The 72089-nt window shown below is 37.2% G+C and overlaps 1 protein-coding gene, 1 long non-coding RNA gene and 3 other non-coding genes across 5 annotated transcripts; 1 reads left to right on the top strand and 4 right to left on the bottom strand.

Moving 5' to 3' along the window:
* The first annotated feature begins 21969 nt into the window (after positions 1-21969).
* Trnaq-cug (transfer RNA glutamine (anticodon CUG)) lies at positions 21970-22041 on the top strand. The gene has a single exon. It is a non-coding gene; the product is annotated as a tRNA-Gln (tRNA).
* Positions 22042-25655: 3614 nt separating this feature from the next.
* Positions 25656-25727, bottom strand: Trnaq-cug (transfer RNA glutamine (anticodon CUG)). The gene has a single exon. It is a non-coding gene; the product is annotated as a tRNA-Gln (tRNA).
* A 9353-nt stretch (positions 25728-35080) lies between these two features.
* Trnaq-cug (transfer RNA glutamine (anticodon CUG)) lies at positions 35081-35152 on the bottom strand. Its single transcript has one exon. It is a non-coding gene; the product is annotated as a tRNA-Gln (tRNA).
* Positions 35153-45420: 10268 nt separating this feature from the next.
* On the bottom strand, positions 45421-47259 carry LOC140160344 (uncharacterized). The gene is made up of 3 exons (XR_011859964.1): positions 46904-47259; positions 46311-46398; positions 45421-45727 (listed from the first exon to the last, which is right to left on the bottom strand). It is a non-coding gene; the product is annotated as an uncharacterized lncRNA (long non-coding RNA).
* Positions 47260-50685: 3426 nt separating this feature from the next.
* LOC140161083 (uncharacterized) lies at positions 50686-52664 on the bottom strand. The gene has a single exon (XM_072184470.1). It carries the CDS (start codon positions 52145-52147, stop codon positions 50942-50944), a length of 1206 nt encoding a protein of 401 aa, XP_072040571.1. The 5' UTR covers positions 52148-52664; the 3' UTR covers positions 50686-50941.
* Positions 52665-72089: the final 19425 nt, after the last annotated feature.

Raw genomic sequence — 72089 nt, 5'->3', positions numbered from 1 at the left:
TTAAATCATCCTCTGACCCTTCCCTTAGTTGAACAAAAATCAATGAAAATCGAAAAAAAAATGAAAATATGAAAATCAATGATCAATCTTTAGATCTTTCCCCCTTAAATTTGGCTTCTTCCGTCCTTGTTTTTGCTTAATTATTGGTGCGTGTGGGTAGTGACGGGGGTGTATGGACGTGTATAACTAGGGGTGCATATGAGCGCATGTGTGGTGTAAGTTTGGGTCGTTGAAGATTTAGTGTTATCAAAATTAACAGTAGCATCGTGACAAAATCCAATTGTTGGCAGAGATTGAGAAATGTGATATATCGAAACTATAAAAACAACTATAAAGACAATATTTTCACGCTTTATTCGAAAAAGCAGTTATTTCTCTTATTTGTAATGCATACTTCAATCTGTTGAGCCGATTGGTACCACCCTAAGTTACATCGTGGTGTTAATTTCTGTGCTTGGCCATAATGGATCCATTTCAGTGCCATGTAAATTTAACCAACCACGCCATGTGTTTTTCTGCTATGCTTTGACTTGGGCGCCTACTTTTGCGTTAGACTTGATTTGATGAAGACGGTCTGGTAAAGAAGTAAACCGTTCAAAACAACGATGAATTAGTCACGAATGCAATTATGTTGAGACCTAGCTTTATACATATAGATAAGACCCACCTGCATCCAGCAATCAAAGCAAAACTAAGAGTATAATTATACCTACTTAAAAGCGTTGTAAACTTGGTCTAATGCATTCATTCATTCATACATTCATTCATTCATTCACACATTCATTCATTCATTCAACAATTCATTCATTCGTTCATTCATTCATTCATTCATTCATTCATTCATTCATTCTTTTATTCATTCATTCATTTGTAAAACGTTTTTCTAATACATAATGTTTTAAAACTTTTGAAACCTTTCAATAGCCCCACATTATTGTTTATTAAAATGTTTCAAAACATGTTTATGTTTGCTGAGTATAAGCAACAACTAAGGAAATGATACAAAATGCCTTTTCTGTTTAAATTAATCTATGGATGAAATTAAAATCATAGCATTTATTCAACACTATGGTATTAATACTATTCTGCCTATTGAACTACTTAACTGCTGTCACTTTGTATTTACATGTATTTATAAAACTCGCAGACGATTTCCTCAACGCCTTTACTTGCGTCACGTGCCAATGCTACCAAGTTGAACTTCGCGGTAATTTTTGTACCATCGGCTCGTTTCCCTATTTCCGCTTCCGGGTCAAGTTGATCTAGACCCTCTTTGTGCTTATTCATATTCACAAGATACGCCATTGCTGTCACCCAATCGTAGTTAGCCGGGTCAGAAGAAGAAGAAGAAGAAGAAGAAGAAGAAGAAGAAGAAGAAGAAGAAGAAGAAGAAGAAGAAGAAGAAGAAGAAGAAGAAGAAGAAGAAGAAGAAGAAGAAGAAGAAGAAGAAGAAGAAGAAGAAGAAGAAGAAGAAGAAGAAGAAGAAGAAGAAGAAGAGCAAGAACAAGAAGAAGACGAAGAAGAAGAAGAAGAAGAAGAGGAAGGAGAAGAAGACGAAGACGAAGAAGAAGACGAAGAAGAAGAAGAAGAAGAAGAAGAAGAAGAAGAAGAAGAAGAAGAAGAAGAAGAATAGCAATAATATCAATATTTAATTTTGAATATGACGACGTTAACGATCATTGACCAAGGAAAGTCAAAGCTTCTTTCATTATCAGTAACATTAGTTTGACACGAAGTGTCAAATGCTCAAGTGCTTAGTTAAACTATGGTGTAAACAGATCCAAGATTTTCATTTCATTATTTTTCGACAGAGTATTATAACAATATTAGCGTTTGTTCAAGGTTTGGTGCCTATTCATATACCAAACTACTCGCGTTTTCCGTAATATTTTGTACTTTTTAAAACGTGTCTTAAATATTGTAAATGATTGCATTACCTTTACAAGAAAGTTGTGCAATTGCTGGAACCGCGTCTTGAAGTCTGTCCATTTGAACTGCTTTTCTAGTCTTACTTGAAGCTCAGCGTCAACAGATGGCTGTGTATAACTTGGATTAATATACGGATATTTCCAATATTTTCTGGTACTTTCCGGTGTTTTTGTAAAATATCTTTCGCCAAATTCGACAGCTACATGATCCAGCTTATTTCTTGCAGATGTTATCACACTAGCGCATTTTTTGATGATGTCTTTGTTGTCAGAAGACTCGATCAGAAGTGCATTTTCAAGGTCAAAATGCTCCGACCGTAGTTCTCCAAAACGTCCGTTGTCTAGTTCCATAGCAGATGTTACCTTCTTGATTGCATCGGCCGCATTGAAGTCTACAATCTCGTCATCTTCATGGATATTTTGTAGAGATAACCCTGGCATTCTGCGTGTAATGGGGAGTACGACATCGACATCCTGCAGGCAATGAATGATCCTAGCACAATCTCTACGAAATTGCCAACTTGAAACATCGTCCCATCCCCAAGCTGCCGGAGATTGGTTCAATGACTCAACTAGAATCAGAAAAGCTGCATAGATTCCTACATCCACTGCTTCCAGAAACAGAGATCTTGCACGATGAAGGTCATTGTTGGCCTTAGCTACATTGCCTTCTCTAAGCTTCCAATCTGCTTTCTTGTTACATCCTTCTTTGGCATCTATTTCGGCGAGTTTATCGACATATTCTTCTACTTTCTTGAAGTCCATTTCTTTTCCGCTTTTCAGATGACAATCAATCAATCCTTCAAGGATCTCTGCCTTACTTTCACGTGTGCTATATGCATACGCTTTTTCATAGTACTTCAGGGCCGATATTTGGGTGTTTAATATGTTCAAATCATAGTTGCTCACAAGTGAATTAACCACCCAAGATTCTTCAGAGCTTCCAGATCTTTATTATTCTTTTGCAGCCGACCTTCGTAATACTGTTTGAATTCTTGTATTGCAGTTTCGGAATCTCGAAGTATGTATCCCTCAAAACGTGGCACGTTGTTGTCGCTTGTCATATCAGTGCATTCTGTCACCGCTATTTGAATTCCTTGCTTGAAGCGATCCATTGCTTCTTTATTTTCACCACATCTAAGTAAGAATAACCCGTATTTGACAAAGATCTCGATATTGTCTTGCGGTTTATCCGGATGGACGAACTGGGTAATGAGTGTTTCATGTTCTTTTCTTTCCTCCTGATGGTTGGCCATATGCTCGAACATTAAAGCCCGGTCCGAATGAAATACGGCTGAATTAGTAAGTCCTATCGCTTTGTCGATTGCTTTCAGAGCTAATGGTAGCAAAGATTCTGGATAATCGGTTTCTTCGGGTAGTTTCTTGACATAGTAAGGTTTTTTCCCCTTTTTGATTCTTTCATACTTACGTAAATATTTCAGCGATAATTGATGATATAACATGCCATCAGGTTTCTTGTCCTTTAAATGTAAAGCCTTTTGAACACAATCGTACGCGTTCTCCCACTGAAAACTAGTGCGGTAAAATCTAGCCACGCGAGAGAGGACCTTCATGTTCTCAGGATTTAATTGTTTGGCCCTCTCAAAAAACCTAGTAGCACCACGTCGCTTTCCTTCATGCCACAGGACCTCGCCTAATTGGAGATTGGCGAAAACGTGATTTTTATTATGCTCTAAAGCCTCTTCGTACTTTGCCCGTTCTAGTTTGGTATATTCGGTTTCTTTCTTGGGAATCCATTCTTTGCGACGAAAATACCGACCGTATACAAGACCATGATAAACTAGCCACTCAGCTCTATCATTTTCGTTTCTACATTTATCTATAGCTTTTCTAAATAGGTTGACACATTCATCCAATCTTTTAGGGCCTAGTCTGGAAAGCGCAAACGCTCTGGTGACATCAATGTAAGCGTCAGATACTTGCGTTCTCTTCTTTTGTAGTTTGCTGACCTCTTGTCGATATCTTTCCTCTTCGGGTCGATTGTGCATCATTTTGCCGCGAATTACTGAGGCTAAAGAAAGGTGAACAATGCGATATCCAGTTCGTGCTTCTTCATTCACCATTTTCTCAATCTCGCATTCTGCGTTGTTCAATGATTTGTTCGCTTCTGAAGGATCCTTTGATGGTGAGTAGGGTGACGTGTAAAGGAATGCTCGAAACAGCAAGACCGGTATTTTCATAACATCGGGTTCATCTTGTAAATGATTATTGATCTGATCTATAACGGATTTGTTATCTTTAGTTCCGTCTGGGTTCATGTTCCAATCGAAATGACATTCCAATGTTTTAGCTGGTGTCGTCATTTTACCTCTTCGTTTTTATTCTGTTTCTGCAATGCGAAAATAAAAAAGGACTATATTATATCATTACCATAGTAGAGTTCACTCTAAATAAAAAAAAATAGTAAAAGTTAGTCAATGTTGAGTAAAATGGAACATAGCAACAAAATGAGTGAGATAGAACTCAATATTAATTAAGTTTTTACTCACTTTGAGTGCAATAATCAACATTGAGTTACATTTTACACAACAATGAGTAATTTTGTATTTGCAGTGAAGTTGGAGCGGTCAAACTATTGTCTTAATGCCGGGTGGATCTTGCAAATTATTATTAATCTGATCTATCACAGCTTTGCTATGTTTGGGTCCATATTCCATTCGAAGTGACATATTTAAGTTTGAGCTATTTTCCCTTCTCTGTTGATATTCTGCTTCTACAACAGTAAAATGAAAAAGGACGACTTTATATAATTACTACAGTATACTGCTTTTAAGTTAAAGACTAGATACAGGTATACGTTGAAATTTCTATTTTATGTGATTCATTATGTTCAACGTGTTCAACAAAAATGGAAAAAAAACATCGGTTTGGTTTCTTTCTTCTACGATTGTTTCGTGGTTTCACCGTCTAGTATAAAAATCAGTGGCAAAGAAGGAAAGGAGGAAAGAAAAATGAAAGGAAAAGGAGAAGTGGGAAGTGGGGTAGCAAAGAGGAAAGCAAAGAGGTACAGGAGAAATTACCTTGAGGAAATTATCACGATCTCTCACCCACCCACCCGGAACAAAGGGGCTGGTTACCCCTCTGAACTTGAACTTGAACTAAGAATGGGAATTGTAAGTTAGCTCAATTATTGCACGATAAGTGCTGTGGCTCGAACTCGCATCGCCACATATCAGTTACATGTACCGGAGTCTGACGCTTTACCTAAACTTTGCAAGCATTTCATACATAAATCCTTCAGAAACCCTTTTTTTACTAACAAAATAAAGGTGGTTTAAGGTATACTCTGAATCCTTCTGGCCTCTAATGGCGGCGCCTTTTTTACCCACAATCCTTCACGTTGCCTTCAATACAGCAAAGTGGAGCGGCCTTGCGTGAGTATTGGAGGCCTGGACGATCGAGTCTAGGTTTAGTATTTCAAAAGATTCAGTTGACGTTTAAGGATTACCAATAATGTGTTATTCACAAGTTTTATCGGTGTAATTTTACACACTGGTCACGCAGGCTGTACAGCAAGTGCCATGCTGTATGCTTTTAGTATGCATTGCTGCAACTAATGTCGTCAGTTTGGCATCTTGTATAGCAAGTTTCCATATCATTGTAGATTAAATCTGGTTTGTTTTTCTCATTTCTCCTTTTTTTTTTTTTTAATCAAGGGAACTACATTTTACGCATAGTATTTAAATCATAGTAGAATATGTAGAATACTATCATCAGTATAGGCAGTTGATAAAGTGGTAAACATACTAAAATCAGCGGTATATCGTTGATGAAGTAGTATGCTGTAGCCGTAGATAATGGCTATCAGAAGTACAAGTGAAGTATTGTGCTATCCGCAGTAGATAGCTGACGAAGTAGTGTGCTATCAGCACAATTCGTATAATGTAGACAATATTTGAAATAATTTGGTGATTAGTTGTCCAAAGTCTTGAAACCATAAAGGGGCAGTTTGTAGTAGATTGTTGATGAAGTAGTAACTGTTAGCAGTAAGACGTTAATGAACTATGCTCACCCCCTCCCCCCCCCCCCCCACACACACACCCAGTATTGTATAATCATGGTAATATCAATATGAATAAAGCATTTGTTTGTAACAAAACTTCTTGGAGGAAACAGTTCAGTAAAAGTCATCAAAATGTATCTAGTGCAGTTCCATCATGATATTCTCGGTCAGCACTCAAAAATCAAGTCTAACACCTTGCATCGATCACACCCGCACAATCAAACTATTTCCACACTGTACCTTCCCCCATTAAAGTTAATTCCCTAACCTATTTGTGCCCTGACCAAAGAATGGGCCTCGAAACAAACAACCTTTCTTGTATAAGTTGCTGGTCAAGTAGACGTGAAGCACCGCAAAACAGTACCCTGCTCACGTCGTGAAAACCCTCAGTTCGCGTCACTTGCATACGACCACTTCACCTGAATATCAGTAGAGCTATTCTCTTTTAAAGAGACGACATTGACAAGTTCACTGTTTAACAATATTGGACCACAATACTTTTAGAACTCGACTGTTTCTAGTAATCTCAAATTTCTGTGTCAACGTTGACTCGGAAGGACTCCCCACACTCTGTTTCAGACTCCCAGCACACTCTTACTTGGCTCGCAATCAGAGTGTGATGACATGGGTGTCATTCAGAGTCAAATTTGACTCAACAAAAATAATAGTGTACAGCGTGGATTAGAGTATACATTAATGTTTAAAGTCTGGCAACCGCACATATTATGCACTTAATGTTTGCACTTAATGTCTCATTAAAGTAAATTCCCTAGCCTGGTTATTTTTTTTTTGCTCTGCTCGAAACAAATGACAAACTTTCTTGAATTTATGTTGCTTGTTCAATGGACGTGAAGCACCTCAAAACTGTACCATATACACACGTTGTCAAAACCCTCAGTTCACGTCACTTGTATCTGACCACTTCACCTGACTATCGGGTAGGGTTATTCTCTTTCAAAGAGACTCCCTGCACACTCTGTGTATGACTCCCAGCACCTCTGATTCTGACTTGACGGGCAATCAGACGGACTCCTTTCCCCTTTTCGTTTACTTTGCCTTCCTGCTTTTTGCCAGTGCCCCTGCTGAAATGAAATCAGTACAAATAAAAGGTAACATTTGCTTATTTGGATTACGCTGTTAGCTTCCTCTGTTCATAGAGAGATATTATCAGCATTACTTGGCTAATTTCACATTTTACATTTTGGGAAGACAATCCAGCAACTTGCAAGTATGTGCATCATATATCTAGAAAAAATCATTTTCCACATACCGTAAAACCCCGTCTACAAGGATATACCTAAGAAACGCCCTCAATAAAATTGGTTGCTTTTTGTATTTGGAGTTTGAGCAAATATATACTGGCACTGAGTATGTTGTAACACCAATCAATTGTATTGACATAATAACGACTGTTTCGTATATCAGGATCGTATAGCTCAATTGATAGAGCGTCAGACTTTGGAACTGAAGAGAGCATGGTCCGGGCACCGGTTCTGTTTTTTCATTCTCGTTTAATTTTAACTTTTGGACATGTTCTTTTTATCTTTCTTCAAATCTACCTTTCTACTTTTAATTTTAGGTGTGTTTTTTTTTTTTTTTTTAGTTTTTTTATAGTTTTTTTAGTAATTTTGTGGTTTTATAGAAACTAGTAAAAGCATTTATTCTAAATAATAGCGAAACCCACGGTTAGACAGATGTGTTGTAACTACTTGTCTGTCCTCGTCTTTGCAATAAAAACCTATGTTGCACCTTTGTGCCATCCCAATTCTTGAGGAATGGTAGGTAGGGTGCGTTTTTGGCTTAAGCACGATTTTGTTTCTACTTGAAATGATATCAAAATAAATATTGTTCTGTTGCCACAATTGCAGTTTTTTCAATAAAAAAAATAGATGAGGAATAATAATTATTCCATATTTGAATCTATTGTCCCATCAAGAATAGAGTGTCTTCAAAACTTCAATCAATTCATCTGACAAAGGAAACTATTCTGGTCATTCAATTTTGTTTCGCTTGCACCTGTTATATCACAGGCGTTGGTAGAGAAGGCACACTTCTCTTGTCTTCACCGAAGTAGTGATGTAAACACTAACATGATTAATTACCATAGCTAGCACTCATTTCAAATATATAGTTTTAGTTTTGGTTTTGGTTTTGGTCACGTGGTTTCTTATTGTCCTGCCTAACCACTTGAATCATAAGATATCGAAATCATTGTTTCTACCTTTTGTTTAAAACCGAACATTTGTGTCAGTCAGTTTCGGTTTTGGTTTCAGTTTCTTATAAGTGGTGTGGATCGTAAAATTATTTGAATTGAAGTTACCTACTCTAAGTATACAAAAGAAATGTTTAAATTTCGCAGTGCAATATTCACGAGGAGAGAAATCGAGCATGGTAATCTACATTGAAAGACGTGGTTTACAAAACCGAATAAGTCTAGGCTAATTCACCTGTGAACAAATATAGACCATCGCAATATTTGCATTCGACATTACAAAAGGGGTCACTATTGTAATTGTATAGGTGCTATAAACAAAATCGATTCATGTCCTTAATCCCATGTACCAGAATCGATGGAAGGCCATTATATGACCTCTAATAACCTAATGACTTTTACTGAAGCAATTTTTACTGCAAAAAGTAGAAGATAGATGGGAAAAGAGATTGTGTGGGTGTGTGTGTGTGTGTGTGGTGGGGGGTGGTTGGAGGGCAAGGGGGATATGGGCCGGGAGAGAGAGAAACAGATGAGAGAGAGCATTGGAAGTGAAAGAGAAGGGGGAGGAGAGCTCGATATGAAGATATCGAATGTAGCGGAGGAGGAGGGAAAGGGTAATTTAGGGAAGATGTGGTTATATAGGAGGGGAGCCCCTCTTAAAGAGGTATGGGTTGTGCTTCCGGGGATAATAAACTAATTCATAATCAAATCATCTCCATGCATCGTTTATGTTTCATACAAACAAACAAACCCCCCACCCCGCCCCATCCTTCAATATACGCGCATGTATATGATTTCTAGGCCTAGAACTCGTGAGTGTAATATGCCACCTACCTTCGACAGAGAGCATCAACTGTCGTCCGCGGATAGATTTCCGATATCAATCATGATAATAATTATGTTAGCACAATAGGCTATTGTATACTTCTGGTTATATACCCTATACTGTGTCCTTCCAGCATAATAGTGTTATGCATTAGGCGAAGGCCCGGTGTTTAACGTTAGCTTTGGCCAATGCTCTCTTGAGAGACTTTGATGCATGCCTGTAATTGACTGCTGACAGGCAAAGCATGTAGAGTATAAACAATTAATTCTAGACCCTGGACCCTGCCCGGGTTCCTGCACCTTGACATGAAACACATGGCACACAGATTAAGTTTCAACATGTGGTGTCACCGATCAAACTGCAGTGTGCACCACCATGCATACACTGTGTGTGTATGTGCAATATGATATCTGTGATCAAACCAGGCAAGCTAGGTCCAAGGTTTTGCCCATGCACAATACAGATGAGCCCCAAATTTCCTCCGATGGAATATTCCTACAAAGCATGATTTGTTTACCCGCAGAGATGTACCTATACACGTGATACATCCACTGTGAATAAAATTCCGTGAACTTGAAAGAAACTTGAAACTTCATTATTCTATAATTTATAGGCCCTGTAGTAGGCCTATATCAAATGCGTATTAGCCTTAATAATAGTGTATTTTTTTGTTTTCTGTTTTTTAAAAAGGCACGAGGTAGCTTTAAATAATTTTTTTTTCCTTCAACTTTTAAGCGTATCAAATTTATTATTATATTGCAATTATGGTTGATTTTATACATTGATAATAATGCAGAGGGGTTCTTTGTTTGTGCAGCATCATAGTTAAATTTAGGATGATCAAATTTATATGAGTAGCAAATTAATGTAATTAAAATGTCATTTAATAGAGAAAATATGTCAAATAAATATCAAATAGGCCTAATTAAATATTTTGCAATTCTCAATTTTGGATGCCGGCAGTAAACTTAAAACCAATATTGTGGCCTTAAGATTTTATTCTATAATCCGAGACCACGCCCTTTCATTTGCTCCAGGCCTATGCAACCATTGCAACTTTGCCGGTGCTAAGTGTCGTATTCATGTCCCTTCATGGTAATAGAAAGGGGAGCGAGAAAGGGATGCGGACTTAACCGATAGTTATACATGTACAGCAAAGGGAACAACTTGATGAATTGAACAATATGTCACCAGAACGATATTATAAAAGGGGAGCGGGCTCGTGCTAGACCTATTATAGCTTAACTATGATTTTCCATTTTAAAATTTAACCGTGTCAGTTTAATTTGATGCAGGCCTATGTGCCTTACATTTGATTTTCCTGTATGTTAATACCATAATAAATCTGGACTTAACATACAAAGGGGAGCGAGAAAGGAATGCGACTTTAAATTTGTGTCTTTGTAGTGTAGTGAAACTTAAGGTACAGAAGAAACTGCAGTTAACAGAAAGTGGTGCGAGAAAGGGGTGCGAGCTATCGTATTTATGAACATCATGACCTAGAATTCCGCGGTAAAATCCGCGACACCCGTTCATTTGCTCCAACCATTGCAATTTTGCCGGTGCTAAGTGTCGTATTCATGTCCCTTCATGTTAATATATAGAAAGGAGGGGCGACAAAGGGATGCGAACTTACCCGATAGCTACACCACATTTCGCCATAATACATTCTAGAAACGCTTGCTGTTAGAATAAGAAAAATTTTAATGCTAATTTATTGCACATTCTATGGAAGCGTGGTTACCTTTTAAAATAACCGAGTGAGAGGGTTTTCAAAAAAATATTTTTCCTGTCAAAACTGAAGTATCCTCTGTATAAAAGAAAATATGAATATTAACTGCACATCATATATAACGATTTGTGATACCCAATTGTGGCACATTTGATGTCGTTTAAGAAGCAGAGAATTTTATTTCAATTTTATATACGCCAAAATATTTTTTTTTTTTTTTTAGAATAAGGATAGAAAAAACGTTGAAAATCCTATGTGAATATTACATTAGACCCAACCAAAGATTACTGTTTCGTTTTTATGGTAATCTAATCTTTTATTTCCTGAAAAACATTTTGGGTCTAATGTCGAATATTCACATACTTGATCAAAACATCGAACGTGTATACAAGAAAATGGCCCGGAAAATGGTAGGTTTTCCTCTATAGTATTATACTGACCATGGAAATGTACTGAGACACAAGCACGTGTCAAAATCGATATAATGTATTGTCCATATAGACGCCCAGTTATCATGTTCATTGTTGGATTTTTTTTGTATAAAACACGCAGTTAACAATAATTGAGCGATAATAATACACATAAATGTTTTTAGGCAAATAAAATTCCAAAATATGGTACGTTTTCTGCCTTTGCTTGTCACGTGGTAGGCCTATGTTGAAGTTGCGATTATATCTTCAAATAAGTTTCAAATGAATTCCAACAAGACAAGTAGCCGGGTGGTCTAAGGCGCTGGGTTAATAGTGTGTCCAAAGCAGTCCGCCGCCGTGAGTTCGAACCCCGCCTCCGCCAAACTTTGATGAAGTGAAATTAAAATTAAAATTTTACTTTAAAAAAATTTCATATTGGGGAAATGTGACTGGCAGAATTTATGTATGGCGTGGAGTGGTGTGCCCGATAGCTGTAGTTTTACAGAAAAGGGATCAGTTAATAGAAGAGAAAGGGATGCGAGATATCGTATTTATGAACATCATGACCGAACTAGAATTCCGCGTTAAAATCCGAGACCACACCCTTTCATTTGCTCCAGGTCTATGCAACCATTGTAACTTTTCCGGTGCTATGTGTCGTATCCATGTCCCTTCATGGTAATATATAGAAAGGGGAGCGAGAAAGGGAAGCCGACTTACCCGATAGTTGTAGCTGTACAGAAAAGGGACTCCTTGATGAATTGAACAAGATGTCACCAGAACCATATTAGAAATGGGAGCGGGTTGTCGTGCTAGACCTACCATAGCTTAACTATGAACTAGATTTTCCATGTTAAAATTTAACCGTGTCAGTTTAATTTGATGCAGGTCTATACATGCTATATGCCTTACATTTCCCTGCAGCATATTAATACCATAATAGAAAGGATATGGACTTAATATACAAAGGGGAGCGAGAAATGGATGCGACTTTTAATTTGTGTCTTTGTAGCTGTAGTGAAAATTAATGTACAGAAGAAACTGCAGTTCACAGAAAGTGGTGCGAGAAAGGGGTGCGAGCTATCGTATTTATGAACATCATGACCGAACTAGAATTCCGCGGTAAAATCCGAGACCACGCCCTTTCATTTGCTCCAGGCCTATGCAACCATGACAACTTTGCCGGTGCCTTCATTGTAAAAGGGGAGCGAGAAAGGGATGCGATAGTTGTAGCTGTGCAGAAAGGGCACCAATGAATTGAACAAGTTATTATTACAACAAGACGAGAAAGGGAGCGGGATCGTGCTAGCCCTATCATAGCTAAAGCATCTAACTAAAGAACTATAATTTCTATGTTAAAACTTTAACCTTGTCAGTTTAATTTGATGTAGGGCTGAAAGTCTTTCATTTTCCGGTATGTTAATATCATAATAGAAAGTATACGAACTTCATATACAAAGGGGAGCGAGAAAGGGATGCGACTTTTAAATTTGTGTCTTTGTAGCTGTAGTGAAAATTAATGTACAGAAGAAACTGCAGTTAACCTTGTTAACAGAAAGGGGTGCGAGAAAGGGGTGCGAGCTATACAACCATTGCAACTTTTCCGGTGCTATGTGTCGTATTCATGTCCCTCCATGGTAATAGAAAGGGGAGCGAGAAAGGGATGCGATAGTTGTAGCTGTACAGAAAAGGGAATCCTTAATGATTGAACCAAGATGTCACCAGAACCATTTAAGAAAGAGGAGCGGGTTCGCGCTAGCTACATCATAGCTTAACTATGAACTAGATTTTCCATGTTAAAATTTAACCGTTTCAGTTAAATTTGATGTAGGCCTATAATGTATGTTAATATCATAATAGAAAGGATATGGACTTAATATACAAAGGGGAGCGAGAAATGGATGCGACTTTAAATTTGTGTCTTTGTAGCTGTAGTGAAAATTAATGTACAGAAGAAACTGCAGTTCACAGTGGTGCGACAAAGGGGTGCGAGCTGTCGTATTTATGAACATCATAACCGAACTAGAATCTGCGGTAAAATTCGAGACCACACCCTTTCATTTGCTCCCGGCCTATGCAACCATGGCAACTTTTCCGGTGCCTTCATTGTAAAAGGGGAGCGAGAAAGGGATGCGATATTTGTAGCTGTGCAGAAAGGGCACCAATGAATTGAACAAGTTATTATTACAACAAGACGAGAAGGGGGAGCGGGATCGTGCTAGCCCTATCATAGCTAAAGCATCTAACTATGAACTATAATTTCTATGTTAAAATTTTAACCTTGTCAGTTTAATTTGATGTATGCCTTAAAGTCTTTCATTTTCCTGTATGTTAATATAATAATAGAAAGGATACGAACTTCATATACAAAGGGGAGCGAGAAAGGAATGCGACTTTAAATTTGTGTCTTTGTAGCTGTAGTGAAAATTAATGTACAGAAGAAACTGCAGTTAACAGAAAGTGGTGCGAGAAAGGGGTGCGAGCTATCGTATTTATAAACATCATGACCGAACTAGAATTCCGCGGTAAAATCCGAGACCATACCCTTTCATTTGCTCCAGGCCTATGCAACCATTGCAACATTTCCGGTGCTAAGTGTCGTATTCATGTCCCTTCATGGTAATAGAAAGGGGAGCGAGAAAGGGATGCGAAAGTTGTGGCTGTACAGAAAAGGGAATCCTTAATGATTGAACCAAGATGTCACCAGAGCCATTTAAGAAAGAGGAGCGGGTTCGCTCTAGCCACATCATAGCTTAACTATGAACTAGATTTTCCATGTTAAAATTTAACCGTTTCAGTTTAATTTGATGTAGGCCTATAATGTATGTTAATATCATAATAGAAAGGATATGGACTTAATATACAAAGGGGAGCGAGAAATGGATGCGACTTTAAATTTGTGTTTTTGTAGCTGTAGTGAAAATTAGTGTACAGAAGAAACTGCAGTTCACAGAAAGTGGTGCGACAAAGGGGTGCGAGCTGTCGTATTTATGAACATCATAACCGAACTAGAATCCGCGGTAAAATTGAGACCACACCCTTTCATTTGCTCCCGGCCTATGCAACCATGGCAACTTTTCCGGTGCCTTCATTGTAAAGGGAGCGAGAAAGGGATGCGATATTTGTAGCTGTGCAGAAAGGGCACCAATGAATTGAACAAGTTATTATTACAACAAGACGAGAAGGGGAGCGGGATCGTGCTAGCCCTATCATAGCTAAAGCATCTAACTATGAACTATAATTTCTATGTTAAAATTTTAACCTTGTCAGTTTAATTTGATGTATGCCTTAAAGTCTTTCATTTTCCTGTATGTTAATATAATAATAGAAAGGATACGAACTTCATATACAAAGGGGAGCGAAAAAGGGATGCGACTTTAAATTTGTGTCTTTGTAGCTGTAGTGAAAATTAATGTACAGAAGAAACTGCAGTTAACAGAAAGTGGTGCGAGAAAGGTGCGAGCTATCGTATTTATAAACATCATGACCGAACTAGAATTCCGCGGTAAAATCCGAGACCATACCCTTTCATTTGCTCCAGGCCTATGCAACCATTGCAACTTTTCCGGTGCTAAGTGTCGTATTCATGTCCCTTCATGGTAATAGAAAGGGGAGCGAGAAAGGGATGCGATAGTTGTAGCTGTACAGAAAAGGGAATCCTTAATGAATTGAACAAGATGTCACCAGAACCATTTAAGAAAGGGGAGCGGGTTTGCGCTAGCCCTATGAACTAGATTTTCCATGTTAAAATTTAACAAAGTTTAATTTGATGTAGGCCTATAATGCCTTTCATTTCCCTGTATGTTAATATCATAATAGAAAGGATATGGACTTAATATACAATGGGGAGCGAAAAGGGGATGCGACTTTAAATTTGTGTCTTTGTAGCTGTAAAGAAAAGTCACCCATAATTTGTACTGAAAAAACTGCAGCTTAGTAACAGAAAGTGGTGCGAGAAAGGGGTGCGAGCTATAACAGTATCATATCTATCACGTCTATGAACATCATGACCGATCTAAAACATTCGGCATAAAAATCTGAGACCGCACCCTTTTATTGTTGCAGGCCTATATGCAACTCATCCGCTGCTAAGTGAGGTATTCATGGTAGTAGAAAGGGGAGCGAGCTGTACAGAATGGGCACCAATGAATTGAACAAGTTAATTATTATTACAACAATACCAGAAAGGGGAGCGGGATCGTGCTAGTCCTATCATAGTTAGAGCATCTAACTATGAACAAGAATTTCTATGTTAAAGGATTTGTCTTAATAAATATATACAAATGGATGGAAGCGAGAAAGGGATGCGACTTTAAATTTGTGTCTTTGTAGCTGTAGTGAAAATTGATGTACAGAAGAAACTGCAGTCTAGTTAACAGAACGTGGTGCGAGAAAAGGGTGCGAGCTATCGTATCATGACCGAACTAGAATTCGGCGGTAAAATCCGAGACTACACCCTTTCATTTGCTCCATCCTTACATTTGCTCCAGGCCTATGCAACCATGGGAACTTTGGACTCCTTGATGAATTGAACAAGATATCACCAGAACCATTTAAGAAAGCGGAGCGGGTTCGTGCTAGCCCTATCATAGCTTAACTATGAACTAGATTTTCCATGTTAAAATTAACCGTGTCAGTTTAATTTGATGTAGGTCTATGTGCCTTTCATTTTCCTGTGAATATCATAATATGTGACCGTTCACGGCGAATGAGCCGTAAATTCCTCTCCCGGTCAATTTTGTTTTATTTCATGTTTAACAAATATACATCATAAGCTTTAAAATGGTATATCATTTGACTTCAAACGATACCCAGAAGCGGGGTTATAGTTTGTTAAACTTTGCTCCTTCAACGACATTGAATACAACATTCGTACACATTTTACGCTGTAACTCAGAATACAATTTAGGGAATTTACGGCTCATTCGTGCTGTACGGTCACATATAAAGGATATGAACTTAATATACAAAGGGGAGCGAGAAAGGGATGCGACTTTAAATGTGTGTTTTTGTAGCTAGCTGTAAAGAAAAGTCACACATAATTTGTACCTGAGACCAGATTTGTACTGTACTGAAAAACAGAAAGTGGTGCGAGAATGGGGTGCGAGCTATAGTATCGTATCTATGAACATCATGACCGATCTAGAAATTCCACATTAAAACCCGAGACCGCACCCTTTTATTTGTTGCAGGCCTATATACAACTTATCCGCTGCTATAAGTGTCGTATTCATGGTATAGAAAGTGGAGGGAGAAACGGATGCAGACTTAGCCGATAGTTGAAGCTGTACCAATGAATTGAACATCAGTTATTACAACAATGAGAAAGGGGACCGGGATCGTGCTAGCCAGAGCATCTAACTATGAACTATAATTTCCATGTTAAAATTTAACCGTGTCAGTTCAGTTAATTTGATGTAGGCCTAAGCCTTTCATTTTCCTGTATGTTAATACCATAATAGAAAGGATGTGGACTTAATATACAAAGGGGAGCAAGAAAGGGATGCGACTTTAAATTTGTGTCTTTGTAGCTGTAGTGAAAATTAATGTACAGAAGGAACTGTTAACACTAATAACAGAAAGTGGATATGATGACGCCATCGAAAATTTGAATTACCATGCGTTTTAATGCAAATTTTATAAGAACCCCGAAAATATCCACTACAAACACTAATGTTGTGAAATAACATCTATACATTCCAAATTCGTGGAGGTTCGAACTTGTACCAGGGTTATTTTGAAATATTGAACTTAACTTTCTACAAGAGTCTGCGTATAGAACCGGGAAGTTTAAAATACAGAGCAGGGTTTTTCGAAACTTAGGCCTAAACATGACGAAAAGTGAAATCGCCTCGACAGAGGATTTTCATTTCTTATTAATTGATCATGATAAAGTGAGCATGTAAGATCAGATTAAAATCCAAACCCAGCTACACTTTAGTACAATAATTTGTGAAGTACTCAATCAAAATTGATAAAATAAGCAAACGATTTTGCCTAGCAAATTTCAATGTAAACTCAGCCCGGAGAAAAAGGCCGTCATACTTTTGGCCCGAAATATTTCCATATAAAAACTCCTTCATTGCAGCTTAAAGCAGTCTGTAATTTTTTGAGCTCCGTTTTTCAATGAGAAATTATTCAAACATAGGCCTATAATAGGACATTGTAAATAAAGGTAATTTAATGTAAAAAACAAATGTCTAGCACGGGTCACAAATTTCAAAATCATTGCTTACCATTTAAATTAAATAACCCGACTTCATAAGCACCATTGCCACTTGTATTTGTTCTCTAATTTCTTATAAGTTTAATCTAGTCTCACTTTATAAATTCAGAAAAATTATAATCTATGTTAAGGCGATTTCACTAGTTACGCAGGTACGGCAGGTTTGAATAAATGATTAGCTGCATGTGTGATAAGACGTGTATTCTTCCCGGATAAAGTCATAATCGTATAATACTGAGGAATATGAGAAGATTTATGAAGTTTCAAGTTGAATTTTATTCGACTATGGATAAGTTGTAACCTTGTATCACGTGTATAGCCATATCTTTGTGGGTAAACCAAGCATGCCTTGTAGGAATATTCCATCGTAGCGGTCATCTGTTGTGCAAGCGCAAAACCTTGGCCCTTCCATGCGTGGTTTGGTCACCGTATCACATTGCACAGTGCGCAAATCCTTGGACCTTGCTTGTGTGCTTTGATCACAGATATCATATTGCACAGTACCATGCATGGCATATGCATGGTTGTGCACACTGCAGTTTGATGAGTGAAACCATATGGTGAAACTTAATCTGTGTGCCACGGGTTTCATGTCACAGATACTGACAGAACAGGGTCAGATTCATTAGAGGCCATTAATTCCTACCCGGGAAAGCCGGGTAGGCCAAAGCTAACATTAAACACGGCGCCTCCGCCTAATGGATTGCAAACCAGATCAGCTCTACTTTTTAATCCCTTGATTTTTGGTTTCTAAACAAAAGAGAAACCAAAACTTAATATTTGAAATGAGGGAATGGACATACACTGTCGATGTGACGTAATTAATCGGATTAACTACCATAGCAATTGATGAATACAATTTCGAATATATAGCCCTGCACTTCATCGTTCACGTGGCACCTATGCATTAAACCATAGTTGTCAAAGAAATGCTAATCACTCGCCATGTAAGATTAGTATTTATGAAAAGAGTGGTATTCAATCTATGTTTGGTGACATACGCGCGGGTGATTAGTGCAATCTGCTTGATGGTAGTTATTGCGATTATTACGTCACTTCGACAGCGAATTGTAGTATAGACGAATCCAACAAGCCAAGTGATGGTCAGAATTTATTCGGCCATTATACGCTGGTGAAGTTGCGTAATTAATCGGATTAATTACCATAGCAATAGGTGAAAACAATTTTGAACATATCGCGCTGCGCTACAAGCAGGTTACACTCATCACCTGTACTGTGTATGTCTGCAATCATAGATTGAATCAGGCGGCATAGGACACGCAACACGGACGTACGAGGCTGGCGAAGATACAGGGCTGACAGCCCCATTCACAATACACGGTTAGCGATTATAAATGGACAATTAACATACTTGCAGTGGGGTACTTTGCAGAACCCCAACGGTTTTAGAGTAAGATAATTTTGCTTTGACACCACATAACAAATTTAGAATTGTTTGTGAAGATTTCATGATTATGTGTTAATCCAATGGCGACGTCAAAATAGCGATATCGCATCCACCATCATCTGGATTGAATACAATACTGGTCTTTTCAAAGATACTAATCTTACAGGTGCAGCATGATATGGTTCAATGAAGAGGTACCGCCTGAACGTATCAGTGTATAACGCGGTATACACCTATCCGACTTCGCCATTACTGCGGTGTCCCCGATGTAAAACTGCGGTGTCCCGAGGTCGGGGGTTCCATCCATTATTTATTGTGTGCTATACAGAATTGTACCCGGGAATTGTACACAACAGTGATATTCAATACACAATCATGAGTATTGAATTACGAATTAAATCTCCGCTCTGGTACATCTGTGTTGCCGTCAATAGAGGGCCAAATACAGTAAACGCTTCTCGGATTGGTGTATATTCAACAATTGTTTTCACCTATTGCTATGGTAGTTAATCCGATTATTACGTAACTTCGCCAGCGTATTGGAATAAAACAGGAGGATGTGAGTTCATAAGGGCAAGTCCGGCAAGGTCCGTAGAGCTGGCAAAGTAATTGCTCGCGGGCAACTCAACCCAAACCTCCACGTGGTGTCGGATGGATAACGCTAACTTGGGCTCTGGGGAACAGGCTTGGATGCGAGGAAGTCAAGCTAGCGTAGGATCATGCAAAGTAATTTGACCACGTTTTAGCCCTTCCTCGGCTGACTCAGCCTGGTGTGACTCTGAAGAGACACCGTTTGGTTTTTAACACGCAGACAGAGGAAAAATCTACATTTTTTGTACGAGCATATACAGCAGGGGAAATACAACGAGCGTGGCATAAAGAAGATAGAAATAACTTGGATGCAGTGAAGCAGAAAACTACGTATTGTGACTGAATGGAGTTATACAGGTGCAACTTGACAAAGGAGTGAGTACTGGCGCAAATAACCTCAGTAGTTGAAAGCGCCATACAAATCAACCAAAAACAAAAACAAAACAAAATCATAAGGGCAATGTCGGGGATTAATAGGTCACAATCGATGTGGAGAGATGAGAGGTCCGACCAACAGCCATAGCGAATGGTTCATGTTCAACTAATTCCAGCGGACGGTCTGTGGCTAGTAAGGAATCGCATTCGCTACTTGCACGGTTCCGCCATTATGCACTATGTGCGGGGAGAGCCTCGAACTGGCAGCATACATGAAAGGAAGAATTATGTAACCTTACACAGAACGTTATGACTAGTTCAATTCCCATTCATGTATGCTGCCAGTTCGAGGCTCTCCCCGCACATAGTGCATAATGGCGGAACCGTGCAAGTAGCGAATGGGAATCGTCTTTGACCACATGCGCAGATCTGTCTCGTCAGGAAGATATTTAATATCCCGAATTTATAATAGGCCTATGCCTACCAGTTCCATCGTATAACCGATCTGCTAGAGAATATTTGTTACCATGTTTAATAAATTCGTATTTATCGTATAATAAAATGTAGCCAAATGTATATTATGTGTCACACGGTTTTCTGCTGAACCACTAGCAGGCTATGTTACCACATCTATGACAATGACAAAGGTGAATTTTGATGATTTTTACGATCGTCCGGATGAGTAAATCACTGAATGGGTCTTTAGTTCCCTCCTCTCCTTATCCTGCCAATATTATATGAATCAAAGAAAAATAAAGAAAAAATCAAATTAAGCAAGAAAAAAAGACAAAGAAAAGAAACAATAAAAGAAAAACAATAGAATAAATTAAACTAAATATGAAAAAAAAATGATCACGAAAGGAGTCTTTAGAAAATGCAAGAAAATATAAATGAAAAGTTTGAACAATATTTAGTTTATAAAAGTTTGTGTAACCGTGATGAGGCTCGAACTCACCATCTTCCGATCTAAAGAACCAAAGTCTTATGCCTTGCCAAGTGAGCTATGCTCGTGAGATGCGAAATAAAGATAAAATAATACATTGTATACCTGCTTGTGTCGGTAAATGATTTGCTCAAATTCCATAATGATATAATATTGTGGAGGGCGCTAGCGTGAAATATGCTATCATCACAGTCGCCACTATTCCTTGTAGACGGGTTTCTACGGTATTATATGTAAAATTCAACTTCATTTTTACAGACCTTATATTTTTGCTCAATAAATGTCGTGTTGCAAACATTAATCTATGTCAAAAAATTTACTAATTAGTCATTAAATTGATTAATGGGGGTAAAAAAAGTACATTACACTAAGGACCTACAGCTGTTCATTTAGTTGCGAGCTAATTCAAGTTAGTGTTTATTAAGCTCGCGTGTTGTGATGCTGCTAATATTTTCTATAATGTTTCTATTACCAGACTCAATCGCTTTTACAGAAAGGCGAATCGCACGCATACTCATTGGACAAAAACGACGTTATATTTGTCTTCCGAGCATGCGTCCGATTCGCTTTCTGCAAAAAGCGATCGAGTATTAATTGCAGATTTAGGTGCGATAAATCATTCAAAGACATTGGATAGGTAAGAAGCTGACAGGAAGTACGTGAGAGGTGGTCTGTAAGGATAGGGCAGCATCATGACGTTGAAACATGATGGAAAAAAAAACAAAAAAACTAAATTGTTTGCTTGCCCTCAACTGAATTTTAAAAATTGGGTCGGGATTTCCTTTTTTTTTTTTAATTACCCAGCAAATTCTACTGTTTGTTTAAAATTAAGGCTCAAAATATGAAAAATCAGACAATTTTGATGTCAAAATGAATCACCTAACATTACAAAACAACTAAAATGTTGAAAAGAAGCTCTAAAGTACTTTTTTTTTTATATATCTTCAGAATGCAAAAATTTGACAAGAAAAAAAAACTTTTTCAGTTATTCTTTTGTACAGTAAATAGAAAAAACCCTTTTTTCTGATTTCCAAAATTAGGGTCGGTCGGTTGAGGGCAAACAAACATCTTTTTTTGGCCCAAGACTAGAGCAATGCCGGGTACATTTGTGTAGGCCTATACATTACATTAGTTACAATGTACATACAAAAATATTATAAATATACACCCCATAGAAATTTTAGTATTTTGTTAACGGTAACTCCCAGTCGAGCCCCCACCCCACACCCCCACACGAAAACCGCAACACAGCACATAAGTAGTTTGCATATTTATTTAAGATACATCAGCGAGCGGTCCCATGGTGTAATGGTTAGCACTCGAGACTCTGAATCTCGCGATCCGAGTTCGAATCTCGGTGGGACCTTATATTTGTTTGTCCTTATAATATACATTAAATATCATTGTATTTTTATTGATAGCAATAATAATAAAGATAACAGATTAGTAACAATGTATTAGGCCAAATAAAATTAAAATTTCTAATTCACTGGGTCAATTTAAAACAAATCTAAAATCTTTATTGTCTTCTTAGATTAGGTATTATGTAAAATATGTTCTAATGTACTCTACACGTTTATGTATTTGTTTATATTTAAAAATTAATTTATGTAATTATAATGTATCTATTTCATGCTTTCGACGTGGGTGCTGTGTGTGAGATGCGAGGTTTGTAGAATTTGGTTGTGTGTTTTATTTGCAACTATAGTATGTATGGGGTGCAGCTATTTTCAGGCATTTTTTGCTTTTAGTTGCTCCTTCCCCATCTGTTTTTTCTGTGTTTATTTGTGTTTTTATGATGGAAAATAAATGATTATGATTACATGTAAGTTAATATAATAATGTTGCCAATTGTTATCAATTTTACATTCGTGGTATTTTTTTTTTAAATATGTAGATTATTTGAAAAAGCGTATAGACCATATTATATACTTCATTAATATATTCTTGTTCATTGATTAGTTAAAAGTGGATCACATGACCAAAAATAGTTCTACCATCAGTACTCCTATCCGTAAATAGTACCTCTAAGCCGTAAATAGTATTTGCAATGTCCCGGATGAGCCGTAAATAGTACCTCCAAGCCGTAAATAGTACTTTTGGCCATGCCTTCCGCGTGCGAGCATTTGATGCGACGGAACAGTTCACGCACGCAAAACTGCCATAGCGTGATTTCGCGCTGCTGTAATTGGTTAGCCTGATTTTAGCCTATTCGATTTTTTTGAAGGGCAAAAAATATAGGTTGTGCTTAAATTGGTCATGCTGTTCACTCAGGATAGAAGCTGGAGAGTCCAAACGTCAAATAATTTTTCTTTTAACCAATCAATAAACAAAGAATATATTAATGAAGTATATAAAACAAATATATACTGCCTTTATTCGAAGTTCTGGTTAAAACTATGGTCCCTCGTTGAGATCAATTAATACTATTGATCTCACCTCGGGCCCATAGTTTTAACCAGAACCTCTCATGGCAGTATATATTTGTATAATATCAAATGTTAACGGTTATGATGTTTTATCGCGGGTATTTTATTTGTTGTGGTATTATACATTACATATGGGTCCTGATAAGGGTTCGGCAGCTCGAGTCCAACAGCCCAGCCCCGTCAGGAGCTGATGCCAAGCCCCCCTCCCCACGGCAAATCGGCAATAGTGGGTCAAATTGGACACGGATTTGGTCAAATTGTGCTCTATTTCTGTGATCATTTATTTTACTAGTAGGGGTGCGTTTGACTGTGTTAGTGAACAAGTCAAATAGGGGTGGTTGTTGAAGGATGTGTACGTGTTTTACAAATCAGTACCTGTTTGTGTATAGCTTTCCAGAATATTAAATCAACCGCCATCAAATAATAATTTAAAAAAAGAAAGAAATAAGGCGTCATCAGAAGTAGGGTCTAGGCCTACCCATATTCTTTGAAGTGAAATTCAATTGCATCATTTCTATGGTGTTCTTTTGGATGTGTACTGCCTTCTCAATAACGTGCATTAATAAGACTCTAGACCATATTGGGTTTCTGAACTTTCACCTCATCGATTGGAATTCCTTAATGTATAACATTATTTACATATTCACTTAAAAGCGACGACAATTTATTCATAGCTCGTTCACCAAGCGTCATGAAAATGAATAAATATGCATTTGCAAAAATGAGAACATCTTTAAAAGAAGAATTATTAAATTATTCTCATTTGATTACCACTGCGTATGGATTTGCAATTCTCTATATAATAAATTAACTCGGTGTTAATGTAAATAGGTTGAAATTCTATTAAGGGTGTGAACCATACCGAAAAAATATTATTTTTTGACCACTTGACATGCACTGAAACTTCTTATAATTTTGTTCATGTTCATTGTCGCTATTTAAAGCTAGAAGTCATTGACTATTTCAGAATTCAGTTTTAAAGCTAAAAAATAATACTTTTATAACTTCAAAGGTATAGCCTAATCTATATACATTCATATACTTTATTTCCAGAACTTGCAATATATATATGATAACGGGATTTATGCTGAACTGCGTGATCGAATCGAAATTTATTTATTTATTTATTTATTTATTTATTTATTTATTTATTTATTTATTTATTTATTTATTTATTTATTTATTTAAATTACTTGTTTATTTAAATTATTTATTTATTTAAATGATTTCGATAACATATGGAAAAATCATGATAATGAGTACATAATAACAAAAGGAAATGCAAAAGCAGCGTGGTGCATTGGTAAAAGTAATATGGTTCCCGGTTCGATGCCTAATGGAGGAACACTCTTTGATAACAATTACGCCCTCTATCCATGGCTGCCCCTGAATTACGGACAAAGGACTCGAAGTCAGTTCCGATTAAGGTAACGCATTGTTGTTTATACAGGGCGTACGCCCTGCCCTTGGCATCACGAGCAAACAGTGTCTAAAAACTCTACTCGTATATAAATCATAATCAGTAAATAAAATACAAAACAACAACAAAACAACTCATTGACGTCAATATAGCAAAGTATAGCAAGAGCAGCATTTGGCTTTCTATCCATTTTAAATCCAGGGTTTTAATTTCCTACACTATACAAGGAGATGCTAATATTGAAACCTTGTATGTCTAACATATAGAGGTTGAGAGAGTGAAAGAGCGAGCTTCTAGCAAGCAAAACTGGGACAAAACTTTGCCCAGCATTGAAGCCATCAAGCGACCTGCTATTGTCCGGTCCAATAATACATAACATTCTGAACTAGCTAGACATTATGCTTCAGGGAACCTGTCCAATTTTTGAATCCAATATAGGTCAATTTACTACCAATATTATCAGTTTTTGAAGGCAAATCAATTCACCAAAGCACACGTCAATAATAAGGTTTTCCCAACCGTGTAAAAGTAATATGCCATCATGTGCAGTAATAAAATAGTAAGAGGTAATGTACTTTTCTATCGATATTATAGAAACATGTCAAAAGACGACACAGAAATGGATTTCTGTCAGATAAAAACCTGATGAATAGGCATATTTAATTGATGTTCATGATGTTATGTCTCGTTTATCTACCAGAGAATGATTAATGACACAACAGTCATATTTGTCGGCGCTTTTAATGTCGTTTTTGGTTTATACACCATCAAATTAATATACGAATATCTATCAATTTAATTGACAGAGCGATAAAGCAAAAACTAATTAAATAACACGTGCACATGTCACATTTCCCCCGCCATAATATAGTTCTATACAAATGTCGCGTACAAAATTAAAATGTAATACTTTTATCCACAACATGACGAATTATTCCAAATATTGTTCATAAAAGACTAATAAAACTATGATACAGTCGTCACCTTAAATTAGAAGGATATTCTTTGTAGTCAGAATGCAATTCGATGTCTGATGTGCTCTAATGTCCCACAATAAATACGGTCCAAAGGTTCATACCCCATCCCTTAAATAGAATTGACAAAATGAACAAGAAAATTCAAGAAAAAATGAGGTCCCACCGAGATTCGAACTCGGATCGGGAGATTCAGAGTCTCGAGTGCTAACCATTACACCATAGGACCAGCTGCCACTTATCATGCTTATCATCTACGTTGTACATCATGATATCAATTATATCAATGGTATAGAGGAATCCAAATACACGCATCCCTACACCTGACTAGCAGCCTTTAGTTGGGTCCCCGCCGGCTACAATGCATCCAAAATGTGAAATGATTCGGCCTTGGTGGAAATGTTAAACTGCATTCCATCACCCGTTTTACACCTTCCGCGAAAACACAGGTAGACAAAAGATTGATTTAAGTTACAATACAGTTCCAACAGTTGTGCAAATAAAAGCCGCCTTACACCTAGCTAAGGTCGAGGAGGGTTAATAGCGTTGTTGCGGCTCCCGTATGCATATGCACCGTAGATTTTGATGAATAGACTTACGGTTAAAAGTCAATCAGCTGTATGATTTGAAGTACTCAATATGCGTGACACACCACGAAGAGCGTGCTGATATCAATCAATAAATCCCACTTGAAATCGAATCCAAAGTATATATACACATAACAATGAGAGGGTTTGTGGTTTGTGCATCGATACATATATAATAGTAGGTCTAATATCTCCACCCTCTCTCAGGCTCCTCTCAAGAAGAGGGGGGGGGGTAGTGGGGGCGGCATGAATTTCTCTTTCGGGGATAGGGGCAAAGTGAATGTCTGGGGTGGGGTAGACAACTTTTGCTCAAAATTGGCGCCACAAGTTTACATTTGCATAATTTTGTGTGTACTATGTCATAAACAATGGCGGGCCAGGATTTTTTTCGGGGGCATAGGGAGGGGGCTAAATCAACTAATTTTCTCCCATGCCCCCCCCCCGCGGCGCCGCCTATATGTATTTGGTATTTTAGGTATTAGGTAAATTAGGTATTTTTTTTATCTCGATTTCTATTGTACTAAATAAAAACCGAAGGGATGTAGTACAATGCTAGAGTCCCCTTCCTCCCGTAACATTAACTCTTCCTCCTCTCCCAGTCCATCCCCTTTCCTTATCTGCTCTCTCTCCCTTTCTTCTCTCTCCCACACGTGGCCCCAACCCACCCACCCCGTCTCTCTCATTCCCTCTCACCTCCACTCTATCCTCTCCCGGGAGTGATACAAGTAGGCCAACGTCTTGTGTGGACACACTCGCAAGTTACTTTCGAAATTAAACGAACATGTAAACACACCCACTTCTATGGGATTAGGTGAATGACCGCTAAGGTCCTCCTTTGTTAGTATGCTAATTCTCCTTTGTTAGTTACCGTACGTTTGATTGTTCTGGATAAAGGATATGACCGGAACCATGACTACTCCGTGTCTTCATTGTTATGTATCACGGGTACCATGGCTACTATGTGCCTCCTTTGTTAGTATGCTAATTCTCCTTTGTTAGTTACCGTACGTTTGATTGTTCTGGATAAAGGATATGACCGGAACCATGACTACTCGGTACCTTCATTGTTATGTATCACGGGTACCCCCACGGGTACCATGGCTACTAGGTACATCCTTTGTTAATATGCTAATTCTCCTTGTTAGATACCGTACATTTGATTGTTCTGGATAAAGGATAACACCGGAACCATGGCTACTCCGTGCCTCCATTGTTAGTTTCCGTAAAGGATTAGAGCGCGCAAGCCGCTTGTTATGCTAATTCTCTTCATTGTTTGTTACGAAACAGGTTACTCACCTTAGGTAAAGGTTTAAACTCAGTCGCTACGCTATCGCGACGATTGATTGACTTTTATTGAATAAAATCGCTGTTCCAAAGGCGACTGGGTGTAAACCTTTACCTAAGGTGTCTAACCTGTAGGGTAAAACAATGAAGAGAATTAGCATAACACTGAGCGGGCTTGCGCAGCTGAGCAGTCTATCTAATCTTTTACGCAAATTAACCATATAAGTGGTGGGGTGGGGAGGTGGGGAATGTTGGGGGGGCAGTGGCGGCGACAGGCATTTTTCGGGGGGATAAGGGGGGGGAGGGGGCAAAGGAAATTTAAGGGGGTGGGTAGAATTAACCCATTTTGCGCAAAATTGGAGCCAAAAGTTTTTCTTATCTCACTTTCTGGTTGTTTATTGTACCAAACGAAAACAAACGGGGTTATGTGAGTTGATTTATAATTTGGCTTCTTTAAACAAGATTGATTTGCACATCAATTTATCTTTTAAATAGAATTCAGCATGCTGCCAAATACTGATATATAGGGCTTATTATACTGTCATTGGAAGTGGTCAGGCGCCCCTCTCTTTCCTCTCTCCATGCGAGTATTTGGGGGGCGGCTTTTGGGGCGCCAGCCCCCGGGGTCAAGGTAGGGCGGCCAAAAAGAAGGGCGGCGGAAGAAGGGACGGCAAAAAGAAGAAGGGGCGGCAAAAAGAATTAGTAAAGAAAAAAGGGCGAACAAATTTTAAATAGTATAAAAAACTTGGAAAAAATGGTACTATACATTTGTTTTAGGGCGCTAAAAGCTAACGCTTTTTCTTTTTTCTTTTTTTTTTGCTCGACACTTTTTCAGACCTCCTTTTCGGGCTGTTTGAGGAAGGGACGCCAAAATTTAATTTTCTTCAGCCCCCGGGGTAGGGGCGGCCACGGTACGCCACTGATCTCTCTCTCTCTCTCTCTCTCTCTCTCTCTCCTGATAATAATAATTATTATTACCGGGGTATCACTATTTGAACCAATTCGATATTATGAGTTCAGTTAACAAAACTTCAAAGGTATTTTAGTGAAAGTGGTGCCGCAATTGGGAACTTAATCCAATTTTCCCTTCCCCTCTTCATCTGTCCCTCATCTCCCGGTCCCTTTCTCACCACACCCTCCCTTTCTTCTCAGTCTCTCCACACACAACTCCATGAAATACACACACACACACCCTCTTTCACTCTAGGCGGGGGCGGGGGGGGGGCTGACCGCCTTTGATTGAAGTTACCAACTACAATGGCAGAGTCCGCTTCCCTCCTGTAACATTAATTCTTCCTCCTCTCCCAGTCCATCCCCCTTCCTTATCTGCTCTCTCTCCCTTTCTTCTCTCTCCCACATATGGCCCCAATCCACCCACCCCGTTTCTCTCATTCCCTCTCACCTCCACTCGCTCCTCTCCCGGGAGTGAACTTACAACAGAGAGTTGATATTCTTGAGAGGGCACTCTATTCACGTGGTTTCTTTTCCAACGCTAAAAGATCACGAATTTTGGTGGTTTGCAAATGAAAAGTGTCCGCACTATCGATTGATTACGTAACTGTTATGAATAATGTATTAGGTTTTCAATGCAATCGCCTCGACCCATCAATACATATTATCTGTATTTATCAAAGTACTTGGAATAGCAATCTGGTGAGTTCACTGAACTACGCCCTAATGCTGATGGAGTTTTAATGGCGTTTAATGGCGCTAATCCTCTCCATACACAGATGAACAAATACAATAGGAGAAGGTCAACACATATGACCTCCTATATGACATGTTATATGAGATGTACAACAACCTGAATATCATAAAGATCAGTGTTCGTTTGTGCATATGAACTGCATATTTACAATACTAAATATTAGTCGTTATATATTATGCCAAATATTGGTATTATGACAACACGGTATATGCATTGTATATAAAACAACTAATAGATCCTGCTATCATGGCGTCAGGTCATTGGTTCATCATATCCCGTATGTTTCTTAAAATTCATTCATATTTGAGACAAATTTCTGTGCCCATTTTATAGGCGTACAGGTGGATCCGGTTTTTTGGTCATTTTCATTTCTTTTTGATGAAAGAATTAAGGTTTTCCACTGCACGGAGGCCACTATGTGATACTAATTTAATGCTATATTTATAAATTGAATACGTGTTCCCGATTGGCTCTATAGCGATTTCACAGAAAAGGTATTTCTAGTACAATGCAGCGTCGGACTCTAGCTGAGAGCGTAGTAGCCTAAGTCATGGACTCCAAGAAAGGCTCTCCATACACAAATGAACAAACACAAAGGAAGGTAGTCTCCTCCGTGACCAGCTTGATTTCGATGGAGCGAAAACAAATTGGCTGCAGAGGAGACGGGTAATTTTGCCATGCAAATGAGGTGAGTGTCATCCCCCTGCTTACAAGTAGGCTTACGTAAACACACCCACTTCTCTGGGATTAGGTGAATGACCGCTAAGGTGCCTCCTTTGATGGTATGCTAATTTTTCTACCGTACGTTTGATTGTTCTGGATAAAGGATATGACCGGAACCATGGCTACTCCGTGCCTTCATTGTTATGTATCACGGGTACCATGGCTACTATGTGCCTCCTTTGTTAGTATGCTAATTCTCCTTTGTTAGTTACCGTACGTTTGATTGTTCTGGATAAAGGATGTGACCGGAACCATGACTACTCGGTACCTTCATTGTTATGCATCACGGGTACCATGGCTACTAGGTACATCCTTTGTTAATATGCTAATTCTCCTTTGTTAGATACCGTACATTTGATTGTTCTGGATAAAGGATATGACCGGAACCATGACTACTCCGTTCCTTCATTGTTAAGGGATTAGAGAGCGCCGCAAGAAAGCATTATGCTAATTATCTTCATTGTTTGTTACGGAAGAGGTTACTCACCTTAGGTAAAGGTTTAAACTCAGTCGCTACGTTATCGCGACGATTGATTGACTTTTATTGAATAAAACCGCTGTTCCAAAGGCGACTGGGTGTAAACCTTTACCTAAAGTGTCTAACTTGCGGGTAAAACAATGAAGAGAATTAGCATAACACTGAGCGGGCTTGTGCAGTTGAGCAGTCTCTCTAATCCCTTACGCAAACTAACCATGGTGTGGTGGGGAGGTGGTGGATGGGGGGGCAGTGGCGGCGGCAGGCATTTTCGGGGTACAAGGGTGGGGAGGGGCGAAGTGAATTTCAGGGTGGTGAATCAACCCATTTTGCGCAAAATTGGAGCAAAAGGTCTTTTTATCTCAATTTCTGGTTCTTTATTGTGGGTTTATGTGAGTTGATTTATAACTTGGCTTCTTTAAACAAGATTTGTACATCAATTTATCTTTTTAAATACAATTAAGGGCTGGGGTATGAACGTTTGGACAGTATTTATTTGGGGACATCAGAGCACATCAGACATATCGAATTGCATTCTGAATACGAAAAATGTCATTCTGATATCAAATAATTTTGATTTTTGAAATTCGCAATTTAATACACATTTTATGGCAAATCATTAAAATTGATATTTTGATATTTAACAGTACTTGAAGTAAACTTTATAAATCTGATGATTTATACTTAAAGTGTATGTAGGTGGGATGAAAAGCCGACGATCAATTGAAAATTTTGACCTTTCGTATTGAAGATATGGATTTTTTCCCCAAAACACCAAAAAAATTAGGTCTTTTGAGGAAAAAATCCATATCTTCAATATGAAAGGTCAAAATTTTCAATTGACCGTCGGCTTTTCCTCCCTGCTACATACACTTTAAGAATATATCATTAGATTTATATAATTTACTTCGAGGACTGTTATATATCAAAATTTGAAAAATATCAAATTTTTATAATTTGTCATAAAATTTGTATTATATTGTGATTTTCAAAAATCAAAATTATTTGATATCAGAAAGACATGCTTCGTATTCAAAATGCAATTCGATAGGTCCGAGGTGCTCTCATGTCTCACAAAAATACTGTCGAAACGCAATAAACGCTCATTTTAGATCCCTTAAGCATGCTGCCAAATACCGATAGATATACTATGTAGGGTTAGTTATCTTTTAAGTGATCAAACGCTCATCATAATACATGTAATATTATAATCACTATTTTAACTCAATTTCTGTTTGTGTATTTTACCAAACGAAAACCGAAGAGATTATGTGAGTTGATTTATAACTTGGCTTCTTTAACAAAGATTTGCTCATTAATTTATCTTTTTTAAATATAATTCAGCAGAGGGCTTATTATACTGTCATTGGAAGTGGTCAGGCGCCCCCTCTCTCATAATAATAATAATTATTATCACTATTTGAACCAACTCGATATTATTAGTTCAGTTAATAAAACTTCAAGGGTCTTTTGGTGAAAGTGGTGCCGCTATTGGGAACTTGATCCAATTTTTCCTTCCCCTCTTCGCCTGTCCCTCATCTCCCGGTCCCTTTCTCACCCCACCCTCCCTTTCTTCTCTCTCCACACACAACTCCATGAAACACACACATACACCCTCTTTTCCTCTAGGCTGAGGGGGGAGGCTGACCGCCTTTGACTGAAGTTACCAACTACAATGGCAGAGTCCGCAGATGGGCAAAGTGAATTTCAGGAGGGGGGGATCAACCCATTTGGCGGGGGGGGGGGCTGACCAAACCACCGTCAGTCCGAATTTTTATGGTCCGGGTTAGAGTTAGGTTTAGGGTTAGGTTTAGCGTTAGTGTTAGGGTTAGGGTTAGAAACCCTAAAAATTCGGACTGACAGTGGGTTGGACTGACGGTGTGTAGGCCTACCCAAAAACTTAAGCTTTGAGGAACGTTTGAGAAAAATGCGGACATCTGTGGAGATGAGAGGAGAGGAGAGGAAAGGCGAAGAAAAGAAATCGAGGACAGGATAGAGCAGGGCGATTATTTTTCGTACATCATAATTAGGCCTATATATTTGTAACGCATGTGGTAAAATCAGTTGATTTTTCAGAGTTTTGCTATATTCCGGGTTTGATTATAAAACGGAAATAATTTTCAAATATGATGTACGAAAAAAATAATCGCGAGCGGGGGAGGGAAAGCCCCGGCCGGAGATGAGAGAAGGGGGAAAAGGGTGGAATTAGATTTAGATGATGTTCCCAATTTCATCACTATCATCAAAAGACCCTATTTTATATTTAAAAAAACTTGCCCCGATTCCATCAATAAAATAATTATTATGAGCAATGAGGACGCTTGACCAATTCAAACACCATGAGTGTCTATCAAACCTTGAAACCTGACAGATATAGTGGACAGCACCCACCCAGCTCTATAATAGAGGCCTTGCATGTGACGTATCATCCCGTAAATATGGCGGACTACTCAAATGCATTCAACAAAAGCATGATTGCAATCTACCGTGACAGTTCACTCACACACATAACCCTGCACTACCATGACTACGATCAAATAGGTTGATGACAACATTTGATTGAATGGACTGCACTCCGCCATAACTACGGTGAAGGACACCGGCTCAAATCCTTTGTTTGGAGCCAATCGATAATTTCATGCAGGGCCTCTATTGATGTATGAGGCACAACTTTCAGGGTCAAATTTATAAAGACTTAACGGTGGGATTTATTGATTGATATCAGCCTGTATTCGTGGTGCGTCACGCACGTGAATCTACTTCAAATTTTACAGCTGATTGACTTTTAACCGTAAGTCTATTCATCAATATCTACGGTACATATGCATACGGGAGCCGCAACAACGCTAATAGAATAATACTATAGAGATAATTCCGCAGGTAATCCCGTCGCATGTATTCATAGATGTACAAATGGATGAACAAAAGGACTATATGTATGAATAGATGCGACAGGATTACCTCTATTGTATATATTATTATATTAACCCTCCTCGTCTTTGCATCTTCTCCCTGGTGTTAGGCGGCTTTTATTTGCACAATCGGGAGCTCAATACCCCAGGTTGGTGCTAGCGGGAAACCAAAGATGGCCGACCAAATCCTGACCATGACTTGGCTCGTTGGATTCGTCTATTCGCTACTTGCACGGTTCCGCCATTATGCACTATGTGGGAGAGCCTCGAACTGGCAGCATACATGAAAGGAAGAATTATGTAACCTTACACAGAACGTTATGACTAGTTCAATTCCCATTCATGTATGCTGCCAGTTCGAGGCTCTCCCGCACATAGTGCATAATGGCGGAACCGTGCAAGTAGCGAATAGACGAATCCAAGGAGCCAAGTCATGGTCAGGATTTGGTCGGACATCTTTGGGTAGCCGCTAGCACCAACCTGGTGTTTTGAGCGTCCAATTGTGCAAATAAAAGCCGCCTAACACCTTCAGAAGATGCAAGGACGATGAGGGTTAATAGAATAATAGCTAATAATATATATAATGGAGATAATTCCGCAGGTAATCCCGTCGCATCTATTCATACATATGAGTCCTTTTGTTCGCAAGTATACATCAATGCATAGATACCGCGTGTAGTTAATCCGATTATTATGTCACTTCAACAGCAAATAGACCATGCTGTGTGTTTTGTCAAAGGGAACTGTATTGTGTTATTCTTTTGTCTACCTGTGTTTTCGCGGAAGGTGTAAAACGGGCGATGGAATGCAGTTTAATATTTCCGCCAAGGCCGAATCATTTCACATTTTGAGTGCATTGTAGCCGACGGCTAGTACCCAACTAAAGGCTGCTAGTCAGGTGTAGGAATGCGTGTATTTGGATTCGTATATACAAAAACTATGCTCGTATCTGCACATGGTTAATGTGTTTTAACTCAAACACATGAGATTAAAAAAAAAAAAGGCCGACTAGGCCATGATGATAAAGTAACATGTTCTCTTATGTCATTCACCAGGTTTATTAAATCAATTTTAGTTTAAGATAAAGTAGAACAGTAAAATACTATGATATTGTAATGTCTCAATTACTACCATAACTTCAGTTGTGTAACTTACACAATTTCCCGCTAAAAACGATTCTTTTAATTATTGAAATAAATTAAAAATCACTCGTGAGCTTTTTGTCAATATATCAAACATATATCACACTGCAGGTTTATATATTAAACATATATCACACTGCAGGTTTGGAACCTTTTCCAACGAACGAACGAATAGGAAAGATATTTTCTAATTATATAAAACATCATGCGTATTGTTTTTAGCGTCATCAACTTTTAAGGTAAGAAGTGACTCTACGTAGGTTTCCATTATTATTATCGGATGTTTGAAATGGCAAAATTAAACCAAGTTATGTAAATTATGCTATTTATACTAAATTATATTCGTAATTTACTTGTGTTGCTATCTTCTGAAGATAGTTTTTAAAAATACAGTTTAGGCCCTACACTTAGTAACTGTATTGCAGCTAAGGATGACCATTATACACTGATCGCATAAATTCAAAAATGAATGAATGAATGAATGAATGAATGAATGAATGAATGAATGAATGAATGAATGAATGAATGAATGAATGAATGAATGAATGAACGAACGAACGAACGAACGAACAAATTAAGTAGAGGTAAATAAGAATAGTTTACTGGGTGGCCACTGCAGCTGTAATTAAAGCAATGACCCAGCAAACACAGAACAAGTTTTATTGTCGGGTTATATAAAGGTTATAAAACGTTTTAATAACGTCCAAAAACATGTTGGAACACTAGATTAACATGAGCAAGAAGAAAAAACAGGTCCCACCGAGATTCGAACTCGGATCGCGAGATTCAGAGTCTCGAGTGCTAACCATTACACCATTGGACCAGCTGATAATTATCCGGTGTATCCTGCGTACGTTATACATGTCATTTGAGCAAGTACGCTTATGTTATGGTTCAATATACAAAAATGATCTGTACATGGTTAATTATTTATTTAACATATTGCTTTTCAAGTTTTATTACACAATTTGAGATTTTAAAAAAAAGGCCGACTGGGCCACGATGATAACTTAACGTGTTCTCTTATGTCATTTACCAGCTTTATTAAAACATTAATTTTAGTATAAGATTCAGGCAGAAACGTTTTGCATCGAAAATATAAAATGATAAGAATTAATTCGTCATGATGGTTTTTCTTTTTTTTTTCCTGAAAGGTGCAGTCACCTCCCACGTTAATGCTTGAAGCTATACTTGCATCAATCCACAATTATGATGCGTGGTTTCAAAATGAAAAATAATGATAATGATGCCGATGCCTATAAAATGCTGTTTTCTCCCCGTGAGCAAGGGTAAGAATATGAAATCATACATGGTAATTGATGGGTCGGCACCCTGAATTGGTTTTGACTTTTATAACTTCGAACATTTCCTCAGGTCATAGAGTTATAGTTCCATACAGTACTTTAATACCCACATTTTTATTTGAACTCTTTTTAACGTAATCATTCTTGGCTATACATGATATTGTAGTAGCTATCATAACTTCAGCAGGACTTTGATACCTACATTACTTAAATGAACTCTTTTCAACGTAATCATTCTTGGCTATACCATGATATTATAGTATCGCAATACTACGTTCGTATTAATATACTTCAGCTATGTAACTTACAAAAGTTCTTGCTAAAAAGCGGTTCTTTTAATTTTTGAAAGTAAATGAAAAATCACTTTTTGTTACTGTATAAAGCAAATATCCCACTGCAGGTTCGGAGCCTTTTCGAATGAATTAACGAATGAATTAACGAATAGGAAAGAATCTAATGATACCGGTATAAAACAAGAGCGTCATGCGCATAGTTTATTATCATCTTTTTAGAGATCAGATAGTTACGTTTACACAGCATTTTTGTGGGACATGAGAGCACATCAGACACATCAAAGGAATGTACTTCTGATATCAAATAACTTTAATTTTTTGACATTTGCGATATGAGTTTTTGTGAATTTTTAATTTATGAATAATACGAATTGAAAAAAAAAAAATCAAAATTATTTCAGTGATATCTGGATGACATTACTCGTTTTGAGAATGCAATTTGGTGTGTCTAATGTGCTCTCAGGTCCCACAAAAAATACTGTGCAAACGTTGCTATCCGAAGTTCCTTAAGGTGAGAAATGGCTCTACATTATAAGTTTTCTTCATTATTAGATTTTTAAAATGGCAAAATTAAACCCAAGTTATGCAATGTATGGCAAATGAAAAGCAGGCATATCCAAGTGCTATTTATACTACATTATATTCGTAATCTACTTTTGTTGCTATCTTCTGAAGATAGCTATTAAAATACAATAAGGCCCTACACTTTGTAACTGTATTGCAGCTAAGGATGACTATAAACTGATCGCATAAATGTAATGAATGAATGAATGAATGAATGAATAAATGAATGAATGAATGAATGAATGAATGAATGAATGAATGAATGAATGAATGAATGAATGAATGAATGAATGAATGAATGAATGAATGAATGAATGAATGAATGAATGAATGAATGAATGAATGAATGAATGAATGAATGAATGAATGAATGAATGAATGAATGAATAAATGAATGAATGAATGAATGAATGAATGAATGAATGAATGAATGAATGAATGAATGAATGAATGAATGAATGAATCTTCTCTGGGTATAGCAAACGAACAATGCATGAAAATAATCAATAAAAATGTAAACAATACAAAGTTCTACCAAAATCTTATAAAAAGGAAGAAAGAAATGCTCTCAACTAACACGTTTTAACCTACTGTGCTCTGAGGTACTTCCGTCTTATTTCTAAATGTTTTGTATCGTATGTACGACGTGTTTGTCTTAAATTAGTGGAAATTAATGTATATAAAAACACACATCCTCAGACGCTTAAATTATCGCTATGTTTACTTCTAATTTGCCGCTTTCAATACCTCTTAATGCAATCTCTGTTAAAATCTACAGATTATATTTCCCTTTAAAATCAAACACATTTTTAACTCCAAAGAATAATTCAAGATGTTATCACTAGCATCGGCTTAGGCCTATAAAGAACAGCCTAGGTTAAACTAAACAACTTGAGGGTTTGACGACGAAGGCAAATGAGTGAGTCACTTGCGTAGAATGATAAAGACGGATGAACCCGTTGCATTCTTTGCGCCCTACTTCGGGCTTATTATTAGGGGATATTCATACGATACCTTTAAATCCATGTCGATTGGAACTAACTTGAAATATCCAAATCCATATAATGTACGCATCGACGAGTGAAGCGCGGATTTGGTTAAAATGCGTAACATGAGCAGTACGATCCCGGGTACGATCCACATCGTTTCTGTGTAAGCATGCGTAAAGACGTATCAAAAACAACGCGGCAGTAATAGGATTTAAATTGATTCAAACCGATGGCGTTATGAGAATAACCCGCATTACCGAAGGGGGTTATTCATGATTTTCACGTAGCTCTCAAATTAACAGTTCGTGAGTGTTAAAATGTATCCAATAATAAGCAGGATGGCCCACGTTGTGCATTCCCTTCTATATTTATGCTGCATATTGCACTATTTAGAAAAGCCTGTAGCGTTTTTTATGAATCACCTACGGGTCGCGACGGTTTAGAGTTACGGAGACATATTACTATCATTAATATCGAATGCCTATTTTTATTCATTGTGATTGGAGTGTCATTGACAATGTATCTGGTCTAACTTTTGCGATAGAGACAATCATTTCAGTGACCTGGGGGGGTACTCAGTACAAATGACCATACGGGGACGTGCCGCAAACATGGGTAGCATTTTCAGCCTTCTGGTATATCAATGACCCCCTTTTCAAAGCCTATTTTGGTATATGAATGGGCCCTTTTTTCAAAATTTTCTCAATTGTTTGTGAAAATAGCCCAATTTTCCCCTAATCTAGCCAAAATTTTCAAAATTTTCCCAAACTAAGACAATTTGGGTTAAATTCGGCCGAAAATTTTGACTTTTGCTATATTAATGGGTCCAAATTTCTTGAAAAATTGGTATATTTATGGGTCCACTTTCAAATTCTCAGCGGCACGTCCCTTACCAAAACCAAACTTGAGTACCCCCCCCCCCCGGGTTCAGTGATTTTCGGTACGAATGTTGTCTATAACTCGGGCCACTCCCACTTTGGAGGTGACGCTTATATAGGGCTGAATAAGACACCTCTTTCAGCGTCGCTGTCATCCAAAGACCCCATATTTGTTTACAAACACATGGTCTGTCACCCGAAGACCCCGTATTTTTCCATTTGATCTGTCACCCAAAGACCCTTTATTTCTCAATTTGAACAGCAACTTTCATTTATCACTGATCTTGTTACTTATTTTCAAAAAACAAAGCCATTTGAAATTCAATGTTTGAGGTTTCTGTGGCACTTTTTCAGCTCTCACCGAAAGATTCCATTTAAAAAAGGTCATGTTCTCACCCAATGACCCCATATTTTTTACATTTTTCTCTCACCGAATGCCAAAAATCATGCTCTCACCTAATGACCACATATTTTTTTGAATTTTGCTCTCACCGAATGCCCCTACTGTGAAAGTGTCAGCCCTACACAATTAGCCTATATCCATTTCATATTGAAGTGCCCCCGGTCTCACAAACTGCTCCATACAAATACAATGATCAATGAACATACATAGACCCAAAGAGGTTTAAATAGAAATAGAGTCGCAATAGATTATATAATCTTTTGTTCGTTTGATGCCGATTAGAAGTTGCGACAGGCTATTCATAAACGTGGTACCATTGTTTCGAATAAAGGGGTTCCGCCATTAAATTGGTCACTGATCCGGCATCATATTAACGCTCTACACAACAGGCGAGTATCAATAAGTGACCACACTACAGTCATGTGTAAGGGCAGTCATGTGTAAAGTGGTACCGTTGTACTCACGTATCCCAAATGTGTGCTTGTGTGGGTATGAAGTATATAAGGAGGCTTTAGCTGTCGATGCAATCATCTTTACCACCCACCTGACGTTAGGCGTTTCATTTAAATAAATTGAATGCTCTCGCTGATCGATTTCACATTAGAATGTATGAAGGCTGCCATGTCCAGTCCATATATCTATATTACACTATAATGGTATAGCTATACGTATACATGTAAGTATAAGTATAGGCCTATAAAGGTTGTTTTTAAGAAATTTCCATTTTATTTTATTTTAAGAAGGAGATTGGTATAGAAATAGTGGCGTACCCAAAGAGGGGAGGGGGTTGGGGAGGGGCAGATTCACCTCTGTGAGAAGTCTTGGGAGGAGAGGAGGGAGGAAGAGGGGAAGAGGGAGGAGGGGATATGGAGAATGAGAGAGGGCTGGAGGAAGGGAGAAATAAAAAGATATAATAAAGACAAGTAGATAAATAGAAATATAAGGAAAATGATGGGAATAAGAGAGGGAGGGTGAGAGGGGACAATGAGAGCGAGGGAGTGATAAAGTGTAGGCCTAGGAAAGGATAAGTACAGAGAGAATGGAAAAGAATGGAATGATGAATACATTTAATAACAATTAATAACAATTAATTAGGCCTATATAATAACTAAACACATAACAGCACTGGGCAGCCATTCGATGATGTCAATGCCTTTATTCGTTACGTAATTAAAACGCCCAGTCAGATGTATTTCACACCTACCAAACACAACTCACCCAATTTCGCAAACTGGACGTTGCATGTACACTCTCATGAATATTGATTGGCAACATTTTCCAATATGTCAGCGCTCTAATCGGAAACAATAGAACAATAGACCCTGCAGAGCGTTGCATAGACCAGTACCAGTTTAGATTGTGATAACGAAAGCTTATGATACCAGACAACATTACAAATACACTTGTTCTATATAACTGCGTCGACTGTTCGTGTTCGTATGTTAAACATTGTTTCCGAATTCGGTCGTCCACATTGCGTGATAATTAATTATTATCTAAATTAAAAGTCAGATTTTGTCTTAATTTAGATTTCTTTACCATTTAATGTAATTAGTTTGCACAATAGTCATATTTTGTGTTTGTCACAAACAGAAATTCTGATGAATTTAATAATGTTCTGTGGCAGGAAATGACAGATTGTTCCTATGATTTAAACTTATGCATGCACTTTCCAAATGATCATCATAGGATCGAATTTTGTAGACGAGGTATTGTTGGTCGAAGCAACCTAAAAATCGATTTTCATTATCTAGATCAATATATTATTGAAAATTAACACCTTGATGTTTTGCAAAAGTTCATTCTACAAATCATGTACTTTGCAAACTTGCTTAATTTATTGTTGTTAATGAGTTATGTACATTTTACAAAAGTTTTGTTGTTTCAGCCCTCTTTACAACGTAACTTAAGAACCGCAGCACATATAAAAGTATATCTGTGATATTTTAATTCTTCTACACGCTCGCTATGAATTGAGCAATGCAGTTTTTGCCAAAGCTCACTACCATTCGTCAGATGCTGCGAACTACCAAATCACAACAGTTTAAAATAATTAATAACCTTAATGCTAGGATCTACGGTATGTATGTTTCATGTTTACTTCATTTGTTCTCCATTATTCGGTTAATCATCCTTTGTCATTTAAAGTCATAATATAAAGATATCTGACTATCAGTTTTTTGGGTTTTGTCATTTTTCAATTTAAGTGGAAAATATACAGTAGATGGAACTGTGCATAAGATACATTATTCTGATAAAACAATTTCAACAATGCGTCTTAAAATTACCAATACCAGATGAAAGTTATTCGAACCTATAGGCTTTTCAGTTCTGGAAAGGCCCTTGAAATAGCATTGCGCCCTCCAGGTTGAGTGTTTCACTAGTCTTGTGAATGGTGATGTGTACCATGCAGTTGGAAGTTTGCTAACAAATAAAACAAGACTTTAAAATAATACGAGAAATACACCATCAGTCCCTAAAATGCATATGTGATGCGATCAAGCAAAATCAGTCGGAACTCGGCAATAATAAATTTTCAGTTTCTTATAGGAAAGTAAAAAACATTTACAAAGCTGGATTTTGCAGAAATCCCCATTTAAATTGAACGGCCAATTCCAAAGATATGAGCAATCAAAGAGTTTCCAAAACAAGGGAAAACAAAAGGAAATACTTCCTTTGTATGGCTATATCTCAAAATCAATATTTCCGAGTTCCGACTGATTTTGCTTGATCGCATCACATATTTTTCTACCGCATTTGATTGTATAATGCAGTAATATTCAAGCATCTTATTTCAGACTGGCTATATTAAGTCCGTCATTGAATTATCTAATTAGTGTTTATCTGAGGACTGTTCAATCAGAATATCAGTGTGTTTCCGCACAAACGTACATTCAAACTTTTACAGAAACACGTGCAACAAATACCTAAATTCAATTAGAGACAGCGACGACTAAAATAACATAGAAAGTACAAACATTCATCATTATATATCGACAGACAGTCAGACGCAATTAGAGAGAAAAATGCAAACTTAATCAACAATAGATGCATTAGTGTAGCAAAGAGCAGTAAGATGCTAATAAAAATACCATCACGATGATTCAGTTTTGAATCCGACGCCATCAGCTTCCCTAAAGTGTTTTTATTGGACCTATCATTATCTATGGTCACGTCGCCTGTAACATCTTTCTGCTCAATTGAAGTGGACAAGAGCATAGCCGTGAAATTTGTCAGTATTTTTTTTTTTATCGCAAACACATTATTAACAGACACTTCAACCGTGCAGCCTGGATACTTAGGGATTCAATAATGTTTCACCGTTGTTCATCACCGATTAATAACGATGCGTCCGCGTCGTCTGCTTGGTTTACTTCGCGAGCGAAGTAAACCAAGCAGACGCGCCGGACGCGAGTTGTTAATCGGTGATGAACAACGGTGAAACATGATTGAATCCCTTTCAACAACGAAAACAAGCTAACGATCGTATAATTCACATGATTATTTCATGAGGAATGTCAGTTAATCATTGACAGTCAGCCTTACAAAAAGATCGGTGATTTCTGTTGAGTGTTGATATCAGCAATAAAACTGAACAAAACGGCAATCTTTAGGCCTAGCCGCCTATCCGATACTTCCAAAATACTGAAATCAACTTGTAAGCGTGATACGCACACAGATTCCAGACATGACGAATTTTACGCGTTCACGCGTAACGCGGATATGCGCTGGCGTTCGCGTATACGCTTACTGCAAAAGTGTGGATTCATCATGGATTAACAACGCTTGGCTCCTGTACAAAAGTATAGGAAGAGTTGTTGAATGGTATATGTGTACCTTTGTTCACGAAATGAGACAATGACCTGCTTTTTGTTAACCAGCATTCTTCAAAATGAGCAACATAATGATTGTTGACTTAACACGGTTTGGAAATAATTTCTTCATATTTTTGGTGTTATCTGTCGTTTACATATCCTTCCTAAAACACAAAAGTGCGACCCTCTCCTCTCTCTCTCTGTGTCAGGTGGCGCTGTGTAGCGCTGCTGTGGTCTTCACAAGAGTACGCCATCTCACTCGATCCGATGCCAAGTGTGTTGCACCTTGCATTCCCTGGTTAGAAACCAGCTTCACGTCATTAGTCCAAGATGTTGGTGGACGTCCTCTTCCTCGTTTGCCTTCCATGGCCCCTTGCAAAATCTGTTTTTCTACACCTCCATGTTTCCTGACAATATGGCCAAAGTACTTCAGCTTTCTCTCTATTATGCCGCTTCTGATGGTTAGACTTGTACCAATCTTGTCAAGGATCCAGGAATTTGTTCTCCTGTCTTTCCATGTCACTCGTAGAAGCCTCCTGTAACACCACATCTCAAAAGCACCTATCATTCTTGGTCATAGCCCAAGACTCGCATCCATAAGTGGCAATGGAAAACACAGTTGCACGAAGTAGGCGTACCTTGAGGTCAATGGATAGGCCTCTGCTTTTCCATATGCTTGACATGCCCTGCACAGTTGTCCTTGCAATAGCCAGTCTTCTCTTAATTTCAGTTGTGCTGTCACCACTGTTGTTAATCATTGAACCCAGATATTCAAATTGCTTCACCTCCTCAATCTGTTTTCCATCTATCACAAACTAATCACTTTTTCTCTCTCTGTCAACAACCATTATTTTTGTCTTCTTTGTGTTCAGGAGAAGGTGTTTTTCTTCACTGGCCTCTTTGATGCGCTTCAAAAGATCAATCAGCTCTACTCTGCTGCTACAAATAAGAGTGGTATCATCGGCGTACCTCAGGTTAGTAATTCTTGTACCGCCAAACTTCACTCCACCTTCAAATCCCTCAAAAGCTGTTCTCATTATGTCTTCAGAGTAGATGTTAAATAGGTTTGGTGATAGCACACAGCCCTGTCGTAAGCCTCTTCCAATCTTGAACCAATCTGTGTCTCCACTACTTGTTCTGACTGCCGATTCTTGGTCTTCATATAAGCAGCTGATCAGATCCACAAGATGACTTGGAAAACCCATCTTTTTCATAGTTTCCCACATCTGAGGGTGGCTAACACAGTCAAAATCTTTACTGTAATCTATGAAGCACATGTAAAGAGGAAGTCTATGCTCTCTGCATTTCTCAATCACATTCCTGATATTGACAATTTGGTCCCTAGTACCCCTTCCTTCACGAAATCCTGCCTGCTCATCAGATATTTCCTGCTCCATTTTGTTCTTCATTCTCTTGATGATGATCTTCAGAAGCACTTTACTTGCATGACAAATCAGGCTGATGGTCCGGTGATTGGTCTTACAAGTTCGTGTTATCTTGTAACTATAAACATTTATTAAATGTTCTGTGTGATACACATGTAACCATGCGGGCTGCCATCTTGGAAAAGCCCTCATTATTGGTGTTGCCGGTTCATTAGCATATTGATAATCTATCACTAAGTATGGATACTAGAAATCCCTAACCTTGCAACATCCTTTCCTTTTTATAACTTTGTTTGAAATGATTAATAAACGATTCATCATTGAAATAACAAAGAGTTCCTATATAGTCTCTGTCTTTAGTGTCTCTGAATGTTCTTTACAAGATATGCTATATAGCTATATGATCTTTGAAATTTTACTGAAAACAATTTCCAAAATTAAGTATCCTTTTCAGATTCAAAATCTTTAAGATTAATTTGGAATTTGGAAACTTTCAACTTTGGTAACTCACAACACATTAACTCTTAACTGATTAGAGTTTAAACTTAAACTACAACTCTCAGACTAAGGAGTAGACTTTCCTTAATCTGCACAAACAGCTAAGGGATTATTCTGCCCTTGTCACAGCTTGTTTGTGATCTACATGGTGTGACTAACTGCTTGATTCCATCTTCTTTCTTCACACACCATTTTGGTTGCATGTAATTGCTTTGTTGATTTCAGACAATATTATGAACTTTCATGGGTTACCTTTTGTAGCGCGCAAAATGTAGCCAATACACTGAGAAAACAGTTTACACAACCTGTGTAAAATATTACACAATATCGATGTAAAAATAGAACACCATAACTATTAGGTAAAAGTTTACATAACACTTGTTATGTAAAATTATACCAATTATTTATGTAAAATTTTACATAATTAATAAGTATTCAATTTACATAGCTTTTGTGTAAATTATTTACACAATTCCGATGTAAAAATAGAACACCATAACTATTATGTAAAAGTTTACATAACCCTTGTTATGTAAAATTGTACCAATTATTTATGTAAATTTTACATAATGAATAAGTATTCAATTTACATAGCTTTTAAGTAAATTATTTACATAATTTGATGTAAAAATAGAACACCATAACTATTATGTAAAATTATTTACAAAGAAATTATGTAAAATAATTTTAATTAAATTCTTTGTAAATGAGGCTTAAAAAAGAAGAACATTGACACAACATAAACACACTTGCCAGAACCAATGTGTAAACAAAAACTCATTCAAGGTTTTATTTCACTTCTCACTACTCGTAGACAGCATCTCTCCAGGAATTGCCAGGCACCAGAGCGTTCATTAAAAAAAATAATGTTCATGTGTGTTTTGATTTAGTATTAGATAATGACTGTCTTAGGCTAATTTTATCAGTTGTTCAATGTTGGTGCACAGTGAATCAAAGGTCAGATAGTGCTATGCATGGCATACGGAAGTCATGAAGCAAATTGCTTCTCACTACTCCTTTGAACTCACAGACAACATTCTCCAAGAATTGTCAGGCACCAGAGCATTTAGGCTGGTAATGTATGTCAAAGACATACTCTAGTTTCAAGCAGATGTCAACAGCCATTAAGAGTGAATTTTGAGGCAAAATTGTCTTTTCCACAATTGTGAAAACCTGCTGGGGGTTTGCTATGGAACCACCGAGAACAAGAACGTACGGTTGAGATCCACCTTGGGTGTTGGCAACACAATGCTCCAAATCCGTGATTTCCTGTAAAATGAAAAAAAAAGAAAAGAAAAACAAATTATTGTTTTTGTGGAAGCAATATTTATAACCATTGTCATAATTTATTAGCATAGTGATTCAATATTGGAGCAGTGGAAATTGGGTGTCTCACACTACAGATCATAGCTTCAAGGAACTGCCAGTTAGGATGGTGATTTTTGTCAAATGCATGCAGTATCAACCAGATAGGAAAACAATATTTTACGAGCCTCACATAAACCACGTTTTAAAGGAATTTTTTACAAACAAGTTCGTAGCCTTTCTAATTAAAATAATTTAAACAGTCCATATAGTTCCTGTATATAAGTTAATATAATGTGTATTTTAATCGGCACTATAACGTAATGCCAATAACTCGATTTCAGCCATTGTGGTCCAGCTTTTGCATCTCAGCTTTAAGAGTACAATAAAAATAACTAGTCTGGGAAATAAAGGAATTTTTGGATTGACAGATATCTCTGAATGTCCCTTTAAATAATTTAAACTGATTGTTTAACGAAACCAAATAATTATATTTTTCCCATAATTTCAAACATTGATCATGGAATTGCAAAACTTCCCAACTTACCTCTGACTGATGATGCTTCATGAATTTACATCGTGGCCCAAGTTTTGGAAACAACTGATTAATGGTAGCACCATGTCTATTTCCTCATCTGCAAAATAATGACATCAAAGTTAGTCTGATCAGTTCCAAATAACGGAAATACAAATTTGTTAAAATAAGAGAATTTTAGAGTTTTTATCAAAAAAATGGATTGGCAGCCCCCCCCCCCCCCCCGACTATGCATCTGCTCATCGTACCCCTCCTCCTCCCCCTCCTTGCTCTCTCAGCCACTGATGATATGATGTGACGTCTTTGTTTACAAAAAATAAATGTCCTCCATATGAGGCCCCCAAGAGCACTGATCTTCCCATGGCGTCATGTGATTTATGTATAATTATGTGGAATCATATGAACTGTGGACTCGATCAACTTCGTATAGTTCGTGTGTCGTGTGTGATGCATCGATAAGCTTACATGTGTACATGGGGTGCGTGTGCAGACATACAACGGCAACGCATACACCCGGCACCAAAAATTGAAATATCGCTCTGCATTTAAAATGAACATGACAAAACGCAAGATACAAACAAAAATGCTGCTATAGGCCTACTCACCTTCAAACTTCTCAATATATTGGGACAGCCTCCATCGCTCGAGAATGTCTTCCACCGTGTCATCCGCCATCGTTTCGTTTTGCGCTGGGTTGCCACGAAAAACTACACAGTAACTATGCAAAGCACATGAACCGAGTTTACATAACTTTTCGGTATTTTTATTTTTACTTCAAAAATTGTAATTTTGAACATAACAATGTGTAAAAAACGCTGAACGTTTGCAAAATGTGAAGATTACATAACAAACGTGTAGTTTAAAATTTACACAGAAGTTATGTTCACTTTTTTTACCTAATATTATGTTATTTTTACCAAACAAGAGAATACATATTTTTTTTTTACATATTGTTTTTTCTGTGTAGGCCTCAACAGCATTTAATTAGCGCAAAATTTTGGTATTCAAAACAAAATTATGAAGTTCTTACAATGTATGTCTGTTACAATACATTTTCATGTGTGCTATGTAGAGATGTGGGTGGACAACCACATCCTGTGTTCTGAAGATTGAGCAATGTGCATCCGATTGCTCTACACCTAGATAGAAGAGTATTATTCTGACTCTTCAAGAAAAAATAACATAACAACAACAATTTCAACACTTGGACTGCAACTTAACTTTGTACACTGCATGTGTGACAACTACATGCACATGGCATAACTTTGCTTGTCTGGCACAATTCAAAACATTTTTTCTGATTGCTTCATTTTTTTTTTTTTCTGAAGCTGAATAGCAAACAAACTTTTGAAAAAAACAACAGTGTCATACTCTGACTTTTGCTGATCAAAATTTTGTCTTGAATTTTGGATCCTCATGAAAACACTACCAAACCAAATTCACTTTGAAAAAATATATTTTTATAAGCATATTTTCTATTATGCAACATAAAAAAATTCATGTTAAATTGCAGTCTCAAAATACATGTATTTATACACTTTCTAATAACTGAGTCTGTAAGTCCCTATGATGCACAGATTCACATTCACAAATCCAGTGGCTTTCTTGTCTTGATTTCTCTGCCAAATCTGGAGAATTTCTTCTGTTGTGGTGAATTCAGATCTTGATCTTGTCTTGCAGCTGCTGGTATTTGCGGAGCGGTGTTATTTTCTGTGTCAGGCTTGAAACTGCTGCTGCTGTCTAAATCTGGATCGTCGTCGTCTTGTTGACTTTCTTGTGTTTTCTTCAGATGTCTTCTGTTACGACGCAAAAGTTGTCCTTGATCTGTCTGTACTTCATAGGATTTAAAGTTCAATTTCTTCTTTACTGTTGCTGGTTTCCACTTTTTGTTGTGTCCAATTGGTTGAACTCTAACTCTATCACCAACATTCAAGGGTTTCAAATTCTTTGCTCCTTGATTATAGTACTTTTGTTGTCTTTGCTGGTTGTTCTGTATTTCTTTGTTTACAGCTTTTGTCACTTTTGGTTTAAGCAACTTTGATGCTGTCGGCAAGAGAGTCTTTGTTCGGCGACTCATCAACTTCTGTACTGGGCTTGTTTCAGATCCTTGTGTTGGACTGTTACGATAGGCTAGCATAGCCAAATACGGATCACTCTTGGATGCTTTAGCTTTCATCAGCAGGTGCTTTGCTGTCTTAACCGCTGATTCAGCCTTACCATTTGACTGAGGGTAGGCTGGGGAAGACGTTATGTGTTTGAATTCCCATTTCTTGGCAAATTCTTCAAATTTCGATGAAGAGTATGGTGGTCCGTTGTCACTAATGACTATATCTGGTATGCCGTGTCTTGCAAACTGAGATTTCATCTTGCCAATTACGATGTCTGCAGTTGCTTCAGAAAGGTAATCAACCTCCCAATAGTTGGAATAGTAGTCTACAATTATGACATACTTTCTGCTATCTATTTCAAATAAGTCTGTGCCCACTTTCGACCAAGGTCTATCTGGTACTTCATGACTCTGAAGCTCTTCTTTGCTCTGTGCTGTTGGTTTTGCTGAGCACACACTGCATTTTGATATGTAGTCTATCATATCTTTGTTCATATTCACCCAATACACAGCTTCTCTTGCTTTTCTTAGGCATGTTTCTTGTCCTAAGTGGCTGGCATGTATTCTGTTTTTCATATCTGGTATTAGACCATGAGGTATGACTACTCTATTTCCTTTGAATATGATGTCATCCACTACTACCATTTCTTCTCTGAAGTTGTAGTATGGTTTGATCTCATTGGGTACTGTGTTCTTCTCTGGCCATCCAGTCTTGATGACATTTTGCAACTTTTGAAGTGTCTTGTCTTCTCTTGTCTTCTTTTTGATTTCTTTCAGTCTTTCTTCTGAAATTGGTAGGTATTTCAGTATGTTCATTTCTTCGAACTGTCTAACCTCACCATAGTTACTGTCTTCTGTATCAGTGTTCAGATACGCACGACTTAACGTGTCTGCGATATACATGTGACGTCCTGGTTTGTATGTAACTTGTAGGTTATACTTCTGGAGTCGCATCATCATGCCTTGTAGCCTGTTTGGTGCTTTGTATAACGGCTTTTTCATTATTGTTTCCAAAGGCTTGTGGTCTGACTCAACTTTAACTGTTTGTCCATACAAATACTGGTCAAATCGCTCACAGCCATATACTATAGCAAGCATTTCCTTTTCAATTTGCGCATATCTTTGTTCTGTTTCTGTCAGCGCTCTTGAGGCGAATGCTATTGGTTGACCACTCTGTAGGATTGTTGCTCCTAGTCCGCTTTGGGACGCATCACACTGTAGCGTAACCTGTTCTGCCACATTGTAGTACCGTAGCACTGGTTCGCTTGTGATTAGCGACTTAATCTTTGATATCGCTTTATCATGTTGTTCTTCCCACACAAACACGACATCCTTCTCCTCCAGCTTTCTTAGACACTCAGTGGTTGTCGATAAGTTCGGAAGAAATTTGAGAGATAGTTTACCATTCCCAAGAATCTCTTCAAGGCTGGTAGGTCTGTGGGAGTTGGCATATTAACTATGGCTTCTATCTTCTTTGGGTCCGGTTTCAACCCGTTGCTTGTCAGTAGATGTCCAATATATGACACCTCCGTTAATCGTAGTTTGACTTTGTCTTTGTTCAGCTTTAATTGTCTCTCTCTAGCTCTCTCTAGTAATCTAGCCAGGTTCTGATCATGATCTTTTATGGCTGTGTCCATGTCAGATCCTCTTCCTATTACTAGTATATCATCAGCGATAACCTCTACTCCTTCTTGAGGCGAATGCTATTGGTTGACCACTCTGTAGGATTGTTGCTCCTAGTCCGCTTTGGGACGCATCACACTGTAGCGTAACCTGTTCTGCCACATTGTAGTACCGTAGCACTGGTTCGCTTGTGATTAGCGACTTAATCTTTGATATCGCTTTATCATGTTGTTCTTCCCACACAAACACGACATCCTTCTCCTCCAGCTTTCTTAGACACTCAGTGGTTGTCGATAAGTTCGGAAGAAATTTGGAGAGATAGTTTACCATTCCCAAGAATCTCTTCAAGGCTGGTAGGTCTGTGGGAGTTGGCATATTAACTATGGCTTCTATCTTCTTTGGGTCCGGTTTCAACCGTTGCTTGTCAGTAGATGTCCAATATATGACACCTCCGTTAATCGTAGTTTGACTTTGTCTTTGTTCAGCTTTAATTGTCTCTCTCTAGCTCTCTCTAGTAATCTAGCCAGGTTCTGATCATGATCTTTTATGGCTGTGTCCATGTCAGATCCTCTTCCTATTACTAGTATATCATCAGCGATAACCTCTACTCCTTCCAATCCTTCTAATGCTTCATGAATTCTTCTCTGAATTCTTCGGGAGCGGAGCAAAGTCCAAATGGAAGTCGATTCCAATAATACCTTCCAAATGGTGTATGAAATGTTGTCAGTTCAGCTGATTCTTGATCAAGTTCAACCTGCCAAAATCCATCCTTGGCATCAAGAACAGAAAATACTTTGGCATCTGTCAACCGTGTGGCAACATCTTCAATTGTTGGCAGTTGGTAGTGTGGTCGCTTGATTGCTTTATTGAGTGGTTTAGGATCTAGGCATATCCTAAGCTTGTCCTTTTTGTCCTAATTGTGCACTATAACCACACTTGACACCCATTGAGTGTGTTTCTTTATTGGACTTATTATTCCTTTTTGTTCCAACTCATCCAACTTGTCTTTTAGTGGTTTTCTTAATGCCGCTGGTACACGACGCGGTGGTTGCGCGACTGGTGGGACTGTTTTGTCAACTTGTATCTTGTACTGTCCCGGCAGATGTCCAAGTCCATCAAAGACATCTGTGTACTCCTCGAGTATCTGGTTTGCTGCTTCTACCAGTTGTATGTTCTCATACTTGATTTCTACCAATCCCATGTATTCGGCTGCTTTCTTGCCAATAATTGGTTTGTATGGCTCTTTGATGACTGTAACTGTCATCAAGTATTTCTTTCCATTGGCTGGATTTCTGACTTTTAGTTTCGTGTGTCCCAATGGTCTCATTTTGCTTTGGTTATACATTTTTAGTTCCTCATCTTTGTTACTTGGTTCAATCATGCTTTTTGATTCATTGTCCAAATCTTGGAAACTCATAACATTGCAACTTGCTCCAGTGTCTATTTGAAACTTTCTTCTTCTTCTTTCACTTCCAATTTCCATTGTAGCATACACTTGTTTTTCATCTTTCTTGCTTCTACAAGCACATATCTCATCATAATCATCTTCATACTCATCAGTTTCCTCCTCAACTTCTTCAAATTGTTTAACTCTTCCAGTTGACTTCTTTGTTCTACACTGATCGTAAAAATGATTCATTCCACCACATTTGTTACATCTTTTTCCCATGGCTGGGCATTTGTTTCCTTCTTTGTGTTGCGGTCTTCCACATCTAGTACAACCTTCTTCCGTTTTCTGGAATTGCGACTTGAACTTGCGGCGAGCATCGTAGGATTGCGGTTTGCGGCGAGTACTGGCATACTGTGTCTGTGACTTGCGGCGAGTATCAAATTTCTTCATTGCATGTATGGACTTGTCAGCACTATTTTCTTCAATTTTCTTCATTTGTTTTCTTGTTGCTTCATACACATTGATTTCCTCAATTGCTGTTTGTAATGTGAGGTCTGATTTCTTTAAAAGTCTTTCTCTGAGCTTCACTGTACGTAGGCCCAACACTACACGATCCCTTATTAGCGACTCTTCCAAATCCCCATAATCACAATGTTCTGCTAGAGTGCGTAGTTTGGTGACATATTGCTCAATACTTTCCCCTTCACTTTGTGTGCTGGTGTTGAACATATATCTTTGGTAAATTACATTTGTCTTTTCTTTACAAAAGTCCTCAAATTCTGTAGGACTATCTTAATTTTGTTTTCATCTCCCGCTTTTGTCCAGTTGAACTTATTATATTCTGTAAGTGCATCGTCTCCAATTATTGTTAATAATGTAGCGACCTGTTTATCATCTTGTTCTTCATTTACCCCAGTAGCTCTTGCAAAATTTGTCCATTTCTGTTTGAACTTTTTCCAGTTTGCAGGGGCGTTTTTGTATATCTCTAATGGTTCAGGCGGTGGGAGGGTAAGGTTAGTTGCCATTGCTAACTTAAGCTTACTTCACTAAGTACTGTTTATAGTCTCTTGTAACGGCTCCAATTCTCTTCTTTTTGAGCTCACTCACCCTTCACTTTCTTCTTTAATGCTTACTGCATTTACCACTTCTGTACATCATCTTACAAGTTCGTGTTATCTTGTAACTATAAACATTTATTAAATGTTCTGTGTGATACACATGTAACCATGCGGGCTGCCATCTTGGAAAAGCCCTCATTATTGGTGTTGCCGGTTCATTAGCATATTGATAATCTATCACTAAGTATGGATACTAGAAATCCCTAACCTTGCAACAATTGGCACACTCTTTCAAATTTCCCTTCTTTGGCAGTGGAATAAATACTGCCCTGCACCAGTCTCTCGGCCATTTCTTCTTTTTCCAGATGATACCACATAGACGCCACATTAGGTCTCTCCCTTCTTTCCCAGTTGCCTTCCACAACTCAGAAGCTACATTATCAATGCCAGGTGACTTAGCATTTTCATTTGTTCCATGGCAAGCTCAACTTCAGATCTCAATGGTGGAGGTTCTTCCTCACTCGTTTCACACTGTACATACACCTTGTCATCTTGTGCCTCAAACAGCTGGGAACTATACTGAACCCATCGCCTTTTGATGTCTACACTTTCGGTAAGAGTGTTACCTTTCTCATCATTTATAACATCCATCCTGGGGTCCACTTCTTGGTAAGTTCTTTGGCAATACCAAAAGCTATTTTTGAGTCACCCTTACATCTTTCCATTTCCACACACTTCCTTTCGATGTAGTTTCTTTTGTCCTCCTTAACACTTTTGGAGACCTCTTTGTTTAAGCGTGCCCATTCTTCCTTTCCTCCATCTGCCTTTGCTCTCTTCCTGTCATCAGCTAGGTTTAAGGTCTGCTGAGAGATCCACGGCTGTTTCCGTTTCATCTTTCTAGGGATGTACTTCTTTGCTGTGCTCTGGACTGCTTCTTTCATGTCTTCCCACAATTCATTTGGGGTCTGCTCCTCTTCATTAACTTTCAGTAACTCATCAAACCTGTTCTTCACATCTACTGAATATTGAGTGGGAATGTTGTCAACATCATACCTGGTAGGTGGTGCATTGTCTCTCTTAGCTCTCAGTTTTAGTTTTACTTTGGCTACAAGTAGCTGATGGTCACTACCACAGTCAGCGCCTGGTCGTGTCCTGACATTTTGGAGTGATGTTCTCCACCTCTTCCTGACCATGATGTAATCGATCTGGTTTCTTGTTCTATCTCCTGGGCTCATCCAAGTCCACAGTCTCCGTGGATGCTGCTGAAATAACGTGTTCCCAATGACTAGGTTATTAGCTTCACAAAATTCCTCCAGTCTGTCTCCACGTTCATTTCTGATCCCAAGTCCATATTGGCCTATACACCCAGTTTTCTCCTTCATTTTGCCAATCTTAGCATTCCAATCCCCCAGTACGATGAGTAAGTCTCTTCTAGGTATACTATCCATAACTCCTTGTACCATCTCATAGAAGTCTGTCATCTCACTCTCTGATGCATCTGATGTTGGTGCATACACTTGTATGATAGATATATTTAAAGGATGTCCTTGCAGTCTTACAGTCATCACTCTTTCATTTATTGGATTATATCCCAAAACACACTTGGCTGTGGTTCTTTCTATTATGAAACCCACACCTCCACGTTTCCTTCCAGTATCTTTTCCAGAATAGATAAACATACTTCCATCATCTGTAGTGAACCTCCCTTGTCCAAGCCACCACAACTCTGTTACTCGTAGGATCTTAATATTGTTTGCAACCATCTCCTTCTCCACAACTTCAATCTTTCCTCCTGACATACTGCGTACATTCCATGTAGCAATATTTATTGGCTTCCTTAAAGGGGTGCTGTTCCTTTCCTTCCTGGGATCGTCAAGAACAGGACTTCCTGTAGCAGGCTTTAATCCTGATCTGTCATCACCAACAGGTGTACTCTGAGCAGCATCTCTCTCTTCCCCAGTAGCCATTGACGTATCTTCCGGCCTGCGGGTCGCACCTTCCGATACCATCGTTTTCTTTTGACTTTGTACCTTCATGCTTACATTCAAGGCCAAATACTACGGTGGGTGGCCAGGTCCTTCCGTACCAACAGTAGAGGGCCATTCCTGAGTTCTTACAGTACTAGCCTCCTCTTGACACAAACCATCTCCCTGGATGCCAGATGTGAGCTTTGTGTAATTGTGTTTTGTCGTTGACCATACGGTTGATTCCTCCGGCGCAACACATACATCAATGCTGTTGACCATTGACGACTATTTAAACCATAACTAGTATTCGCTATTTACCCATAGCTGAATTACTAACAGGCAAAACAAATTTGCATATTTTATAGGAAATGAAATGAAAATTCAAATATGGAGAGGAACAAAAACAGGACCCTATTTTTCCAGGTTTAACAATTTCTAGCCCTAATTTGCTATAGTTCCATTACATGTACATAATCACAATGTAAATCACATTATATTTCATAATTCTAAGGCTACACACCTTCTATCAAATTATGACACTAGCTCACACTTTATTCAATAGCATTCAGTTCTCAAAATTGCCATCAGCTGTTGCTTCCTATCACACACCCTGCTGTCGACTGAAAATATTTTATACCCACATCTTGCTATCTTCTGAAGATAGCTTTCTACCTGCACAGTGCTATCTACTGAAGATAGCTTATACCTATACAATATTATCTACTGAAGGTAGCTTTGTATAATGCACAATGCTATCTACTGAAGATAGCTTTATACCTGTGCAATGCTATCTCATGAAGATAGCTTTGTATATGCACAATGCTATCTACAGAAGATAGCTTTATACCTGTGCAATGCTATCTCATGAAGATAGCTTTGTATATGCACAATGCTATCTACAGAAGATAGTTTATACCTGTGCAATGCTATCTACTGAAGATAGCTCTATACCGGCACAATGCTATCAACTGTAGATAGCTTTATATCCGCACAATGCTATCAACTGAAGGTAGCCTTATACCGGCACAATGCTATTGACTGAAGATAGCTGTATTGCTCATCTACTAAAGATAGCTTTATACCTGCGTAATTCTTCGACTGAAGATGGCTTTATTAATTTGAAATCACCTAATTTAAAATGCATTTGAGGTACTGCTTTTGAACAAATCACTTAGCAACACAGTGTACATGCAGGTAACACAGGGTGTTTAAGTTGAAATCACCTTATTGATATAAGCATTTGAGGTACCGCTATTTCATAGACACTGCTCAACAACACAGTGCAGGGTGTTTCTAATTTGAAGGCAAGTATTACCTGCATGTGACTCTTTTTCAACAATTTCCAAACATCTAAATTAGCTAAAAATTTAGGACATGTTACAAAACTATATTTTCTAGAACCTATTTAGAATAGTTTAAATGTAGCTTGTACCGTTTTTTTTTTTTGTGGCATCGTTCAGAACGGAGCGGTCCGTTACCAATATAGCTCAATATTTTCGGTCAAATCTCCATTCAATTAACACGGGGAGTTGGCTAGCTATGAGCTAGCTATGCTTTGCCCTCACTCATATTCTACGAAAGTGCGACCCCTTCTGAACATCTAACCTAGCTGTAATTTTAGGTCATGTTAGAGAAATATATTTGCTAGAAGTTTGGAGAATAGTTAAAATATTGGCCGGTTATTTTTCACACAGTGATGTTAACTAGGCAATGCCCATATACCTATAACATACACTGTTTGTAGAGGTCACGCGTCAATGGTGAGAGCACTGTGTATTGTGTATAGGAAAACGGACAGTAACTGCAGTATGGCAGCCCGGCCTAGCAGTACACTCTTAGAAAGGGTTTTTGAAAATTAAAAGAACCCAAAGTGGTCCTTTCTGGCCTTTCCAGAATCGTTTTCAGGTGTAAAATGGGAGCGATTGACGAATAGGGTGCAACTCTACTAGTCTTATTACAAGACTGCCCTACCCCAACCCTAAACCCTAACCCTAAACTCCGTAAACGAGGACTGGACTCAAGTCTAGCAAGTTGCACCCTATTCGGTAAGTTGATTCTTTCTAGCCTTTCCGGAACCATTTCTGTTCTCTCTGTAGACCTAAGTTTCCACATACAAGACAGCTTAAAAACCATTTTAGGTTCTACTTAGAACCATTTTTTCTAAGAGTGTAAGGTTTTTGACTCTGGTGCCCGGGGGTGCCACTCATATACCATTGCATGTTGTCATCACTGACCAGACACTTTTATTTTTCACCCAAAACACTGACATGCCCAAGGGCTGAAAGGTAACCCTTACCACTGACCTGCTATGAAAAAAGGATACCCAAATCACTGACCACAGCCATGGTGCAAACAAAGGTACCCATATCACTGACCTTACATGTCCCAATGACCCTTTTCACTGACGAAGGTAGAAAGCAATATTTACCTAGTGTATTTCCAATCCCTTTACATACAATTTCTGTTATAATATGAAATAGCCTGGAATATCATCCTTAACACAAAATTGTGGTCATACACAACAAACAAGCTGCAATCATTTCATTGGTATCCAATTAGTACAAGTATATAAAGCACTTTTTTTCCCCGTTTAACTTCGGTTTTGCGCGGGTGACAAACAGCGATGGCAAATGTCACTTCACGATTTCCAAAAGGCATGGTTCCTGTCATATCTGGTTCAGCAGTGAAACGTATGTCGTAATCCATTCCGATTACACAGTATCTGTACCTTGTACAAAATTCGTAGTCTCTACGCCCGTCTCTACGCAGCCCGCTCGGCAGCATGCACAAACATCACCGAGTTTTAATCATGGTACAAGACCGGGCACAAGACTAATATATTACACTTACAGACCCGGAAGTAAGAAGTTGTTTACAATCAGGAACGAAAACAGCGGCTGACGTCAAATGCTGGACTTTGATTTTCATGAACCCAAAACGCCGACATATCTATTGTAAAAAGGTACCCTTTTTCCAGAAAACACCAAAATTGAGACCCTTTTCGCGTCCCGCGCGGGACGTGGCCTATGCTTAAAAAGATACCCTTTTACCGCGAAATTTTGGTCGGTGATGACTTCATTGACGGTTCAACTGGCACCCCCGGGCTCTGGTGCAAGAGCTCATATGACCAGGTTCAATTCCCAGTGGTGGAGGCAAAAATCAAATATTAACCACTCCCTCTCCATTTTTGTATTTGAATTGTGGGACAGATACAGTGGATGACAAAGACTTCGTAGCCAGTCCCGATCAGGGTAACGCCTGTCTGTCTGTAAACCTATCCAAAGATCACAATGGAAATAAGCTGCGTATAGAAGGCTTCCTTGGGTTATCCTGGGCCAAACATACGGGCAAAGAATTTAACCACTAATCATAAATTAATTAATCAATTAACCAATCAATCTATCTATCAATCAATAACTCAATCAATCAATCAATCAATCAATTACTAATATTATTATTGACTAAATCAATCAGTTTAAACAATTGATGTACAACATGCATACTTGTGTAGCAAGTTAAACGATTATGTAAAATCACAGATCCTGGAACTGTGGTAAAATAGACTTTCCCTTATGTCCACATAAACGTACATTATGAATTGCGTTAATTTTGTCATCGTTATTCTCTTTTAGGGAGCCAAATATAACTATAATGTGGGTGAATTTGTACGTTAAGTATACTTAAGTAAATGTTGTACAAATAGATAAACGACTGCGTTGCTATGTAAATTATTATTCTAAACTGGTTAAGTGAGACAACAAATTGCATAATATGTCTCTTCATAGCCTTATATAAATCAATTATGGACTAAGTATATTTTTATCATCATTATCGTTGTCGTCGATTGTGTTTATCTTACATTTGCATCAGAACCATTATAACCCTTAATTTTGCACCGTTGTAATTTTTCTTACGAATATTTGTGTCCGTCTTTAGGGTGTAGTACGTCTTGTGTCAACAAGTTACACATGGCAATAACTTTCCTGTCTCTGGATAGCCCTAGAAATAAATTCATTTCATAAATGGGACAAGCATGCACTTCCACGAAATATTGTCGTCATCTTCGTCGTAACCACCATGATTGCTAGCATTATGATGATCACCGTTGTTATAATATTCTTCATCGTTATCATCATCGTTATTATTATTATCGTCGTCGTTGTCAACATTAAATCATTATTAATATCATTATCATTATTATCATTATCATTATCATTATCATTATCATTATCATTATCATTATCATTATCATTATCATTATCATTATCATTATTATTATCATTATCATCAAGTTATTCTTATCATTATCAATCATCATCATCTTCATCATCATCGTCATCATCATCATCATCATCATCACCATCATCATCATCATCATCAGCATCATCATCATCTTCTTCTTCTTCTTTTATTTCATTTAAAAAAGAACAGCCAGGTTTTTTGTTTGTTTCAAAGTTGTATAAATTTTAATCTTTAGTCTATTTCCCAATTTTTTTTTTAATTCTATCAATCTGTTATTTTGAAATATATTGTAGCAAACCATTTAGTCATCAAAGTAAAGTAAAAGATACAACAATATAAGTCCGTGTTCTTTGTCGCAGACAAAACACCCTGCTAAAACAGTTTTATTTTACCCCATTTGAGACGTGCTTAAAAAAAGTAGACGAATTTTACGACGATGCTTTTCCGTGGCTAAAAGTGTAGGGCCCACGTAGTTCGTCGATTGAACCGTCGCGTCGTCGTTGTCGTCTCAAATATCGATCTCGTGTTCCTTTAACGACAAGAAATCAATTAAAAAGCAATTTGTAGAAAGCTGAAAGCAAAGAAATCAAAGCTTATTCCATATCATCACCAAACCTGGTGGATATAATCGAAAACAATTTTTGGACTGAAGGAATAAAATAGCAACGTTTGCACAGTATTTTTGTGGGACATGAGAGCATATCAGACACACTAATACACTGAATGTCCTTCTGATATCAAATATGCGCTATAATACCAATTTTTTTTGGCAAACTATTAAAAATTTATATTTTTGATATTTAACAATCCTCAAAGTAAATTATATAAATCTATGTACTCACAGTGTATGTCGCTGGGAGGAAAAGCCGTCCATCATATGAAAATATTGACCTTTCGTAACATTTCCCCCCCAAATCTGTTTACATTTAAAGTAGGCCTATATATCATTAGATTTATAAAGTTTACTTCAAGGACTGTTAAAGTTTAAAATATCAATTTTCAATAATTTGCCATAAAATTTGTTAATATATCGCAAATTTCAAGAAATCAAAATTATTTGATATCAGAAGGACATTCTTCGTATTCAGAATGCAATTTGATGTGTCTACGTCTGATGTGATTTCATGTCCCACAAAATACTGTCCAAACGCTCATACCCAGGACCGTACCCAGACCGCCCCCCCCCCCCATTTGGAAAGTATACAAAAGTCCCAAAATATCACAATTTGTGAGCGTAGCGAGCAAAAAAATCAGATTTTTTACGCCTTTTTGGTCAAAACAAGTTCAAATGTTTGGGAAAGTGAAAGTCCACTTCTCACAAAATCGCCCCCTTGGAAAAAAACACAACAATCCTGCGTATACGGGCCTGCTCATACCAGAGCCCTTAAACCCCTGCTTAAACTTAAAGCCTTAATCTTTTTTCAGAATATACCTTTATTTTTTTCAAAACCGATTTTTTTTTGGGGGGGGGCATATTTGTAATACTTACACATGTTCCAACTTAAATCTATGAGCAAACTGTAAAATTCACCCTATTTGTAGTAAAACGGGATGATTTTCTGTTGGTCCGACAGATTATTGTCCAAAAGTATTGGGAACTTTCATAATGATTGCATATTATCATTTTGGAAGAAAAAAGAAAAATCTAAAAATTTAAAAAGATTAAGGCTTTAACCTCTTTTCAGTCACTGTATGCAGTGCACAGGATGGATGTACTTCTTCTATTTTGACCATCCAAAGTAAATTGGATATGAACGGACAGACGACATAATTAGTCTTTACTGAACTGGAAAATTTGATTACCTTAATATTGTTTTTCTTATTTGAGTCGAGAGGAATATTGACTGCTGTCATGGTTGTCATGGTGATAACCACGCCTACTTTAGGATTATAGCACCCAAACCTGGTAAATTACTAATATAACCCGTCCTGGTTAATGAGTAGTCATGTCGATACTATCGATTGGGCAAGATTAATGATTAATATGAGTCATATTTGAAAACAGAGCATACATCATACAAACCTTTACACTATATCAGTTATAAACGAAAAAGTGCGGTAAAGCAGATGACATTATTCATATTGTAAGCGCAAGCAGCAACATTGAAGTTTTCATTAGTTTGTAATAAACATTGTCACTATTTGATTTACTGTGTTATTTATTACATGGACTAATTGATTTTGATCATTGACAAATATCAGATGATTTCATATTGTGAACTACATGATGAGTCAATTTGAATGAGAAATGGATTTAAAGCTATAGTTGCGATTCTGGATGTGTCCATAATAGCAAAATGTAGTAAATTTATTATCTCGATTGGCAACTTCAGCCCCTCTCTTGATCAAAATGCAAATTTTGGTGTCAGCTGAAAGTTCATACTTATTTCTGTCATAACTCCAGCAAAATTTTAGGTCTGAAAGATGAATAAAGCTATAGCCGCGATGCTGGGTTTAGCCATAGACTATGCCATAGTCGATTTTTGATAAATAAATATGTTATTAATCATGATGAACGCATTCAGTTGAACTCGAAATTATACTGATATTTAGTACATCAAAATAGGCCTACTAGTATAAAATGGTTATGAAAAAGTTTAGGCTATATAATTATATTTGTGACAGTAAAAGTAAAGTATAGGCCCTACGTAGGCTTATATTATTGAATGCAACATATCATAAATGGCATAATTATAATGACACTTCAATACTGAACAATTCTAATTTTAGAATCTGCCAGTTTATTATCCGAAAAACCGACTATGGACTTTCACTTTCAAGCAGAACTTTACCCCGGGACTCACACACTGTCAATCATACTTGTTTATCAATAACATCTAACCACAAGACTAAGCATGGTGGTACAATACGCGCTAGATGCATACGTTCATCCACGAGTACAAAAGCGCCGCATTCCCTAGATAGTTGTGTACCATGTATAGTTATAATGGTACCAGTACGCGTCGGGAGGATTTAAACAATAACGAGATCTGGGCGACCAATCACAAGCCAGATTCATTTTTAAAGATGCATTACATCATGACCAATTTTTAGTTAGGCCAGAAATTGGCCTAACTCTCAAGGCAAAGTCAGTAGTCCACTTGGGAAGCTAACAAACAGAGGGCGTACGGTGACTGAAAAGATCAGTTGTGAAAATCTATCAATTGTGCACACATTAATTAAATCAGAGTTTTAAGCTTTATAATGTAATAGCCAGAGTAGTGCACAATTGGCAAGTGGACTACGGAGAAGTCTAGGTTTAGCCATGGAAGAAAGAGATGAGAAGGAACCACAACGACTTCGATCGGCCAAGTTTTAATCCGCTTATCCATTGACGCATGAAAAGAAAAGCTATCAATGGTACTTACTTTCATGTATGATCCATTTACCGCGATCGATGCCCGGCGAAATCATTACTGGAAAAAAACTATAACAAACCCATCCAAGAACAAACAAACGCTACCCAGAAGTAAGATTATGGAATTTCACTGATGCTCTGAACATGTATAGTAGCTTTGTTTTGGGATCTACAGTCAAACTGTTTTCTTGATCGTGTTGGATAGAAGATGTCGTGTAACACATCGAAAAGGTCATCAAAATCGGCCGTTTATTTGCTGAGTTTCATCTTTAGCAAATAAGGTAAGATTTTGGTGACTTTTTCGATGAAAAATAGATGCAAAATGTTCTTAAATAATGCACAATGTTCCGGTTGAGTCCGGTACATGAAACCTGTTTAATTTAATAGTTTATATGTGTATAATCGTAACTAGCTAACTCGTTTCAGTGCCAAAGGCTGCCAACTCTGAGAAAAAAGTCATCAAAGTTCGGGAAAATTGGGCGAAATGGAAGAAAAAGATGTAGGCCATCAATGACCGATGATCACGGAAGGTCATTAGTTCAAATCATCCTTCAGACACGCTCCAGAAGACATGCAAATACATAGAGTACAATACCAATCACCTATTTAACGCGGGGTATTGATCAAAGTAAATCCTCATGAATAACAATGTCAATTAAATGTCGGTAAAGGGAGTGGACAAAGTGAATGTGTTCGTTGTGGTTCCTTCTTATCTCTTTCTTCCATGGTTTAGCCATAGTAAAATACAATAAGGATAAAACATGATAATTTGGTGCATGATTACCAAGTCACCACTCTGTGATACACATTTGTGCTTTTAAAAATCAAATTGCTGGATAAACTGAACTCAAAACTTGGAACAAGAATGTTTGGGTAATGCCCAGCAAACACAAAACGTTTTCGACATCATTTGCAAAAGGTTGTCAGAAAACGTTTAAATGTCGGGTATATTAAGAGTATAAAACGTTTTCATCACCTTAAAAAACATTTTTTGATAATCTAATGCTCAGCAAGCAAAAATGTTTTACAGAAAACGTTTAAATGTCGGGTTATATAAAGGGTATAAAACGTTTTAATAACATTCCAAAAACATTCTTGAAAACTTGATACAAAACATTCTAAACAGAATGTTATTTTGGAGTTAAAAAAAAAAATAGAAAAAAATATATATCCAAAATATATTCAATAAAGTTATAAAAAACGTTCATATAACCTTTATATAACCCGACATTTAAATGTTATGAAAAAGTTTTAAAAAAAAAAAACATTTTAAGAACATTTCTGTGTTTGCTGGGTTCAAACATTTTAACATAATGTTATTTAAGTATTGACACAATATTTGGCAAAAATGTTTGCAAAAATAGTTTACAATAACATTTTTGAAAACATTTAAAAATATTGTTGTAGTGTGTTTTCATATCATGACCTTTATATAACCCGACATTTTAATGTTATTAAAACGTTTTATCTAAACCAAAAGCCAAAATAAAACTTATTTAAAACGTTTTTAAAACGTTTTTGTGTTTGCTGGGATGGGCCTCATGTATACAGGGTGTCCCAAAAAAAAGAGGCCCCACATTGCGCCTTCTTTTTCTCCTATTTCTGAAAAGTTGATTAAATATATTTTGGTATGTAAAGAAGCCTTTAATCGTTAGCTTTAATAAACCAAAACAATTATTTCAATCGGCTCACAACTTTCGAAGATATACCCTTTTGAATAAAAGTACCCGTTTTTCACTCTGTCCACGGATAGCAAACAGAGTGGTTAAGATGGCTCATGCTGTGGAGTGGCCTGCACGATCACCAGACCTCACACCACTTTTTTTCCTTTGTGGCAAAATCCAAGATCTTCGCAAACGTATTAATGAATGCATTCGTAAGTATCCGGCGTACAAGGATGGTACGCAACGCAATTGATGCAATGAGGACCAGGGCTGAAACCTGTATTCGCCAAGGAGGCTACTAGGTAGAGAGCAGAGCAGCACAGTAAACTCAGTTCAGAAGAACCAAATACAAACCAAACAGCCTTTTAGGGCTACCTTTTATCCTAAAAAAAGAAATGATTTATGTTGTAAATAAAAAAAGAAATCAAGAAACAACAAAGTAAGAAAGTAAGAAACATAATAAAACAAAAAGGCATAAATAACCAAGAAAAAATAAGTAATTGCAAGTAAAGCAAAAGAAGTCCCGTTCGGCATCCATTTTACCCACAAATTAATGACACTATTAACAAAATCCATTGCCCATAAACCCACCGGTAAAGCCCATTCCATAAATAAAGTTATTTTATAAAGTTATCATTGAGGAATGTTTGATATTCATGCATGGTATGTGTACTCCTTTTCAATCTTTAAAGTAGCCAAACCTTCTCCGTGGACAGAGTGAAAAACTGGTACATTTCTTTAAAAGAGCATATCTTCAAAAGTTGTGAACCGATTGATTATAATTGTTTTGGTTTATTAAAACTAATGACTCAAGGTTTTTTAACATACCAAAATATGTTTGATTAAGTTTTCAGAAATAGGAGAAAAAGAGGGCGCAATGAGGGGCCTCTTTTTTTTTGGGACACCCTGTAGATACAAAAATTCGTTTGTTACAAATTGTATCATTCTTTATGCAAGCAAACATTGAACAAAGTCGACGAAAAAACATTTGTCTCATAGCAAATATTAGCGTGCATAATGTTGAAAATGTAAATGTATGACATTTTATGACCATACTCTGATAGATCAATATCTTGTAGTCTCCGCATGATACTATTAATCAATTGAAGGGATATCAATTTAACATCTTAATTGGGCTATTCCAGTTGAAATCCATACACCCCAACGGAATACACGACCTTAATCTCACGCACAGGGAGTGTAGATTTGAAATGGAGTCACCCATTCAGGTAACCCCATTTGAAATTCACACTCCCTGTGTGGGAGATTAAGGTCATGTCTTCCATAGGGGTGTATGGAATTCAACAGGAATAATCCATTGTTTCAGACATATGTCCCTTATTGATATTGTTCATTTAATTGCACAATTTGCATAAGGTCTTTCTTGTCACGCAATGTTAATCGATTTATAGACCCTTAATTGTAATACTCTGTATGCTCGTAAAATACATGTACACAAAAATGATACTTGATGAAAAATATTAACCTCGTATTTTCTGTTATTATGTTTTGCAGGTTTCTTTGTGTATGAGTGGAATCAAAGTGACTACAGAATTGCTTGCCCCATTTGTTTTTGTTTATTTTAATTTTATTGTAAAATCACATATTCCCCTAAAAAGTGTATCAGCCAAAAAAGTACAGATTTATTAAAATTGTCCATTAACTTATAGTTTTTAACATGTTTAAAGGTGGGCATAATGTATTTAAACATATCTGTGAAAAACCCCAGAAATATTCTATTAAAAAACGGCAAATGCTGGTAGATGGCCATTATAATTTCTGGTGTTTTTTTAAATATTTATTTATTTATTTATTTATTTATTTATTTATTTATTTATTTATTTATTTATTTATTTATTTATTTATTTATTTATTTATTTATTTATTTATTTATTTATTTATTTATTTATTTATTTATTTATTTATTTATTTATTTATTTATTGACTTATTTATTCATTCATTTTTTGTTTCTCAGTGTTAAACCTGAAAATTTGTTTGAAAATAACAAAAACGTTCTGTAAAAACCAGAAAAATATAAACAATTGTTACAGAACATCAGAAACCGTAAGAAAAAAAAAATGGTGGCAGCCCCAATTGACTGGAAGTCCATGTTTTTTTTCTAAACAAGGCCAGCATTACAGTCAGTGTTTATTGAGAAATATTCCAAAATTCACATGAAAGACTTGGTGCTTCCAATTAATGATGAGTACATATCGTTAGGCCTAAAGCATGCTTTCTATTCAATGATAAATCACCCGTATCTTACCTATACCTTTCTGTGCAGATGGTTTTTGTCATATTCCTTTCAGAAGGAGGAAATAGAACAGAATATCTCAACGTAAAATTGTGACATTAAAATATCATGTACATAAGAAAAGAAATTATTTTTGCGCGCGACTCATCTATTATTTAGCTTCATATTTGTGATGATAATCCATCAGTAGCCTGTCTTTATATCTGACATTCAATAAGACTATATTATTTCTGTAAGCAATGATTCTTGATGACATAAAGATTCAGGTTTCGTGTATCTATGGTTTTTACAACTACATTAACAGGTCTAAGCATTAGCATGTTTGTACTTGTACACATAAAGAATATTTGATATAGAACATGGGTATATAGAGTTTAATGGATATGGTCACTTTTTCCCAACCTTTTTTTCCCAACAATTTCTTGACCAAAAATCATATTTGACCAAAAAACACATTTAGATGCATGTTACTAAGATGTTTAACATTTCATTTCTTGCTCAGGTAAATTAAGCGTTGCAAGATATAGAATATTGAATTCAAATGCATGAGAAAAAGGTTCAGTACATCAAAGTGTGTGGGAAAGGCCGTAGGAGTATAAGATGTATTGATTAAATATTACTTCTTTAACTGACTTTAAATGGATTCTATTTTTAGAGTGTCGTTTTAGCTATGCCTTTAACCTGAGTTTATTTCAATGTGTGGTATACATGACAAATGCATTTCGTTATTCTATAATTCTTTTACTGCTTTCCATTTAAGATTCAGACAGTACCAATGAAAGTACGCTCCCCATCCATTCATAATTTGAAAATGCTTTTAGGGTTCTGTTACCCACCTTTGCACGGTGTTTTTTGTGGGACCTGGGAGTACATCAGACACACCAAATTGCATTCTGAATACGGGGAATGTCCTTCTGATATCAAATAATTTTGATGTTGTGAAATTCGCGATATAACATAAATGTTATGGCAAATTATTAAATATTTACATTTTTGACATTTTACCCCCCGTGAAATGTTTTGTTCGGCCAGTGAAAAATTGTCCAAATATGCCTACAATGTAGCTCATGTGTGTAAAAGTAAAATTTCCACCGATCTTTTATAAAATCACCATGAACAATAAATTAGGCTTAGGAATTTCCAGATTACATTATATGTTGTGAATGAAGTAATGGGCTTAATAGAATGGGACATTTTGGTGTGTATAAGAAAATGTACATTATTTTTAGGAGAGGTTACTTCAGTGATGTTGTGGGCTAGGTAATGTGCTTACAGTATATAGGCCTAATGGAAGGTATTTGCGAACCAGACATATCTTACGTAGTCAATGTATTACCATCCTGACCGTTATTACTACTATTGGTTCATTATACTTGTACATGTTATAACTAAATTAAATTTGAGGGAAATCGTACGTTATGATATTGATATTTATTCCATGACAGATTAGGATATGTAATATGTAGTGGAACATGGAGTTGTTTTGGAATACAAATCCAGAATACCTATATCACAATTTATGTATTGTAAGGTTAAGGCTAAGATTTATGGTGTGTATGTGGGTATACGTATAATACATGTGCATACAAACAAACAATTACTTACTGATCATTTTAACGATGATCGGACTTAATGGTAGCATCATTTATCCAGACCCAGCGTCTCCACACCAATTCAATTCTGATTGTGATGTGGTGCATTATTGACTATCTACGCGCGCGTGAATCTAATTCTATACTCCCTATAGTTGCGAAGATAATAGCAAATGTATAAGAATCCATCTCGAATCTACTTTCATTCGTGTATTTGCATTATAGAGGGTATTACCCGAAGTAGAAAATATACGTTAGAACCATTTGAACCGGTTTTTGTACTTGCAAATAACCAATTCAGAATCAGATGCCGTTTTTTACACCTGCAAAATAATAATAGGCGTTTTACAATAGCAAATATTTCAATATCACAAACATCAGTATTGTGATTAATATTGGCTAACATTGCTAATGTGATTGTTTTCAAGGTTACGTATGAAACACATTTACACATCTTCACAATCTTTCGAGATAATCCTCCCGAGATATATATCAAGTCAAATCAAATCTTGACTTGACTTCACTTGACTTATATGGGGAGTTTGCCATCAAAAAATAGTTTGATCAGTTTGGCCTCAAAAGAGTTGCAATTATACAATTCCTTACGATTAAATCAAATCATTATCTTTTGGATTTCGAAATGTTAGGTTTTGGCAATTTTCATTGTTTTATACTTTAAAAGTCTAGTTGTCATTTCTCATCTTATTTCGAAATTTTTCCTCCATTGTTTTATGCCTTTGGGTTGATGAAACATTCAACACTGTTATCATATCGCCTTCATGATTGATATAGTCTGTATAATCATATCAAGTACTTTAAAATTCATGAAAATATGTCGAGAAAGAAAATTCAATAAATAACAAATTTTGGAAAATGTTGAAAAATGTATGTAAGACTGTAAAAATGTCACTCAATGTTCATATTATGACATTGTCGTGGGTGATGCACCAGCTTCAAAACAAAATCGCTTCCCAATTTGAAAAGTACGGAAGCATATGCAAAATGTACAAAACTGAATGTTTGCGAATATTCGCAATTGCGAATTGGGAATATTCGCAAAAATACTTTTGCGAATATTTGCAATTTCTTTTTTAATTTGGCACTAATATGCTTCCGTAGAAAAGCGTTCAGGAATTTTTATTCTCTAAAATATAATCATGCTTGATAGTTTTAAAATAAAATTATAGTTATGTTGGAATATTTCGGCTCATGCAATGGTACATTAAGGTTTGACAGTATTTTAAAGTGTAGCGATTTGGTAGTTCACAGCATTTTGCGAATGGTAGTCAGCTTTCGCAAAAATCGCATTGCTCATTTCATAGCGAGTGTGTAGAAGAATTCAAATATCACATATATACTTTTGTAGGTCCTGTGGTTCTTGAGTTATGTTGTAGGAGGGCTGAAACACCTGCAGCACTTACATAAACGTACATAACTCATTAACAACGATAAATGAAGCAAGGTTTGATCGTAATGGTTTGAAGAATGAACTTATGCAAAACACGAAAGTGTAATTTTTCAATAATATATTGATTTACATAATGAAAATCGATATTTTTGGCTGAAGACAGTCCAAACCAATTACCATTAATCAGAAACAATACAATACAATACAATACAATGCACAATACAATTAGAGCCAAATTTTGCTTGTATAATTGCAAAAACTAACTCTTCATATCATAATGCCCTGTTCAGCTGTGAATTATGTGTGGAGAAGAATTTCAAGCTGGCTAAATATTTTTTCCACGATAGTAAACAAACATGTCTGCGGGGCTCGAACACGCATCATCAAACGCATGAGCACCGGAGTCTGGTCGAGCGCCTTACCGCGAGCTAACTTGACTGCCGACTGATGTCGATAACCTCAAGAAAGAGATCAGCCATGAACATTTATCTCATTTTATCCGCCACGCAAAATTCAAGGGCATCGGTTTGTAAACATCGTATTTTAGTGCACCAAACAAGTAATATATCGCAACATAACTGCGCCTCTGTGTATCAGCTTAGCCGTATGGGAAGATCTGCCCGACCAACTCAAAATACAATATGCGTGACCTGTATAGTAAATCCCCCTCCCTGGTCAGAGTTACTCTAGAAGCAGAGTCTAAAAAAGACTCCATTTTGAGAGTCATCTGACTCCCTTGAAGAGTCGTAATCTATTGACTCCGCTAAAGAGCCACCGTTGATGACTCTACACAGTAGTAATTTGACTCTCAATATAGAGTCATTTTAGACATAGAGTCGCAGAGTGGCTGGACTCTGCTTGTATCAACATACCATTTTGCCCAGTGTCTATTATTGTAGGTGTTCAAGTGAATTTCATTAGCAAGACACATGTCGGGATTGGTATTGTTGAGGCCACTGACAAAATATGATATGTTGATCGTATTCCATCCCGAATAATTTATATGATATCCTTAGGGTAAATGCCAGCTTAGTGCTAAAAATAAAAAAAGCCATCATGTAGGACACAATTTAAAAGTTAATGTAAGGTGTTAACTAGAAGGTGTCAATTTATAAATAAATAAATAAAATCAAGACTGTGACATGATAGTCTAGACACGATCTTTCATTTTCATTCCCCATTTTTACAGGCATTCGCCAATTCAGTTGTGTTATTCAGATACCAGTTTCATGAGATTTCTATCATCAACATAGCGGATGTCAATCTACCTGAATTCCACTGCCGTCGAAGTTATGTAACAATCGGATTAAACTACCATAGCAATAGATGAATACAAGTTTTGAATAGATCGCCTTGCACTACGAGCACCTGTGTATGTCTGCAATTCAAAAATTTCAGAATTGTAAATTTTCATGACCATATTTGGAATTGCCATTAAGAGTGAATTAAAACGAATACAAACAAGCCTAATATTGGTTTAGTGGTTCTCAAGATAGCTCTTGGTATTTTGAGAACATTATCTTAAAACTGGAAAGCTTGAACGGCGTGTTTACTTCGGAGAGCAGACATTGCAAATGATACGTCATTATCTTTTCATTCGGTGGTTTTAGCCAAGTCATTATAGCGTTTTTATCAAAACGAAATTGTATAGAGGCCAGGCAATGTTTGGTAAACGGTTTGATTTTGTAATAGATTGAGAGTGATAGGTCTTGATTGCCTTGTATTGATGTACAGACGATGGACGCCTAAATTGTGTTGTATGATTGACAAAATGCTTAGCTAAATATAGTTGCCACTTTTTCTCCATGCGTAAAGTAGTGACGTCTCAAAATAGCAAGTTAAATGTATTTCTTTAGTTCGTTTATCTGGTGTCAATACCCGATAGGATAGATAGTACAAATCATATCCATATTCCGTGCTGCACGTGAATGCATGTAAGAAATTAATAGTGGCTAAGATGCAAGCTAAACAAATTGACCATAAATACTTATAAGTATTGTAACATCCTCAAGTCCGGTTTTCTTTTTTAAAAATAAGCTCACACTCATTTAACGGTTCAATTGTACACGAGGTAATAGATATCACGATTCTTCTCATGAAATAGTTCCTATTAGGCTAGTCACAGGGCAAAAGGGTGACCAATTTGGTTGTAGTAATATATATATATCTAAGTTACAAGAGCTTTAACAAATCGTCTAACGCAAGGAGGGTGAGGCTTTTTATTCAGAGAATATCCAGAAGGCTTCAGTATTCAACTGGTTCTTATGGATTGTGTTACGAGCCTTAAGGACTCAAGACCAAAATCACCTTTTACCCAAATTAACTTGCACAACAAGTCTTTAATTGAAAGTAAAATTGATTGGTACATAACAACAACTGCACATACAATAATTATAATCACAAAATCACAATTGTAACTAATCAGTACTTAACCAGCAGTCTTCTTCTTGGTGAACATAGAGTTCTTGCAATGTTCAGGACGGCTGAAAATCAGCGAAGTCCATTGTACACTTGCATTTATCCTTGCGTATAAAATCCTCGCACAGAAATGGTACTGCTTTCTCCAAACACTTACCTCCTTGCGCAGTTCGCCAAACACTAAACTCCTTGCGCAGTTCTCCAAACACTTAACTCCAAAAAATGGTGTTTCCTTTACCAATCACTCTCTTTCTCCAGGACACAGGCTTCTTTCTGCACTGCTCCATTTTATTGACAGATGTGCTGTTTTAAAAACAGACTCCAGTAAGTCGACAGAAGAACTTTAATCCTTTGATGAGAGGAGGAGCACATTCGTGTACTCAAAATCGCCTTCGTTGCTGTATTAAAATAGCATATTATTGGCTATGTAAGCTGGTTCAAATGTACCTCTTTTTGAAGCACAACGATTACCAACACATAGAAAGTTTTGAAACTCTCATGATATTCTGCAAAGAGCAAACTAAAGCTTCCTCCTTTTTATACTCCTAAAAAACCCATGATCTATTAATAGGCCATTTTGTCACATTCACTCCCTGGGGGATTTCTAAAATGATGTCATAATATCCATTTTACAATCTAAGGGATTTTCCCAATACAGAGAATGTTCAGAAATAGAGGGGATTTTCCAAGATTATTAATAACTCTGAAT

This window comes from Amphiura filiformis, chromosome 9 (assembly GCF_039555335.1).
Source record: "Amphiura filiformis chromosome 9, Afil_fr2py, whole genome shotgun sequence".
NCBI lineage: Eukaryota > Metazoa > Echinodermata > Ophiuroidea > Amphilepidida > Amphiuridae > Amphiura > Amphiura filiformis.
Note: the sequence above shows the minus strand (reverse complement) of the source record. Positions and strands in the feature narration are given on the sequence as shown.

Bases quoted from the DNA above. Each gene is read 5' to 3' on its own strand.
- LOC140161083 (XM_072184470.1), bottom strand. From the start codon at position 52,147: ATGTTCAACACCAGCACACAAAGTGAAGGGGAAAGTATTGAGCAATAT.